The 67,792-nt window shown below is 51.8% G+C and overlaps 5 protein-coding genes across 8 annotated transcripts; 2 read left to right on the forward strand and 3 right to left on the reverse strand.

The window, feature by feature from the left end:
* The first annotated feature begins 2,553 nt into the window (after positions 1-2,553).
* CD63 (CD63 molecule) lies at positions 2,554-5,765 on the forward strand. The gene is made up of 8 exons (XM_027595423.1): positions 2,554-2,637; positions 3,214-3,290; positions 4,220-4,408; positions 4,584-4,658; positions 4,761-4,856; positions 4,969-5,109; positions 5,345-5,428; positions 5,605-5,765. The coding sequence occupies exons 2-8, from the start codon at positions 3,225-3,227 to the stop codon at positions 5,668-5,670; spliced, it is 717 nt and encodes a 238-aa protein (XP_027451224.1). The 5' UTR covers positions 2,554-2,637; positions 3,214-3,224; the 3' UTR covers positions 5,671-5,765.
* A 1,171-nt stretch (positions 5,766-6,936) lies between these two features.
* Positions 6,937-11,374, reverse strand: RDH5 (retinol dehydrogenase 5). Of its 2 annotated transcripts, XM_027595352.2 has the most exons (5): positions 10,710-11,374; positions 9,820-10,166; positions 9,405-9,663; positions 7,544-7,707; positions 6,937-7,273 (listed from the first exon to the last, which is right to left on the reverse strand). In XM_027595352.2, exons 2-5 carry the CDS (start codon positions 10,127-10,129, stop codon positions 7,050-7,052), a joined length of 957 nt encoding a protein of 318 aa, XP_027451153.1. In that variant the 5' UTR covers positions 10,130-10,166; positions 10,710-11,374; the 3' UTR covers positions 6,937-7,049. The 2 variants fall into 2 exon arrangements, with proteins under 2 accessions (XP_027451153.1, XP_027451154.1); XM_027595353.2 differs by having other exon boundaries at positions 7,089-7,352; positions 9,820-11,374.
* Positions 11,375-11,506: 132 nt separating this feature from the next.
* BLOC1S1 (biogenesis of lysosomal organelles complex 1 subunit 1) lies at positions 11,507-15,228 on the reverse strand. The gene is made up of 4 exons (XM_027595354.2): positions 15,061-15,228; positions 14,212-14,284; positions 11,957-12,089; positions 11,507-11,704 (listed from the first exon to the last, which is right to left on the reverse strand). Exons 1-4 carry the CDS (start codon positions 15,119-15,121, stop codon positions 11,594-11,596), a joined length of 378 nt encoding a protein of 125 aa, XP_027451155.1. The 5' UTR covers positions 15,122-15,228; the 3' UTR covers positions 11,507-11,593.
* Positions 15,229-22,426: 7,198 nt separating this feature from the next.
* ITGA7 (integrin subunit alpha 7) lies at positions 22,427-41,942 on the forward strand. Of its 3 annotated transcripts, XM_035721818.1 has the most exons (26): positions 22,427-22,825; positions 27,005-27,132; positions 27,235-27,314; positions 28,416-28,671; positions 29,163-29,294; positions 29,590-29,709; positions 30,577-30,784; positions 30,899-31,092; positions 31,457-31,545; positions 31,669-31,796; positions 31,900-31,995; positions 32,159-32,220; positions 32,367-32,536; positions 32,969-33,118; positions 33,793-33,908; positions 34,469-34,661; positions 34,745-34,825; positions 34,932-35,011; positions 35,155-35,229; positions 35,372-35,474; positions 36,021-36,197; positions 36,382-36,513; positions 38,568-38,681; positions 38,899-38,997; positions 39,085-39,210; positions 41,195-41,942. In XM_035721818.1, the coding sequence occupies exons 1-26, from the start codon at positions 22,620-22,622 to the stop codon at positions 41,423-41,425; spliced, it is 3,546 nt and encodes a 1,181-aa protein (XP_035577711.1). In that variant the 5' UTR covers positions 22,427-22,619; the 3' UTR covers positions 41,426-41,942. The 3 variants fall into 3 exon arrangements, with proteins under 3 accessions (XP_035577711.1, XP_027450733.1, XP_027450734.1); XM_027594932.2 differs by lacking the exon at positions 29,590-29,709; XM_027594933.2 differs by lacking the exon at positions 29,163-29,294.
* Positions 41,943-42,191: 249 nt separating this feature from the next.
* METTL7B (methyltransferase like 7B) lies at positions 42,192-44,209 on the reverse strand. Its single transcript, XM_027594934.2, is given in 4 exon segments — positions 42,192-42,507; positions 42,510-42,594; positions 43,672-43,736; positions 43,739-44,209. Coding segments are annotated over 4 exon segments (714 nt in total). The 5' UTR covers positions 44,163-44,209; the 3' UTR covers positions 42,192-42,367.
* Between the last annotated feature and the right edge of the window lie 23,583 nt (positions 44,210-67,792).

The following is a 67,792-nucleotide window of genomic DNA, read 5'->3' on the forward strand; positions in this document are numbered from 1 at the left end:
GATCATGACCTGAGCTGAAGGCAGACGCCTAACGACTGAGCCACCCAGGCGCCCCGGGGTCATGGGTTTGAGACCCACGTTGGGCATAGGGTTTGCTTGACAAACCAAACAAAACAGCATAGCCTTCTAGGTCCTCAATAGTCCTATCACTTAGACTGTTTTTTAATTTAAATTTTTTTTTTTTTTTTAGGGAGAGGGAGCTCACACACACACTAGCAGCTGGGGAGGGACAAAAGGAGAGGGGGAGAGAGAGTCTTAAGCAGGCCCTGAGCCCAGCAGCCTGATACAAGATGCAGGGCTCATTCTAACGACTCAAATCATGACCTGAACCAAAATTAAGAGGCGCTTAACTGACTAGAGCCACCCAGACGCCCCAAGACTCTCTGCTTTTTGCTTCATCTATTGTTTTGTGAAATATTCCAAAGCAAATACAGATATGACATTTCACTCTTAAATATTTTAGTATGCATCTTTTTTTTAGTATTCATCTTTAAAAAAATAGAGTAGGGGTGCTTGGGTGGCTCAGTTGGTTAAGCGTCTGCCTTCGGCTCAGGTCATGAGCCCAGGGTCCTGGGATGGAGTCCCGCATCGGGCTCCCTGCTCAGCAGGGAGTCTGCTTCTCCCTCTGCCTGCCACTCCCCCTGCTTGTGCTCTCTCTCTCTGACAAATAAAATCTTAAAAACAAATAAAAAAGAGTAATTTTCTTATACAATCATACTATCATCACAGCTAACAAAATTATATTTTCTCATGTCTAATTCTCAGTCCATATTCAAATTTCCTCAGTTGTTCCCAAAATGTCTTTCACAGTTCGTTTGTTCAAAGATTTAATCAAAGACCAAGCATTATACTTGGTTGTTACGTGTCTAAAGTTTCTCAGTCTTGACTTCAGACCACTTGCCCATCCATTTTTGCCACATCCTTCCGGAACACTTTGAGCTAGCCAACCTCAGGCTGCCATTGACTTTGAAAATTACTTTTTTTATACTTGGCTCTTTCCTTGTCTCTGGAACTGAGAGCTTGTTTCTTTATTCTCTAGAGTCACCTCAGAAAGTACCAGCCACCTTTGTGATACGAAATCTGTTCTTTTTCCTCTGGGGCAGAGGCAGCACCTGTCCCACCCTCTGAGACTGTCTGCTTTCCACCAGCGGATTTTGTGTCTGTTCACAACGTGGGCTTAGCTCTGTCTGCTGGCAAACGGCAGGGCCACTGTCTTCCTTGCCTTGCTGGCCCCCCCGCCCCTGCCCCCCCATCTCCTGTGCATAGCACATGCCTGGCATCTAGAGGCAGCACACTAAAGAAACTAATGAATACCCTTCTTGTAGCATCTCCGCTCCTCTTCCGCTGCCTGCCTACTGTGATAACCCTAGGAGCAAAGTCCAGAATGGGCTTGGTGTGCCTTGCTGGAAGGTTGTGATCCTGGAAACTGGTTCTTAGCTCAGCCCAGAGCTCTTTCCTTTTGCTCTTACAGCTTCTTTCCTTCTTTGTGTACACATACAAAGACTCAGGAAGTGGTTCTTAAGTCAGGACCGTAAGAACCTAAGGGGTGGGGCCCAGGCTGGGGTAGCTCAGAGTAACCGCTGGTTCTGTCCTTGGGCTGTCGACACAACTCCTTCTGGGAACCACCATGGCACACAATGGAGGGAGGCAGCTTGAGGCCGCCCCCTCCCCTTCCAGCCTTCACCTGGCTTTGCTCCCAGGTATATGAAGTGCTGCCTGCTAGGATGGGATGGGGAAATCCAGAAGATACACCCATGCCTGCTTCGGTGTCCTCCCCCACCTGATTGATCCAGGAGTGGCGGGAGCATAGACCTTGCCCACACTCCCCCAGAGGGAGGGACCGCACCCTGACTGGCTTCCTCCGGTTCTCAGCCCACTACTCCGGAGCCCCAGAAAATGGAGAAGGGACTAACAGAGAGGGGGACAGGAACACCCACTCTAGAATGTTGGGGGACTCCCAGGTCGTGAGGCCAGGGACTTTCTGGAAGTGTTTGTTCTGAACCCACCCGATCCCAGGGAGCTAACAGCGCCCTCTGCCGACTGGGCGATGGGGGTGGGGGCTCCAACAGAGACGCGAGCCAGAGGAAAGGAGTGGGCCCCGGGGCGGGGGGGGGAGAATGAAGACCTCTTGAAGACCACCTCGTCACCTTGCCTCAGCCCAGCCGCCCGGCGCGGGCGCTCAGTCTGTAGCTCCGGGCCGCTTTCCCCGCCTTGGCTCGCACACGCTTCCTCCGTTTGCTCGAACCGGGCGGAATCAGGCGCCGCTGGGTCCCGCCCTCCCAGCCCGAGGCGGCACGGGGGCCGGGGGCACCAGGAGGACCCCAGGCACCCTGAGGTCCTGCCCTCGGCGCCTTCCGTTCGCGGGGGTGGATGCTGCCTTCCCGGGAGGGGCCACGTGGCCCTGGCCGGGCGGGAGGCTCGGCCCTCCCCTCGCCGGCCTGGTGACTCAGGCCGCAGCTGTTCCCGAGTCACATGAGGGAGGCAGGCGGCCACTGGGCGGAGGAGGCGGCGGGGGAGGGGGCTGCGGCTGGAGGCCGGGGCGGGGCCGCGCGGCGGGCGGGGCCGCAGCCGGGGGGGCGCCGCTAGAGAGCCCCTGAGCCGCGGCTGGAGAGGAGCGCACAGCCTCGGGGAGCGCAGGTGAGGCCGCGGGGCCCACGGGCGGCCTCAGTCTGGGTGGGAGGTCGCGAGCAGCGTCCTCCGCTGGGGCCCGCCCCGAGTCCCCGAAGATCCGCCGCGCTCCCGAGGCCCTCGCAACTTTGCAACTTTGCAAAGTTCCGGAGGCCCGGGCGGGGTGCGGTGGGGGGCCGGCTGTGCTTATGTTTTGGGGGAGGTCAGAGCGCAGGGGAAGGCGGCTGGGGGGGGGTCGCGCTTGGGCCGAGGACCGTTTGTAGCGGCTGGCTGGGTGGGAGGGGGTGTTGGGCGCTGGGGGGCTGGCGGGCCGAGGGTGGGCGTCGGGCTCCGGCCTCGGTCGGCGCCCTGGGATCCCGCCCGGGAGGCGGCGGGGCGGGTCCGGGCTTCGCGGCGGTCGCCCCCACCCCTCTCCAGCCCGGGAGAAGAGGGGCCTGGGAGACGTGGATCTGACCGCGGGTTTCCGGGTGGGAGGGGCCGGGAATGGGGGCGGCGCAGGGAAGGCCTCGAGGGCCGGCAGGGAGCACGGAAACCGAGGTCCCCCCTCGGCCGGGTCTCATCTCCCTGCGCTCCCCTCTTCCCCAGGCCCGGCAGCCATGGCGGTGGAAGGAGGAATGAAATGTGTCAAGTTCTTGCTCTACGTTCTTCTGCTGGCCTTCTGCGTGAGTGGGAAGGGGGACGATGGGGGCGCGCTGGCAGGGTGCGGGGAGACCGGGATCCGGAGTGTTGAGGGCTTGAGGGGCCGAGAATGAAGGCAGCTGGAGACCAGATGCGGGAGAAGAGCCCGGGGAACAGGCCTAAGACAGCATGGCCACCCCACCCCCTCCAGCTTTCGGGGTCGTCTAGAGGCTTGTTTGGACCACGAATGGACAGCGTGGGTGCAGAGCACCCTCCCCCTCGCCCCTTCTGGCCCTTCCTGTCTGGTGACCCAACTACTTGTGATACCGGGCAATGGGGCAACCAGCCAACGGCCGGCCTGATGGCTATCGCTGTGGGCCTTCCCTCTCCTCCCCACCCTCCCCTCCCCTCCCCTCCCCTCTCCCTTACCCCTCATTCCTTTCCAGTCCCTCATTCCTTTCCAGGCCCTCATCCCTCATCCCTCCTCTTAGCTGCTTGGGGGTGGGGAAGGGCTCTGCCCACCTCAGTTTGCTCCTGTCCTGGGCTCCTGGCTTCAGAGACTGCTCTTTGTCAAGGGAGGGGCACACCACTCCTGCCTTTTTTTCTTCTCCTTTCTCCTCCCTGGCCTAGTGGGCCTGAGGAAGCCTAGTCACAGCTGATGAGGATGGGGCGGGCTCTGGAAGACAGTGAGAGGGCAGTTCTGGGAGCCCTTGAGGCGCAGGGGAAGCACCACCCTAGGTGAGGAGTACGTGCCCTGGGGTCAGGGCTTTCTGGGAACTTCTCTTCTGGCATTTGATCACACTGTGGGGCCAGTATGGGACACCCTCTTCCCCTGCAGTCGTTTCCTGGAGGTGTGCGGCTCTGCCTCGCTGGGATGGGGCTACGGCTGTGTCCTGGGTGTACCTGCTGCCCTCCACCACGGAGGGCTGACGGGTTGTGGGGCTGGCCTCACCCTGACCTGCCCTTCTCACAGGCCTGTGCAGTGGGGCTGATCGCTGTGGGTGTAGGGGCCCAGCTGGTCCTGAGTCAGACCATCACCCAGGGGGCCACTCCCGGCTCCCTGTTGCCCGTGGTCATCATCGCAGTCGGTGCCTTCCTCTTCCTGGTGGCCTTTGTGGGCTGCTGTGGGGCCTGCAAGGAGAACTACTGTCTTATGATCACGGTGAGCTGGGTGTGGGGCCAGCGTGGGGGTCCGGGGCTGCAGGGAGGGTGTCCACGGAGGGGGCTCACGAGCTGAAGTGAGGAAAACCTTTATGAGTGAGCTAGAGGCTGGCTGGGCCACAGCAGGCCGCTCTCACCAAGACTCCAAACCTGACCCCTGTCCACCGTGCCTGCAGTTTGCCATCTTCCTGTCACTCATCATGCTGGTGGAGGTGGCCGCAGCCATTGCTGGCTATGTGTTTAGAGACAAGGTAAGCTGGGGAAAAGGGGAGGGCCCTACCTCAGAGGTCTGGCTGCTCTGATATGTGTGAGCCCTGAAGTTTGACCTCAACAATGCTCCTTCCTCTTCCCAGGTGATGTTAGAATTTAATAAGGACTTCCGGCAGCAGATGCAGAATTATCGGAAGGACAACCGCACGACTTTGGCCCTGGACAAGATGCAGGAAGATGTGAGTGAGGTTGCTGGGAGCAGGGGTAGTGGGGGAAGAAGATTCTTATCTTCACATTGAAGGCGGAGGTTCACGTAATAACTTTCTCCTCGATATTTCTCTTCTCCCGCAGTTTAAATGCTGCGGGGCGGCTAACTACACGGACTGGGAGGGCATCTCTAGCATGCTCAAGGGCCAAGTTCCTGACTCCTGTTGCATCAATGTCACGAAGGACTGTGGGGTTTCTTTCCATGTGAAGAACATCTACACCGAGGTAGGGAAGAAGCTGAGCTAGCAGGGAACTTGGGAAACCTGGGAAAGATTTCAGGGGTTGAGAGAGGGACCAGGGATGGAGTGGAGAGGGTTGGGTCCCTGGGATGGGGAGGGGATCTGGGAGTGCTAGGGGTGGGGTGAAAGGTACAGAGAGTAGGGAAGAGACAGAGGGACCGGGGAAGGTGGGTGGGAAGTTTCTGATTATGTTCTTGCCTTGTGTGCCTACTACCCTTCAGGGCTGTGTGGAGAAGATTGGGGGCTGGCTGAGGAGAAATGTGCTGGTGGTGGCCGCAGCGGCCCTGGGCATTGCCTTTGTGGAGGTGAGAGGCACCCTTGGGACTCATTCTGGGGCATCTGGGCAATAGGGGCAGTCGGAGGAGGGTGCTGGGGAAGTCCTGGCCTGGGGACGGGGGCCCTGGTTGTGTTTGGGGTCTCTTGGGTGGGCCTGGGATACTTTTGCCTTTCTGACTCCTCACCGCTCTATCTTTACTTTTAGGTACTGGGAATTGTCTTTGCCTGCTGCCTCGTGAAGAGTATCCGAAGTGGCTATGAAGTGATGTAGAGGGTCTGGTCTCTTCAGCCCCCTCATCTAAGGGAGTGGGATAGTACACTCCAGGTTTTTCAATTAAACGGATTATTTTTTCAGACTGAAAAAAATAGTCTGTTTGTCTTGAAGACAGTGATAACTTTAGCCTTTTCTTCTCCTCACCCATGTTCCTGTCCTCTGGGATCTTGTTCTGTATGCACCTCGGGAAGGAAAGGTGTGTTTTGGGGGGGGGGTTGTTTGGGAAAGGTGGGTTTTGCTGAAGGCGCTGGTGGGGCTGGCAGTGGAAGTGGGGATCTGGGGGAGGCTGGGACCCACTGCGCTCCCTGTCTCCTAGTCCTGTACTGCCACGTTTAGTGCTGCAATGTTCATGAAGCCATGTCCTGCAAAAGTCAAAGGGATTCCCCACAAAGGCCCTACCTGGGAGAGGCCAGCCCACATCTAGCATGGGCATCTGTTCCTTGGTGTTCTGCCCACCTCTGAGGGCCTAGCAACTCCCTCCCAACAAAGGGGACCTGGCTCCTTTTAGGGTGGTGGTAAGTTGCTGACACCTTTGTGGCCAATACCATCCTTCTTGACTTAGATAAGAGGACAATTTAGGGGTTCCTGGGTGGCTTGATCGGTTGAGCATCCGACTCTTGGCTGACTCAGGTCATGAGATCAAGCCCCATGTTGGGCTCCCTGCTCAGTGGGGAGTGAGATTCTCCCTCTGCCCCTCCCCTCGCTCGCATGGTCTCTCTCAAATAAAAGTGTAAAAAAGAGGGGGCGCCCGGGTGGCTCAGTCAGTTAAACGTCCTGCCTTTGGCTCAGGTCATCATCTCAGGGTCCTGGGATTGAGCCACACATCAGCCTCCCTGCTCTGTGGGAAGTCGGCTTCTCTCTCTTCCTCTCCTCCAACTCGTGCTCTATCTCAAATAAACTCTTTAAAAAAAATAAAAATAGAGGGGACAATTTAAGTGGGTATTACCTTTTTTCCCCATGGAAACCACCCAGCCTGGTCCTGACCCCTCTTCACTACCTTCCCTCCCTCCCAAGAAAAATAGGTAATGGCCATTTGTACTCTAAACACCGAACTGCAACTTTACTCTTTGTAGAAAATAAAGGAAATGTCCAACGGTGCCTTCTGGTGGCCATTCCAGGTGCAGCTTCAAAGAGCACCCGTGTGCCCAGTGGTTGCTAGTGGTTTTGCAGGTACTAAACACGCTGGGGACCCTGGGCACTAAGTCAGCCTAAGGGGTAGCACTTAAATGGGGTCAGTCTCCCACTGGACTTCATTTCTGCCCACCTACAGTGTTTTGTTTGTTTAACAAGACATATTTATTGAGTGCTTATTTTGTGCCAGGCATCAGGCAGTACCAGGGTGGGAGCAGAAACAATGTGCTGCGGGAAGGCTGGATTCAGCAGACTGCCTGGGCGGGCTTGGGAAGGACCCAGGTGAGCACAGCATCCACCAGGCTGGCTGGCAGGTAGGAGGCTGGCAGCCAGAGCAGCTTGGCATCCCAGCCTGGGCTGTAACGGGTTCTGGGGTAACGAGCAGTCAGGGCATGCTCCAGGCACCTGCTCACCTTGGTCAGGTCTGCGTCACAGATCAGGTTCATGATGCGCTGCTGCACTTCCAAGTCTGCATTCCAGGAGGTGGTTGTAATCAGTGTTCCTTCCCACTCCAGCCCATGCCAGGCCCTGTCTTCTGGGTTCTGGAGCTGGTCCCCAGCAGAGGTCAGAGGGATCCTTAGTCCCTCCCCAATTTGGCAAGTGGGCAGGTTCCACATGGCCTGGGTGTCCTTCTGTGGCACCCCATTCACCCTCACGTCCTCCCAGCAGGCTGGTGTAGGACAGGCCTTTCTGGCACTCTCCTTTCCCCTCGTAAGCCCGTGTGGGCCCAGATACTCACATTTGGTGAGGAAGGCGTCCCCATAGGCGGCCTGTGTGGCGGGAGGTAGCCGTGCCCAGCACTCCTGCAGTGTCTCCTCCAAACACTTGAGATTTGTCACAGGGGTTCGGAAGAAGCCAGGCTCCACGATGGAGACTCGGACCCCAAAATGAGCCACATCCCGCCTGGATGGGGATAGAGGGAGGGTTCTGGCTTCTTGCCTTTATAGGAAAGGGATCCTCAGGGACTTGGGTGTGGGGGCTAAAATGGGAAAGTTATTACGGGCCGAGAACCAGGGTTTTGAAGGTAAAGGGGATCCCTGCTGTCCTGGGATGGGGGCAAGTGGGCTGTGTATTTATGAGGTTTGTTTTCGTTTGTAGTCTAAGATCTAGAACAGGGGTCAGTAAACTTCTTAAAGGGCCAGACAGTAAATATTTTTGGCAATACAGGCCGAAAAATTAATGATATCAGTCAGGGAGGTACTTACCTCACCATTTTATAATGTAACCATTTAAAATGTAAACACCAGGGGCGACTGGGTGGCTCAGTCGGCTGGGCATCCGACTCTTGATTTTGGCTTGGGTGGTGATCTTGGGGTCATGGGATTGAGCCTTGCAGCAGTGGGGAGTCTGCCTGAGATTCTCTCTCCTCCCTCTGCCCCTCCCCCCATGCACACGCACGCTCTCTCTCTCAAATAAATACTCTTTAAAAAAAATAATAAAATGTAAACACACCATTATTAGCTGGTAGGCAGTTGGCCACATTTGGCCTAAGAACCAGTTTGCCAACTCCTGACCTAGAACTACCCCATTCCCTAGGTCCCAGAGCATAGGGTTTAGTCCTGGGTGCTGGACAGGAAAGGTGTAGGCTGGTATTTGCTGGGCAGACTGCACACGCACCGAACCTCCTTGACACAGATGCAGAAATCCAAGTAGAAAGTGTGTGTTCCATGATGCTGACTGGAAAATTAAAGGACCAAGCGACAGGGACAGAAGTACACGAAATTCTTTGCTGGGCGATGGTGACGAAGGCAGGCTTCCTATAGAAGGTGGGCTGGCTGGGGGCACATTACTGCTCAAAATTCAGACCCTGATTCCCTGTGGTACCTGTCAAGTGTCCTTTGTTCTCTCATGGGACTTCGAACATTGTTACTTAATTTAAAAAAAATTTTTTTTTTTTTAGATTTTATTTATTTATTTGACAGCGAGAGAGGGCACACAAGCAGGGGGAGCGGGAGAGGGAGAAGCAGGCTTCCCGCCGAGCAGGGAGCCCGACGCGGGGCTCGATCCCACGACCCTGGGATCATGACCTGAGCTGAAGGCAGACAGATGCCCCCAATTTTTTTTTGTTTGTTTGTTTGTTTAAAGATTTTATTTATTTGAGAGAGTGAGCACTAGAGAGAGCAAGCATGAATGGGAAGCAGAGGGAGAGGGAGAAACAGACTGCCCGCTGAGCAGGGAGCCCGACATGGGGCTCGATCCCAGGACCTGGGATCATGACCTGAGCCAAAGGCAGACGCTGAATCTACTGAGCCACCCAGGCGGCCCTGCACGTTTCTGTTTGAATATGGAGGGCAGGAGAACGTAAAGGTGAGGGGCAAGCAGACCTGGGGGTAAGTCCCACTGCTTCCACCAACGGGTTGTGTGGTCTTGGGTAAGTTATGTTACCCTGTGGATATTCATGCCCACCCCTTAGAGGGCTGCTGGGAGAAAAAGAGGAGAAAATGTTCTGTAAAGGTACTAGCTCATCACAAGTAGTAGTTACTAATACTACTACTAGGGGCAAGAGTTTAGTTGAGCCCTAAACTGTCTCCTCTTCAGGACCCCACCATGCTAGGTTTTAGTCATCTCTGCAGGGCAGCCCAGGGCTCTGCACCCCTCACCTCAGGCTGTCAGAGAAGGCCTCCAGGCCAAACTTGGAGACACAGTAGCCCCCACCACTGGCTGCCAGGCGACCCAGGACACTGGTGATGTTGACCACCCGGCCCCGGGCCTGCTGCAGCAGGGGCAGCAGGGCAAGGGTGATGCCGATGGGACCGAGTGTATTCACATTCAGCACCCGATGGAAATCATTCTGTGTGAGCCACGGTGTGGGCCCAATGATCCCGGCCACACCAGCATTATTCACCAGACCAAAAAGCCCTGTGGAGAGATGAGACAGATACCACAGGGTAGGTAAGGCATTCCAGCGCGCTCTCTCCCGATCACTGCTCCTTCCCCACGCAGTCCCTCCAGCTTCCCACTGCCCCTGTGAGTGAGCACCTTGCACCATGGCCCGGCGGCCCCGGCGCTACTCACCTGCTTCCCCAACATGTGTTTCCACCCACTTGGCTGCCCGCTGGACACTCTGGGGATCCGTGACATCCAGCAGGGTGGTGTGGAGGCGGGAGGAGGCCACCCGCTGTAGGTCCTCTGCCCCTGAGGGGGTCAGGCAGCTGGCCAGGACTCGGAAGCCTCTCTGGTCCAGTCTCAGGGCCAGAAGCTTCCCGAAGCCTGAGTCACAGCCGGTGATGAAGACGAAAGCATCGCTGGCGGGCAGGCTCTGCTGGTCCCTGAGTGACCACAGCACTGCCCAGAGCAAGACTCCCAGCAGCAGAGGCAGCCACATGGCCAGAGCCCAAGTGACCGGCAGGTGGCAGCCGAGGCTGGGCAGGAAAACTTGTCTAGTTTACTCTGGCTCTTAAACCCTTGTCCCTAACATCCTCCCTAGCTGGAAGTCTGGTCTGAGCAGATTGAGAAGTTATCTGCTTGGCAGGTAACTGGCAAACGCTGGCTCACCTAAGCAAAGCAAAGATCCAGGCAGACCCTGTATCTGCGGCCACCTCACCTAAAGCCAGATGAGCCGGGGCCGGGGCACGGGAGCAGAGGAATCTGCTTGGCTTTCACCTCTCCTGCTAAGCCAGCGGCATCTGAATTCTCTACATGTAAACTGGGCCTTATTTTTGGGAACACGTACAGGGCAAAGAGCACTTCAGTCCTGTTGGCCCCAAACTTCTCACCGCATCTCTGAACCTGTTTTCTACCCTACCAGTGGGGCCAGCACCCGCCGTGGCCCAGCTGGGAGCTGTGGAGGGTCAAGGGCGATCATGTGTGAGGAAGCACATGAAAAGCTGCCGGCTTCGACTCATCAACACGTGTGAGACTAGGGGAGCCCCCTCTGAGCACCCAGCTCCTGCGCCCCTGCTTACCTCCTCTGGGGAAAGCGAGCAGGTAGTACAGTGCCTGAAGCTCCTTCTTTTGCTCCGTTTGAGAGACTTTGCTCCCAGTCTTTCCAGGCTTCCACACTAGCTACAGCTAATGCCAAAGTCCGCAGTGGGTGGCCTGGGTCCCGGAAGTATTAAGTGTGTGTGTCGGGGGGGGGGGGGGGGGCTGGGAGGAGGAGCCAGGGAAGCTGGAGGCGGCAGTCAAAGCCAAGGCTTGGCACAGGCCAGGCATGCCCAGGCCCCCTTCCCGGCTGTCTCTTCCAGCCAGGGTGCCTGATTGCCTCTGTCATGGACTACTAGGAGGAGGGACATGTCAAGGATGGGCAGCTGCCGCTCTCTGTTGGTGACCTTGGACCTGCCACTCCTCCTCCTTCCAAGTCCTGAAGCGCCCCCATGCCCAAGAATTAATCTCCAACCTGGTCCGGACTCATGACACTGCTTAGCACCAGGCTGGGAGAGGCCACGAGCTCGTGGAGAAGCAGAGAGCCAAAGCCGGGACCAAGCCTGCTCTGCGTCATAGTTCTCCTCTGCAGGGAACTGAAGTCCTGAGTTAGGAAGCTTGGGGCAGGTGCCACTAACCTTCTCTGGGGAGGTGTGGGAAACTTCCGCCCTCTGCTTACGCAACATGCACCGGCACCAGGCCCAAAGGGGGATGGGATGGTAAGAGGACGCTGGTTCTACCCTTTACCCAAAAGGTAACTGTCACTTAGGGAAGCAGTCTTTGAATCTTCCACTCCTACCCACCACGCTGGGCTAGTAGCTCTTTGAAACATACCACGGAGAAACGGAGGCTTGTGTTTTATTCTTGGCCTGTCAGCTTCCCCCATGGGGGAGGTAGGAGGGGTGGCGTAGAGGGAAGGGAAGAGGGGCTAGGAGGGGGCAGACTGCAGCTGCCCTTTGTACACATATTCCAGTGCAGTGGCAATGGTGCGCATGTCCAGCTCGATGCTCCGAGCCCAGTTCTCCACATCCCCGATTTCCTGGGAAGGGGAGGAGATGGGAGGCTGGGAATCAGGGTGCGTGGAGTGTGGCAGATAGGGACACCTCCAGCCATCCCCTAGAAAGGGCTTTGCTTGAACCCACCAACTACTTTTATCTCTCTAGCTTCTCGGACACTGGGGCCATAGATACCATTTCTGGGACCATCCCCATTTTCTTTTTAACCTGAGGCCTGAGCTGACCTGACTGGAGGCAGTCAGTAGGGTCCCAGTGCTGTAGGGAGTGTGGCCCACCTTGAGTGCCTGATTGAAGTTCTCCACCATCCCGATCCACTGGCCTGTTTGCTTGGCAAACTGGGCAGCCTGGACCTGTAGGGTCTTCACTTCATGGTCCAGCTTTCTCTGGTTCATGTAGGCCTGGGCCACACTAGAGGTCGGAAGAAGGATGAGATCAACTCACCCAACTGGTGGGGACTGGTTTCCAGGACTAATATTCCACTGCGAGGGTGGGAGGGCAGCCAGCAGCCAGACTGGGGAAAACCTCACGATTCTGGCCATTCTTGGATGTGATGCAAATGACTACCATTCATGCAAATGAGCCAGCTGCTTCCTCCCACTCCGAGCATTCCCAGGAGAGCCTAGCTGGGAGCTCACTGAACACTTACCATCTCCTACCCCACAGAGGAATTCCTAAAGCTGGGTGAGAGAAGGGAGGATTAACCTGGAGGGAATATCCCTGGGGAAGAAGCTGGGAGGGTAGAGGGGGCTCAGAGAAGCTGGGAAAATCCAGCAGCAGGGACACAGCTGGCCGTGCTTGGAAGCCCAGGGATCTGTGCAAGAAGTTGGGAAGGGAAATTGAGCCCCTCCCTGAATCTGGGGTGGGATGGGCGAGCAGCCCCCCTCCCCAGGAACTCAGGGTCAAGAGAAGATATCCCAGGGGCTTCTTCTTGGCTCTCAGTCTCTCTCCCAACCCTTCTCCTTTCGCCCACACAGATGGAGGAACACACACACACACACACACACACACACACACAGTCTCTCTCTCTCACCCTTTCTTCCTTCTGCTCTGGGCAGTTTTTCTTTTCTCCTCAATCAAGATTGTCTGCAGTTACCATTAATGCCATGAGGTTGCTATCCCCAAACCCCTGCTCTGCCCCCCTTCCCCCAATCTCCCCATCCCACAACAACTGTTCTCTCTCATTGGCTGGTGAGTTTTTCGCTCCCCATCCTAAAGCTCTAGGTCATCTGAGAGACTCCACATCCGCTGCCCAGCCCCCACTGGAATCTGTGGGGGCTGGAGGGGGCAAGGGGTTGAGGTGGGTGGAGAGAATGGGAAGGACACCTGACAGGGGCTGAGATAGACTAAGGCTTTGTTTTCCTTCCCAGGGAAGGAGAGGACCGTGGGCAGCAACACAAAACCCTTTCTAATCTGGCTTTGGCTTAGTTGTCCTCTAAGCTGGAAGAGGGGTGGCCCCTAGCAAAGGAAGAGCAGAGGGAGAAGTCTGGGCCAGTCTCACAGCAGAGCCCAAGAGGCGCCAATGTGGGAGGGAGGAAAGGGGGCAGACCTTGTCCTTTCTCTTTGGGACACAGCTTGGCCATAGTGGGGGGGTTAGTGTAGGAGCTGAAACAGTAATAGCAGGGGGGCTCCCAATGCTTTAAGAGAGTCCCCTGGCAGTTCCTAAAATCCTAGTTTTTCCTGTTGACCTCCCACTCTCACACTGAGTGAAGGGAGAAGTCTGGAGGGGAGGGAGATCAGAGGCCCCAACCACAGCCTCCTTGTCCCCTCATCTTCCCCAGAGATGAGTAATGAAGATGACAGTCCCTGTATGGCTCACTTGGGTGACTCAGTCTCTGGATTCACAACCAAGCTATTCTACTTGTCCTGGGGTGGAAGGCATCATACTTCCCCCTTTCTTCCAATCATCATCTCAGTACTCTTCTGGGTCACTCAGGGTCAAAAGACAATATTCTTTGCTCCTTCCCAAGTCTTTGGTTGTTACTGACATTCTCCTATAGGACTGTGGCAGGAGGTGGGCTCCGGAGACCCGGAAGGAAGGGACGAGACGGCCTGGCTCTGCTATAGCTCCTGGCGTAGGTTCTGCCCTCACCCTCACCAGCTGTGCCATCTCTCTCCCGTCAGCTGCTCCCCAGGCCTGCCAGAGGGTGGGAGGTAGAGAAGGAGAGGGTGGCAAGTTTTGGGGAAGGGGGGTGCTTGCCCTCCTGCTGAGGCGACAGCTGCACTTGGAGGGGTGAAGGGAAGTGGGCAGATGGCATCAAGCTGTGAGCAACAGGGAGGTTACTGTGGGGAGGGGGGACTCTGGCCGCTTCTCCAACCACTGCAGCTGCTCCTCGGTTAGGGGTCAGAGCTGACTCAAGCCTCTCCCCATGAAGTTAAGCTGGCGGAGGGGAGGGGAGGGGAGGGAATGAATGGAACACCTCACCCCCTCAACAGCAATCCGAGGTCTGGACCTTGTCAATGCCTAAACTTGTGTGTGTGTGGGGGGGGGTGGGGGTGGGGGTGGGGGAGGGTGCTGATGGGGAGTTCATACCCCACATTGAGGTGATCCACCAAAGCTTCTGTCAGGCAGGTCGCTGCAGTGATAGCTTCTCGCCTCCTCTTCTCTGGGGATAGGGGAAAGGGATTGGAGTGGAGACTCGGTTTTCTGAAGGGTGCTAAGGGTCGCCACCCATTAATTACTATTCCGCTAGGTGCGGGAACATCTCAACTAATCTCACAGTGCCGGAGCTGAAAAGGACCTTGCAAAACATAAAGCAAGCCTTTTCATTTTATTGTTTTTCAAACTTTTTATTAAAAAAAATTTTTTTTCCTAATTCTTTTCATTTTAGAGGTGAGTTAACTGGTACCCTGGGAACGGAAGCGACTCGCCCAGGGGCGCTAACGAGTCAGTGGCAGCCACCCAGGACTCCAGACCCCCGGCACTATTTTCCCACTATCTTGGCTTGAGGATTCCCAGGCCAGATCCTCGAAGGGCCCCACCCCCATTTCCGTCGTTTCAGGCCGCCAAGACTCTCATCCCAGTCGGGCCCCAACACCCCGGTCCCTCAGGAGCGTCCCTTCCCATTTTCGGGCCGAGAGGGCCTCCCTGGGCCAATCGGCACAGCGCTGTTCCACGCGCAGGGGCGGGGCGAGGATGCGGGGAGACGGAGCGTGGGGGGCGTTACGTGGAGGGGGGCCGGCTCGCAGTGTTGCCGAAGGGACCAGAGCCCGTTGGCAAGGGAACGGGATTTCCAAAAAAGCGCCCCCACCCCCTCCCCGCCGCCCGCGCCCACCAGCCCGCGTCCTTCCCTGCATCTGGGCCGTTACTCGAGGTCCAGGCTCCGGGCTGAGGCTAGGCCGCGGCGGGAGAGAAAACGGCGGACGGGGACGATCGGCTCACCCTGCAGCTCCTTGCGTTCGTTCTGCTTGGCCTGGTGTTCCTTCAGCAGGCGGGACAGCATGGTGGCGGCGGGCTGGGGGCTGGGCACACCAGGCCCCCTCCGACTCCAGGAACTGGAACCCGCACCTCGGCTCCCGCGGGGCCCGGGTCACGTGACCGCAATGTCACGTGAGGCCGGGACCGCCCCCTTTTGAGAGCGGGGGTGGAGGGTATAGAAGATCTTGGCTTTGAACCGAGGGACTAGTAGAGGTTTGGGGGCAAATGCGCTCTGGTTTTTTTGCGGGGGCTCCCTTTTTTGTGAGTGTTGGAAGAAGTTTTCTTTAGTGCGCATATCGCGGAGCCCGTTTTGATCGTCTCCTTTGGATGTCAGGGCTCCCGGGGAGGGTCGGTACTGCCGGGCTGTGCATCATTGTTCCTTTACTGGGGGAGCAGAGGCTCCCTGGACTCATTGGAATTCTTTTCCTTTCCTCGCCTTTCCGTCCTGGCAGCTCTGGTCGCTTCTCCGCTGATTCTCAGCACCCTCCCTCTGGGAGGGAATGCTTTCCTCTCTTTTCCAGCCCCTTCGCTTCTCACCACCCTGCCAAGATCCCTCAGCTCTGGTGATCACTGTAGAGAAGAAGCATTTTCGGCATTTCAAGCGGCCTCTTAGGGAGCTTTGCTAATTTGGCTGGCTATGTGTGGTGAATGTATAATCCCATCTCTGTCCTTTTGTGGTCAGGGAATGCGAACCCTTTCAGTCTTACCAGAAGAGTAAGTGCTGCTGTCACGGGAAAAGGTAAATCATATAACACCTCTCTGAACTAAAGAGAAATGCTTCCGGGATTAACTCCAACAAGAAAAAAATTATAAATATCACCATCATATTCTTGCTATTGCCATCGTTTCTCTTGGTGCACCACGCACTAACATGCTCAGTGTCTCTCTGGGCAAGTTGCTTATGCTCTGGATTTTGGTTTTCTCCCTAGGAAAGTAAGGGGATTGGATTAAATCAGTAGTTCTTTTTTTTTTTTTTTAAAGATTTTATTTATTTATTTGACAGAGAGAGAGACAGTGAGAGAGGAAACACAAGCAGGAGGAGCGGGAGAGGGAGAAGCAGGCTTCCTGCCGAGTAGGGAGCCCGATGCGGGGCTTGATCCCAGGACCCTGGGATCATAACCTGAGCCGAAGGCAGACGCTTAACGACTGAGCCACCCAGGTGCCCCTAAATCAGTAGTTCGCAGCCCTGGCTAATCATTAGAACCGCCTGGGGAAGTTTTTAAAAAATTCCCTGGCCCTAGACTGAGTAAGTAGATCTCTAAGGAGTGGAACCCAAGCATAAGTATTTTTTAAAAGGTTGTTCATCTGATTCTAGTATGCATCGGTGGTTGCGAATCACTGGACTAAACCATATCTAAGACTGTTTTCCAGCTTCAGCATTCTCTCCTTTTGTGGTTCAGTTACATAGTAGAAAATTGGCTTCACGATATATACTTACAGGGGAAGAGAAATAGGTGCTGATTTAGAATAAAACAGTCTTGAATTTTCTGAGAGTTGAGGGATTACTCATTGAGTCATTCAGCTATTTGCAGAGTAGCATCTTAAATCCTGAGAGGTGTGCAACGGTGAAAGGATTAGTGAATGAAATGGTTAAGTGGTAGCATAAAGCAGAACATTAAAATGCCACCAAGATAAAAATTCTGAATAAAAATGTTGGATACTGCATATGTGTCTATGCTTATATGTGTACTATAATTTATTTTCCCAACATTTCCTGGGTACTTACCATGGGTCAAACACTTTACACATATTAATTCATTTAATCCCTAGATCTATGGTGTGAATTATTGTTGCCCTCCATTTTCAGATGGAGAATCTGAGGTACAGAGCAGTTAAATAATAGAGCTGATAACTGGTAGAGCTAGGCTGCAAATCCAGGCTATCTGACTCCAGAGCCCGAGTGTAACCACCGTCCTATGCTGCATAAACCATGGGAAAGACCCCAGGAGGGTAGGCTCTGTTTTGTCACTATGCCCTTCTAGCTTGTGGGCACAGTTGGAGGGAATCCTGGTGGGGGAGGAGTGTTTGGGAAGAGGCTCCGCTCCAGCGTGGGGTTGATCAGTAGGAGCGGGAAGAGTGAGAGCATCACCGGGCAGCCTTGTCCCGTCCTTCCCCCAACCCCCGTTTGGCTCCACCTTCCAACTGCAGTGAGCAAGCAAAATAGAAGCACATTGGAAGATGCTCGGTGCCTCACTCCCAGAGCTGTGGGGCCTGGGAGAGAAGAGCGGGGGTTGGAGGGAGTACCAGAAAATGGTTACTTGGGGATGTGAAACAGAGGGCAGGGGCTAATGAGGGGGGTTGGTGTTGGGGGTTTTGGTGGTGAGTTTGTGAATGTTAAGATTAGGCTGACTCAGGGAGAGTGCCAGCCCGTCCTGTGTTACCCTCACCCACCCTGGCACAACTGCTTGACATTTTCACAATCAGTATAGAGACTGCCAGGAATCTGCAGACATCAGCCCCACCCCCCTCCCCACACACTGGCTGTTCCTTTGCCCTAGAGCTGGGCAGAGGACATGGGTACCTCTATCTGGGGACTCCAGCTGATCTCTCCAGGGTCATCCTCCAGATGCTCTTTTTCTAGGCTTTTCCTGCTCACTGTGTAACTTCAGTTTCTGCTGAGTTGAAGCTCAACTCCCCACCCGCCTTTGGTTGAGACGGACACAAGCTTCATGAATCTCTGGAGAATGACTTTTGACATTTGAAATCTCTTTCTGCCCACATCTCTTTATACTCCCCGCCCCCCAGATTATTTCCTCTTAGAATGAATGAATGCAACCCCACACTCCTTTCCTTCCCCACTCATTTCCTTGTTCTTTTTTGAGGTCTTTTCCTGGGTTAGCGTTACCTAGCAAGTTCTAAACTGAACACCTGGGCCAAACATTCGGGCCGAAAGCTGCTGAGTTGTTAAGGGTTGGATGGGGACTGAAGGAGAACATTGGGGTGAGTGGAGAAGGCTTCTCATACTGGGAAGCCTGGCTGGGTTTCAAGAGGGGGGTACTGTTGGTGGTGTGGCCAAGTTCCAAATGTTGGACTGCAGCCAGTGCTCAAAGAAAAGGGGCCCTCAAGACAGTCTAAATGGCTCCCTGTGGGAAGTGACCTCCCAGTCCTTCTCCAGAAAATGCATGGGTTTCCCTTGGATCCTCAAAGATGAGAGCAGTCAAGTCATTTCCCCAGCGATTCCTCTCAATCACATTTATATTCTCTCTCTCCCAGCCACTCCCATAGTTCAAGCTTTGGCTACAGCCAGAATTCAGAGGCAGGCAGAAGGATTCCAGTGCTGGAGACTTGGGTGGGGTGAGAAAGTCCTCGTGTTGTGTGTGTTGGGGAGGAAGAGACTGACCCTGGGACATATGCTCCAAGGCTCTGCTGCCAGATGAGGTGGAGGGAGAAGTTAACCCTGCAATGTGTTCTGGAAGTGTTTGCCTGTAAGCTAGAGGCAGCAGCTGGAAAATGTGTAATCTGGGGAAGCTGAAAAACAGGGATCCCAGATGGAGGCAAAAAAGGTTGTTAGAGGGGGAAGGGGCTGGAGAAAGCCTCAGCTTCCACTGAGGTAGGGCTGAAGCCTTTGCTGGGCCTGGACATTAATCAATTTTTAAAATTATTTTGAAATGGTTATAGGCTCAGAGGAAGTTGCAAAAATAGTACATGAAGTCCTGTGTACCCTTCACCCAGCTTTCCTCACTGATGACATCTGATATAACTGTAGCACAATATCAAACCCAGGAAGCTGACATAGGGACACTGTTCACTAGCTTACAGGCCTTATTCAGTTTTCATCAGTGTTCTACATGCATTCATTTGTGTGTGTCAGTGTGTGCATGTGTGTGTAGTTCTATGCAGTTTTAGCCCGTGTATAGATTTGAATACCACCAAAATCAAGACACAGATCTCTTCATTACCACAAAGGAACTTCCTGTGCTATCTCTTTTTTTTTTGGCATTTATTTAATTTATTGAGAGAGAGAGAGAGAGAGAGCACAAAATGGGAGGAATGGCAGAGGCAGAGGGAGAGGGAGAAGCAGAGTCCCCGCTGAGCAGGGACCCTCCCCAGACTTGGGGCTGGGTCCCAGGATCCCATGATCATGACCTGAGCCGAAGGCAGACGCTTAACCGACTGATCCGTCTAGGCGCCCCTATTTATTTATTTTTGAAGTATAATTAACACACGATGTTATGTTAGTTTCAGGTGTAATGTGCTATCTTTTTATTCTCACCTCCTCCCATCCCTGTCCCCTGGCAGTCAATAATCTCTTTGTCATCTCTATAGTTTTAATTCGTTTTAATTTCATGAATTTCCAAACTCTTGATTCAAATACAAGAAGTTCTTGGCAGGTTGTTTATTCAAACACCGAGCTTCATTCTCCAGATCCCTCTAGCTTCTTCATTCCGCTCCCCCACTTCACCTACAATCTTGTGCCCCATTCCAACAATCTGGTCTTCACTTCTCCTTTAGGGAAAATCGACATGTCTAAATTTACTAGGCTGGTCTAGGACTCTTACATTCCCCCGCCCTCCCTTGCCCCACTATTTATAGCCAGGCTAATTTTGGGCAGCCTCTCTCTCTTTTCCTGCTCCTTCCTAGTGTGGTGGGTGAGATGACTTCTCAAATATTTGGGCAGAGGAGGTCAGGAGCAGATTCTTGGCATCTGATTTCAACCTTGGATTTAGCAGGAGCCAGTGGGGTGAAGAGAAGGGAGGCAGAAGCCGCAGGTGCAGAGAGGAAGGCACCTGGGCCTCTAAAGGCATTTGACCCACGTTGGAGATCTCGGCTCAGAGTCAGGAGTCCTGGGTTCTATACTGATTTGACTACTCTGCATTCTCATATCAGCTCTACTGTCTGGGGCTCTAAGATGGAAAAGGGGTAGAGAGGGCAGATCTGGGGGATAATAAAAGGATCCTGGTGCCGGCTTGCTGGCAGCACATGTGTTTCCTCGTAGCCCCTAGTTAGAGCTGTGCTAGTCCCCTTGAGGGAATGTCTGCAGTATACTGTTGCAAAATCAGAGGCTCAAATCTTCAAATGTATAGCAACTTACCCAAGGCAAGGATTGTCCCAGGGCCAGCAGAGAGAGCGCCTACCTTTCTGTTTGTTTTTAAAAGTGTAGTCTTGGAAAAAGAAGTAAGAGAGACAAAGGGAGCATGGGAAGAGAAATTAGGTAGGGTGCATTGGGGCTTTTAAGAAAGTGAGGGAGAGGGGCATCTGGGTGGCTCAGCTGTTAAGCGTCTGCCTTTGGCGCAGGTCATGATCCCAGGGTCCTGGGATCGAGCCCCGCATCGAGCCCCGCATCGAGCCCCGCATCGAGCCCCGCATCGAGCCCCGCATCGAGCCCCGCATCGAGCCCCGCATCGGGCTCCCTGCTCGGCGGGAAGCCTGCTTCTCCCTCTCCCACTCCCCCTGCTTGTGTTCCTGCTCTCGCTGTGTCTCTCTCTGTGAAATAAATAAATAAAATCTTAAAAAAAAAGAAATAAAAAAAAGAAAGGGAGGGAGAAAAGAAAATATTTTAAAAAATTTCATATTTAAATAATCTCTCCCCCCAACGTGAGGCTCAACCTTATGGCTCTGAAGTAAGAGTCGCATGCTCTACCAACTGAGCCAGCCAGGCACCCCATGAGAAGAGAACATCTTTTTTTTTTTTTTTTAGATTTTTATTTATTTATTTGTTAGAGAGAGTGAGTGCGAGAGAGTGAACAAAGGTACAAGCAGGGGGAGCTGCAGGCAGAGGGAGAAGCAGGCTCCCCGCTGAGCAGGGAGCTCGATGCAGGACTCGATCCCAGGACCTTGGGATCATGACCTGAGCCGAAGGCAGATGCTTAACGACTGAGCCACCCAGGCGTCCCGAGAAGAGAAAATCTTAAGGATGTGATAGACTTGGAGGGACAGAGACAACATTGGAGACATTGAGAAGTCTTCAGAGAAGGGTTCCAAGTGACAGAGACAAGAAAGGGGACAAAAATAGAGCTTGGGATGAGACAAAACCAGATAATGAGAGAGGGAAGGGAAAGATGGATAGGTGGATATACAGAAGACCAAAACCCAGTGAGAAGAGGAGGTGAGAGCAAGCGAGGTTCCAGTTGTGCCAAATTATTTCCTATCTCTCCTCCTGGCCCCATTTCTGGATTGGAGTTATAAATAGCAGAGGGCTGGAAAATGTCCCTACCCCCCCCCCCCCCCCCCGCTTTGCTTCTGTCTTAGCCTGGGGGGAAGGGAGAGGAAGAGAGACAGGCTTGCGGGTCCCTGTGGAGATCCTTGCAAAGCCCCACCCAGATCCTTCATGGATCAGCCTGGGACGCTGCCCTCTCCAATCCTTTCCCGTCAGAGGTGGGAAACGGACAGTTCAGGGAAGGGGGTCTGTGAGTCGAAGACATCCTTTCCATCTCTCTGCCTCTTGGGTCCAATCTTTTTCATCCTTGCCCTTGCTCTTCTTTGACCCCACTCCCTCTTCCCCAGCTTAATTAATTTCCTCTTCCTCTATCAATCACCCTCAGTAATTTTCTTTTCTCCCTTCATTCCATTCCATTCCTTTTTTTTTTTTTTTTGTAAGCTCTATGCCCAAAGTGGGGCTGGAACTCACCAGCCCGAGAGGAAGAGTCGCGTGCTGTACGCACTGACGCAGCCAAGAACCCCCCCCGTCCCCACCATTCCTTATTGATCAAACTCTTGCCCTTCTTTCTCCATCTCTTTTCTCTGTTTTCTTTCTACCTGCCTCCTTTGCTCTCCTCCCTAGACCTGCTGAGTTTCTCTCTCCCCTGCTGCCTCTGTCTTTTCCTCAGTTCTCCTGAATGCTGACGATGTGGCTAGCATAGCCATTGTCACTGCCAGGCTCTCGGGGGTGGGATGGGATGGGGCGGGATGTGGTTTGATTCGAACAGCATGCTAGGCGCTCTACGTGACCATGGGGAGAAGGGAGCACCAAAGGACCACACAGGACCCTGCCCTTTCATCTCCCTGTCTGCATCTCTCTTCCCAGACTGTCCTTTAGCCTCAAGCACTTCTCATTTCTTACCCTCCTTTCTCTTTTTCGGTCCCTTTCTATCTGTACTTGTCTCTCCCTCCCCATCCCCAGGCGCCGCCCCCACCACTCGGGGGCTAGGGCAGGAGTTGGGGGGGGAAGGGCAGGAGCGCGCAGGCGGGGGCGGGGCCAAAGCCCGGGTGGGGATCCTGGCGAGCAAGGCCGGTTCCCACACCGAGTCGCCAGCCTGGACCTCCCTTTGCGACATCGCGAAGCCTCCACCTGCCGCGCGAGCGAGGGGCGGGGCCGAGGGCGGGGCCGGGGCGGTGCCCCTGGGGGAGGAGGCGGGAGCGGGAGCGCTCGCCTGGCCTGGGGCTGCTGCAGTCGTCCTAGCCGGTGCTGGGGCAGCGGGGGACGCGGCGGTGGAGCGGCGGGAGAGGGGTGGGGAGGAGAGAGATTGCGAGAGCCCTGAAAGACGTGCGAGACTCGAGACCAGAGACCCGCCGTGGGAGACCTGGGGCTGCGGGAGCGAGCGAGTTTTCTTGCGCTCGTGCGGAGCGCGCCCAGGGTTCGCCGCATGGCCGGGACTCCGGGCCGTGATCCTCGGGGCGCCCCCGGGATTTGTTACCTTCTTGGCTCCCTGCTGGCCGGACTGCTCGCCCCGGGTGCCGTCGCCTTCAATCTGGACGTGATGGGCGCCCTGCGCAAGGAGGGCGAGCCGGGTAGCCTCTTCGGCTTCTCTGTGGCTCTGCACCGGCAGTTGCAGCCCCGACCCCAGAGCTGGTGAGTCACCGCACCCGCCCAGAGTCCCCGTGCCCGAGCCACAGATTTCCCCCCAACACCCCACCCCATCTCTCATTCTTCCAACCCCACGACGACTCAGGGTATCCACAGATATCCCGTACTTCGACCTTGCCTTACCTGTGTTGGGTCTGGAGACGTACCCTCAGGGCCTGAGACTCAGAGTCTTGCTTTGGGGATGAGTTGGAGAGGGAGGCTCTTGTCTTGGCAGGTTTCCCCCAACTTGCATCCTTGCCTCAGTCCCAGGGTCTGGGACTCCCCTCCTTCAGAGGGCTGGATTCCCTCAGGAAGGGGGACTGAACATCTTGTCTCTGCTTAGGGCAGGAGGAGAGGGAAAGGACAGAGAGGTTGAAGACACCATGGGAGGGATGGAGGGTAGACTCCAGAAATAACTTCCCGTCAGAGCATTGCCATGGGGTGGGATGAAGACAGCAGGACAGCGGAGGCCAGGAGAGCCCTGCCATTTTATTCTGTGGCTCAAGATCACGGGGAGGTTGGAAGAGGACCTGGGAGGGTATGGCAGCCGGTACTAGACGGTTTGATGATAGAATGACAGGAAGCAGAGCCCCCAAAAGTTGTAGCAGAAGCAGCAGCAGTGAGAAAGAGAGAGGGAGAGAGAGAGAGATCCAGAAGGGATGCTGGCCAGGTTGTTCTCCTTCCTCCCCCTCAGGAAATTTCAAGGTCTAGGAATCTCAGTAGTGGGGGAAGGCAGGGAGGAGTGAGGGGCAGAGGACAATTCTAGTTATTTTCTAATCAGTTCAGGACTCATGTGAGATGGACACATGTGTGTGGGGCCTGTGTCTGTTATGTTTCCTGTGCTGTTGGCTCCAGCTACATGTATGATTTTAAAAAGAGAGACAAGGGGAAGGAAGCTTCCCACCCCCTCCTGCCAGGGGGCTTTTCTTTCCTAGGCTGGTGCCTAAGGCACACTAAGTGTCCATTACTGGGATCAATGCCGTCCACTGGGATTGTCTTCTCCTTGATACCATTGGCTTGGGGGCAGAGGGTAGGGACAGGAGCTCATTTCTCTTACCCCGCTCGAGGAGGAGGGGCTAGCTCTAATCTTTCTTCTTCCATTATCCCTGTCATCAGGGATGGTCAGTGGTCCCCCAAACTTTGGGAGAGATAGAAAGCAACTGACTTCATCTCTTCTTCAGCCCTTCTATCTGCTTCCTACCTCATCTCTGTCTCCCTCCCTCCCTTCTTCCCCCATCAGCCTGAGTTCCAGGACTGGAGGCCTTTTTAGGACATGCTGAACTCTCTGAGCTATTTCCAGGCAAATTCTGGGTTATTTTTAATAGCTTGGTCTCTTGTTATTTACCCCTCCTCTCTGAAGATGGCCCCTGATTCAGGCTCCGAGAGGCAAGCCGGGGGCTTTCCCAGGGGAGCCTGACTGCCTGACCCTGCTTTTGCTCCAGCAAGGGGTGCTCTGCTGCCTGGTGGCACATGAGAGACCAGGGGCCTTGCTCAGTCCCTAGCTTGTGAGTTGCAGGTCGCCTTCACCAGCATCCACTGATCGAAAGGCCTCACCCGTTTTGATGTCTTTCAATCTTGCCCCTGGATGAGACTTTGAAATCTAACCTTCTTTGCTCTGTGGCTTCAGCCTCATTTATATCTTTCAACTGTAAAACGGAGTTAAGCAGTAGTACTACCAGATAGTTGTGGGGTTTAAGAGTTCTTAGTATATATAAAGCCCTTAGAATAGCGCGAGGCCCAGAGGGAGTGCTGTGAAAGTGTTAGCACTGTGATTCGTGTATCGTGCTCCACAGAGCTAGAGAATAGCTTCAGTGCCTTCCTGCAAGCCTGGATCCAAACGCTTGGCTGGATCACCCTGGTTGAGTCAGCCTTCAGGCCAAGCACCCTCCCCAGAGGGCCACCCAGATTGAGAGTCAGGGAGGGCAGGCCTTGGGTCAGAGCCCTGGAGTGTGTGCAGAATTGAGAGGTGCGGTGGTAGTGGGCTACTCCTTTGCTTCCGCTTAGCCAGGCTCCTAGGGAATCCCTCTGCCCCCAGCTGCCAACATGTTCTTGCTTTTGCCTGCAGTGGCTGCAGCTGAGGCTCTTGTTCTGTCCGGAGGCCTGGGGTGGCTGGGGATGGTGGGATGAAGCCAGAAAAGTGTGTGGTGGGTGCAGAGGTGGAGGGACTAGAGAGGCTGCGTGTGGGAACTCTTGTTCCAGGGAGGGTGGGCTGGTCTGTTCCGCACTGAGAGTGAGGCTGGCCGTATGTATGTGCACCAGCTTCTTTCCTCCATATGGACCCGTTCCCTCCACCCTCCTCCCTACTCTAGACCTCTAGGGGAGATGTGAAGACTGAACACTGATATTAGCTTCTCTTGGTGCTTAGCTATGTGCCGACCAGCTGAGGCACCGCGTGAATAAGAGAGCCCCAGTCCTCCAAGAGATGGCCATCTCTGAGTTTGGAGGTGGGGGGATACTCCGGACTTGTCTGAAAGTTGGCCGTGCCACCTGGTTTCCTTTTCTGTGTGGGGTACCCTCCCCTCCCCTTCCCTTCCTTCTGTTCTTTTTCTGGAGTGGTCTGTCTCAGTGTTCTGGAGATGGCCCGTCATTGGGTATGGTGGAAATGCATGGGTTTTGGAATTAGGCGGATGTGGATTTGAATTCCAGCATCCTGCTTAATGCATCTCAGTGAGTTTCCTCGTCCGAAAGACAAGAAAAGAATCCTCACATAGGATTGTCATGAAGCTTAAATGAGAGCATGCGTGAAAGCTGCCTAGCCTGATGTCTGGAGCATTAGGTAGAGGGTGAACAACGTTAGTTCCTCATATCCCTGGCATCTAGCCTAGGGCCTGACCCATAGTAGGTGCTGAATAATGTTACTGCCTTGTCTCACCAGTGCCTGACACAGGGCTTGGCGGGCAATGGGTTCTCAGTACATAGTTGTTAATGAATGCCGAACGCATACCCTCTTCCTTGCCACTCCCCGCCCCCTGCTTGGTCTGGACACCGGCTCTGATGCGGGACGACAGCTGCTAAGAGACCAGAGCTGTGGGAAGGGAGAGTGGCTCTGTGCCCTCTCCTCCCCCTCAGGACTGGCCCAGTGCCCCGTAGATGCCTGTCTGCAATATTGCCTGAACAGCTTCGGGCCCTGTCCCCCAGCAAGGGAGAGGGAGGAAAAGAGTGTGGGAGAGAGGCCTCGGGGTTTGCCCTGCCTCCACTTTTGAGTCTCTCCTTCTGTGAAGAGAGATCCCTGTAGTCAGCTGGGTGCCAGTCACCTCACCTTACCCCTTCCTTCACTCCTGGCCTGGGGTTCAGCCCCAGGGGACCCAGGCAGCCTCCATTCCCAGCACAGTCCTCCCCTGGGGAAGAAGCCTTGGCTGTGATCATGGAAAATTGTCCTGCCAAGAAAGTTATAGCTGGGAAAGTGTCTGAGGGGGAGGTAGGAGAGAGGACAGGGTGGGGGCAGGGCGGGTGGGAGGAATGGGGAAAATCATGGATGTGGGGAGCGGAGGGACGATGGGAAAGGGGATTCAGGGTATGGGCAGAAAATGGGGGTAGGATGGGAGACAGATGAGGAACTTGCCCCTACCTCCATGCCAGCTAGAGTGACAGATAGAATCCCGGGCTGGCCGTGTTGCTGGGAGGATGGGGTCTCTGATGGGTCCCTGATGGGTCCCCGATGAAGGGTGATGAAGGACAGGCCCATATCTAGCCCCTTGCTTGGCCTCTGAAGCTGGTCCCTGGGCCACCTCGTGGTGCCAGTCTGGGCCCCTGTTACTTTTGCTCTTAGCATTCTTGGCATTTCTGGGAGGGTTCCAACTGGACTGGGTTTGGGGAGGAGGGCAGAGCTTGGGGATGGGGCCAGGAAGTGGGTAGGAAAGGCCTGGTCAGGAACAGGTGCTGGGAACAGGCGGTTCTTTCAAAAAGCTGCGCTGGCCAGGCCACTTGGTTTGGCGCGCGTGCGTGTGTGTCTGTGTGTGCGTATCTACGGGGCACATGGGCCCTCATCCAGATAGTATGTGAATATATAATGTGATGATTGCATGGCCAAGTGTATTAATTTGCCCTTGCCAGGACTTGGGGAACGTGTCTTCTGGCCTTCCTCCTTAGTTCTTCATTTCCTTGGTTCTGAGGGGTCGGGTCTGGGCAGCGCTGGGGAGGCACGGCACTCTGGCTGCCAACTCTGGCCCCTGCCCCATTGTGCAGGCTGCTGGTGGGTGCTCCGCAGGCCCTGGCTCTGCCTGGGCAGCAGGCGAATCGCACTGGAGGCCTCTTCGCTTGCCCCCTGAGCCTGGAAGAGACTGACTGCTACAGAGTGGACATTGACCGCGGAGGTGAGGACCCCGCAGGATTGGGGAGGGGGCATGGCACAGGAAGGGAAGGGGGAGGACTCGGCCTCCTCTTCCCTCTCCTTATTCCCACTGTCCTGCCTCCAGCTGATGTGCAGAAGGAGAGCAAGGAGAACCAGTGGTTGGGAGTCAGCGTTCGGAGCCAGGGACCTGGGGGCAAGATTGTTGTGAGTACCATTTCTTGTGCCTGTATGCCAGGGCGGGTGTGTGCGTGTGTATATGGTGTGTGCCTGTGCGCAGGTGTGCTTATAGAACACAGGTTGGCATGTGGTATGATGGCCTCATTCCCAGGACCAAAGGTACAAGACATGGTGCCTGTCCTTAAAATTTTAAGATCATCTAAGCATCCACCTATCCATTTGTCAAACTCTTACTGAGAACCTTTTAAGCATCAGGCATTGTGCTAGTTACTGAGAGAGGAAACGTAAAGATGGGAAAAAGCCTGGTCCATGGCTCACAAAGCCTATTGAATGGTTCTGGAGACTCTCGTTCTCTGTTTTTCTGTGTCTGTTTCTCTCCGTATCATCACTAACACGTGCAAACGCAATTAATAATCAGAGTCACCGTAGGGCGGAATAGGGTTAATGTTTTTAAAGAATTTTTAAAATTTTTATTTATTTGAGAGCTTGAGAGTGAGAGACAGAGCATGAGCAGGGGAAGAGGGAGCAGACTCTCCGCCGAGCCGGGAGCCCGATGCGGGCTCGATCCCAGGACCCCGGGATCATGACCCGAGCGGAAGGCAGACGCTTAACCGACAGAGGCACCCAGGCGCCCCAGAATATGGCTAATGTTAAGTGAGCAGTACAGTCCCCAGTATGTGAAAGTCCAAAGGAGGAGCGGAGAGAAAAGACTCCTGTGGGGGCACTGGGGGGTAGAGTTCAGCCAGCCTTTCAAGAATAAGCAATGCTTCGGGAGTGGAGAGAGGAGGAAGTTCTTCTCAGGCAAAGTGGTGGCACTTACAAAGGTCCTGAGTCAGGACCAGCTTGGCCTGTCGGGGATAGGCACATATGGGGTGCTGTGTGCTGGCTTAGTGGGGCCTGGGTCCCCAGGCAGAACGTGGAACAAGGCTTCTTCCTAGCAGCGCAGGGAAGTGAGTGCAGATGGGATATGTATGTGTATATCGCCTAGCACTGGGCTGGGGGGTGGTGCCCAAGTGATGTGTGTGTGTCTGCGTGCTTGTCTGCACAGGGGCCGCGTGGCTCCAGCGGGTCACCGGCCCACATGGGGGCGGGGGGGGGCGGATGACCCCGCGTCGCTTCCTCCCACAGACCTGCGCACACCGGTACGAGGCTCGGCAGCGAGTAGACCAGCTCCTAGAGACCAGGGATGTGATTGGTCGCTGCTTTGTGCTAAGCCAAGACCTGGCCATCCGTGATGAGCTGGATGGTGGGGAATGGAAGTTCTGTGAGGGGCGCCCCCAGGGCCACGAACAATTTGGGTTCTGCCAGCAGGGCACAGCCGCTGCCTTCTCCCCCGACAGCCATTACCTCCTCTTTGGGGCCCCGGGAACCTATAACTGGAAGGGTGAGTCACTCCTCAGGGAGGGGAGAAGGGAACCAAAACGTCCTCTTACCTCAGAGATGGGATTGGGGGCAGCACGTGGCCAAGCATGCCCACACGCTCACTGCCATGTCGCCCTGGGGCACTGCCGCGTCCTCCACCCCCATCATGCCAGCACACACACAAGTCGGGGAGTCTCCCCGCCTTCGAGTGGCTGAGTGTTCCCCACCACACTGGCACGAGCCCCCGCACGCACGGCTGGGCCTGCTCGCTCCAGCACGCCAGCCCCACGGCGTCACCCCCTTTCCCGTCTCCGCACGCTGCCGCTGGCTGAGCTGACACTCGGTGAGTGGGGCGGCAAGTCTGTGGGGCCGGCGGCTTGGGCTGGGGAAGGGGTAGAGAGATAGGGCCGCGAAGGAGAGGAGGGGCTTCCCCGTGTGCCTGCCTAACTGGCACCTGGCCTGAGAGGTGCTCCTCGCCGCCTGGCCCGGGCACTAACAGGTCTGTCCTTGCAGGCACCGCCAGGGTGGAGCTCTGTGCGCAGGGCTCAGCGGACCTGGCGCACCTGGACGACGGGCCCTACGAGGCGGGGGGTGAGAAGGAGCAGGAACCCCGCCTCATCCCGGTCCCTGCCAACAGCTACCTTGGTAGGGACCCCTCCCTGGCCCAGAGCGGCTCTAACCCTCTGCTCCTCTCTCTTGTCCTCCCTCTCCACGCTCCCGTCCTTCTGTCTCTCTGTCTCTGTCTCTCACCCTTTCTCTCTCTGTCTTCCTGTCTCTGATTCTTGTATCTCTCGTCTCTTTGTCTCCCTCATATTCGTTCTCTCCCTCTTCCTCTCCTATCTCCTTCTTCTTGCCTTTGTGTCTGGCTCTGTCTCCCCACTCTGTGGCCCCTCCTCTGGATGTCCCTTCCCTGGTGTTTCCCCCCACCTGCCCCCCGCAGGGTTGCTCTTTGTGACCAACATTGATAGCTCTGACCCTGACCAGCTGGTGTATAAAACTTTGGACCCCGCTGACCGGCTCCCAGGACCAGCCGGAGACTTGGCCCTGAATAGCTACTTAGGTTTGTAAGCTTCCACCACGTCCCCCTGGGCCCTGCGGGCTTGGCCTGGCCTCCCCTCCTCTGCTGCCCGACCCTCACCAACAGACACCCAGGGAAATACATATTGGGCCCAAATTTCAAAGAAGAGCTAGGCCCAGTGACCAGGCCCCAGAAGATGCCTCAAGGGGGATGGCCTAGGGGGCTGTGAACAGGGGTCTCCATGGAGGAAGAACCAGGTGGGTTGAGGCTGTACTGGGAAAGGAGGGTAGAGCTCTAGTGGGACTTTCTCTGAGGGTTGGATAGTGGGCACGTGCCAGAGAAAGGTCTATCCTCGTTGGTAAGTCCCTCTCATTGTTTCGTCTGCAGCCCTGTGCAGAGGGGGAGGAAACCAGGCCTGGGAGATGTTTGGGTGAATCAAATTCTTTCCCACTCCCCCTTCCCTCCCCTCTATCCACATGAAGACTTCCTTTCCCTGCCAGCATGGACGGAGCTGGGGGTGCAAAGAAGGTGCATTAGATGGGGCTGGGGCCTCCTGGGTGTGCAGAAGGTAGAGCAGCCCCCTGGGGATCTCAGGTGTTGCACCCTGCTCAGCTCTTGCCCAGCCGGCTGGCCTTCCTAGCCATTGCCTTTCTCTTTCTTCCCCAGTCCCTGAGGCTGACCTCATTGCACTTCTTGTGTCAAATTCTAGTCTCTGGGTGTGGGAGGGCTGCCAGGCCTTGGGAGGGGGAGGCAGGGCCGTCCAGCTGTGGTGGTGATAACTTGGAGGGCACCTGTACCTTTTGGCTCCAGACCTGTGAGGAGGGGGCAGAGTGGGGGAGGGCGGTGCCTGGACGCAGCTAGGCTCCTGAGTCTTTTGGGGAGGGCTCACTGGTAAGTCACCCCACCCAGGTTTCTCCATTGACTCGGGGAAGGGTCTGGTGCGTGCAGAGGAGCTGAGCTTTGTGGCAGGGGCCCCCCGTGCCAACCACAAGGGTGCTGTGGTCATTCTGCGCAAAGACAGTGCCAGCCGCCTGGTGCCCGAAGTTATGCTGTCTGGGGAGCGCCTGACCTCTGGCTTTGGCTACTCGCTGGCTGTGGCTGATCTCAACAATGATGGGTGAGAATGGGCACAGCGGAGTGGAGCCTGGGGGAGGCTGGGCGGGCCTCCAGCATCTTTCTGACTGCCGTGGCTGGGGAAGGAGCCACACTGACTGTTTCCCTCTCTCTATAGCTGGGCAGACCTGCTAGTGGGTGCCCCCTACTTCTTTGAGCGCCAAGAAGAGCTGGGGGGTGCCGTGTATGTGTACATGAACCAGGGGGGTCACTGGGCTGGGGTCTCCCCTCTCCGGCTCTGTGGCTCTCCTGACTCCATGTTCGGGATCAGCCTGGCTGTCTTGGGGGACATCAACCAAGATGGCTTTGCAGGTGTGACTGGGAACTGGAAAGCCCCGGGGGAGGGAGGGTCAGAGGCAGGGATGGGGAAGCACCTCAGAGTTCCGGGGGAGGCCTTCTGACTGCTCTGGGAGAGAAGCAACCTAGGCTGGCATCTGAGCTTTGCCATTTACCAGCTTTGTGACTTGGGTCAAGTAAACTTTCCGAGCCGGTAATATCTGCAGAGAGTAGCTAAGAGGCTTAAAAATGATGTGTGTAAGATGCCTGGGACTTAGTAGCCTCTCAATAAAATAAAAAACATAGTATATGGAACTGAGTGACTGAGGGAAGGTTGGGGTCCGGATGACTGCCCCCCCCGCCCCCCCCAGTCTGATTACCTTTTTTCTCATACCCACAGATATCGCTGTGGGGGCTCCCTTTGATGGGGATGGGAAAGTCTTTATCTACCATGGGAGCAGCCTGGGGGTTGTCGTCAAACCTTCCCAGGTGAGGGAGTTCGTTGGGATGAGGTGTGGGAGGAGTAGGTGTGGGGGGAGTTAGGGGGCAGCAGAGGGCAGGGGGCGGAGCTGGGGGTGATGCTGTGGGGGAGCTGATGGTCTGGTCCTGCAGGTGCTGGAGGGTGAGGCCGTGGGTATAAAGAGCTTTGGCTACTCCCTTTCGGGTGGCCTGGACGTGGATGGGAACCATTACCCGGACCTACTGGTCGGCTCCCTGGCCGACACTGCTGTGCTCTTTAGGTGAGCTCCTTCCTCTCCTCTGCCTCTCCCTGCCTGAGATCAGCTGGGCTCTTTCCCTGCCTCAGAGTCTCATGTTTCTTGTGCTCGACTCTCCATTCCCCAGGGCCAGACCCATCCTTCATGTCTCCCATGAGGTCTTCATTGCTCCCCGAGCCATCGACCTAGAGCAGCCTAACTGTGCTGCTGGCCACTCGGTCTGGTGAGACGGGATCCAAGGGGAGGGAGGGAGATTTCAGGGCCCACTTTTCCCCATTCTCCCTTTCTCTGCCCAGTGTGGGGCTGGGGGCTGGGGCTGGGGGGGCAGGAGTGAGGCGTTGGCCCATCAACCTGGCCTGGCTCAGGAGCTACCCTTGCCCCCACAGCGTGGACTTGAGGGTCTGTTTCAGCTACATTGCAACCCCCAGCAGCTACAGCCCTATTGTGGGTGAGTGAAGTCCTCCTCCCCTTTCCTGCCCCGTTGGGCTTCAGGGTGGGTCCCTCTGAGGTAGAGAGACGGGCATCTCAGGGATAGGGTCAGATTAGAGCCGTTCCCCAGCTCACTGGCTCTTCTCTTCTCTCCACATGTCACAGCCCTGGATTATGTGTTAGATGGAGACACAGACAGGAGGCTCCGGGGCCAGGTCCCCCGTGTGACCTTCCTGAGCCGTGGCCCAGATGACCCCAAGCACCAGGCCTCAGGCACCGTGTGGCTGAAGCACCAGCATGACCGAGTCTGTGGAGACACCATGTTCCAGCTACAGGTGGGCCCTGAACCCTTGGCCTCTGAGGGTCATCGTCCTTGCATGACTTCTTTTCTTTGATTCTTTTTAGCTTCTTCCCTAACATGCTCACAGCTCATTCTTTGATCTCAACTTTTGGGAAGCCTCCCTTATGGGCTGACCTCTTCACCTGCGGCCTTCTTGTGTCTTCTGCCTTCTGTGTGCGGAGTACAAGTTCTATCCTCCCTGGAGATGGAGATGGCAGGCTCCCTTGTCATACCTGGTCCTCAAAAGCCCTGGATCCTGGTCTCCTCCCTTTTCCACCCCAGTCGCTCTCCCTCCCCCTCACTCTGGTCTCTACCTCTCTCTCTCTCTCATCTCTGCAAGCTTCTTGCCAAGTTTCAGAATCTGACCTAGGTCTGGCCGGGGCCTGAGGATTGTCCTAGTACCCATGTCCATCCTTCCTCTTCCCAGGAGAATGTCAAGGACAAGCTTCGGGCCATTGTGGTGACCTTGTCCTACAATCTCCAGACTCCACGGCTCCGGCGACAGGCTCCTGGCCAGGGGCTGCCCCCAGTGGCCCCCATCCTCAATGCTCACCAGCCCAGCACCCAGCGGGCAGAGGTGAGCATGGGTTCTGGCTTAGCTCAGGAGAGGGAGCTGGAAGGAGTAATGATCATCATCCCTCACAGTGACAAGCATTCATAGCTTCCAAAACTCTTTCACAGGCTACCCCAGCAGTTCCCCCGTCTCTTGGTGTTGTGGCAAGTAGACCACAAAATGGAAAATGGCTCAAGTGATCATGGGTTCCTCGTTAGAGGGGACACTGACCTTCCATTCTATGCATCCATTCAGGGGCCCGGGCTGATGGGGATCTGCCATCCTGAGATGTGGCCCCCGAGGTCCTTAGGTCGCCTCCATCCCTGTCAGCTGGAAGGGGGAGCATGAAGCTCCTTATATGGCTCTCCTGGCCAGCCTGGAAGTGATGCCCTTCACTTCTCTTCACATCTAAATCCAGAATCGGTTACACGGAAGGGAGGCTAGGGAGATGTGGTCTCGCTGTGAGCTAGCCTGCTGGCCTCTACCTCAGCGTCACCACATGCTCGTTTTACTGAGGAGGACACAGCTCAGGGTGGTTCAGTGACCAGCTCAGTATCACACAGCTAGTAAGCAGCAGATCTGAGAGTTGAAACCCTGTTACTTAATCTTGTGATACTCCACCCCACTGTGTGCCTTGGCGACACATTCACCTCCTGCCTCACCCCTAGGAATGACCGTCTCCTCACATCTCTCCCTAGATCCACTTCCTGAAGCAAGGTTGTGGTGAAGACAAGATCTGCCAGAGCAATCTGCAGCTGGTCCATGCGCGCTTCTGTGCCCGTGTCAGTGACACGGAGTTCCAGCCTCTGCCCATGTGAGGGGGAGCGAGGGGGCAGGTGGGGTGGAAGGCGAGAGTTCAAGGAAGAGAAGGAATCGCCCTCAGGAGGCCAGGCCGAGGGGCGGGGCTGAGCTTGCAGACCGAGGGCGGAGGCTGATAATTCAGAAGATGAGGGTCAGCGATGGGGCCACAGAGGCTCTGTCCTGGCAAGGAATAACATGCCTGCACAGGACATATAATAATACACAGTTTATGTGCAGCGCACTGTTTAGTCTCCCCAGCCCAGTGAGGTAGGCATTATTATTAGCTCCTTTGTGGATGGAGAACGGGGGCCTAGAGAGGTTAAGCTCCTTGTCCCAGGTGAGGAAGTAGGGGAGCTTGGACCGGAACAGCGGTCTCCAGGCTCCCCGTCTGGTTCTCTTGAATGTGGGAAGACCTGAGGCTTGGACTGGCATGGAGGCGGATGTGGGGGAGCCAGTGGGAGGGGAGACCAGGGAGTGGAGGCAGGCAGCATGCCCCCGGCGGGGAGCGGGCAGGAGAGGGAGAGGCAAAGGAAGATGTTCAGATTTAGAGTGTGAGTGGGATCTGACCTCCAGGGATGCAGATGGGACGACAGCCCTGTTTGCCCTGAGTGGGCAGCCGGTCATTGGCCTGGAGCTGACGGTCACTAACCTGCCCTCGGATCCAGCCCAGCCCCAGGCTGATGGGGACGATGCTCACGAAGCCCAGCTTCTGGTCACCCTCCCTGCCTCTCTGCACTACTCAGGAGTCCGCGCCCTGGACGCCACGGTGAGGGCCTGCGGCAGGGTGGGGTGGGGTGTTGGGGGCTCTCCGGTAACCCGGACTGACCTCTCCTCCTTTCCACACTGCAGGAGAAGCCGCTCTGCCTGTCCAATGAGAATGCCTCCCATGTCGAGTGTGAGCTGGGGAACCCCATGAAGAGAGGTGCCCAGGTTGGCATGTCAGCCCTTATCCCTGTCCGAGAGCCTCTCTAAGCCCTGACCCCTTCTCCAGCCCCTAGCCTTCCCCGACTCTAATCACTCTCCGCTCTTGGCCTAGGTCACCTTTTACCTCATCCTTAGCACCTCAGGGATCACTATTGAGACCACAGAGCTGGAAGTGGAACTGCTCTTGGCCACGTGAGCCTGGGGGGGCCAGGGGGTGGTGAGGGTAGGGTCAGCTGGGTTGATGTCCACCTGGATGGGGCTCTGCTGTTTTCATCGGAGCCCTTGGGGTGGCGCCTATGCCCCATTGCCCATGCGTGCTCCTGCCCACACACCAGAATCAGCGAGCAGGAGCTTCATCCGATCTCTGTCCAAGCTCGTGTCTTCATTGAGCTGCCGCTGTCCATCACAGGGTAAGCTCTGCCCAAATGGGCACATCGGCTGGAGGGGTGGGCATTGCTACTCCCAAGCCCTGGCCTGGGCTCTGCCTCCTCACCCTCTAGTCAGCCAGGCCCCAGGCCTCCTCAGCACCCCATTCTGACCCTTCCACGCCAGGCTGGCCATTCCCCAGCAGCTCTTCTTCTCTGGTGTGGTGCGGGGTGAGAGTGCCATGAAGTCTGAGCGGGATATAGGCAGCAAGGTCAAGTATGAGGTCACGGTGAGTGTCCTGGTAAGGCCCCTGGTCAGGTCCCTCCCTTCTTGGCCCAGAGAGAGGCTGAGACATGTCCCAAGGCTATGGTTCTTCCACCCTATGGGGGCATGATGGTCCAGCACGTTCAAGGCCTCCCCTTGCTCCTGGACCTTGATTGTGGGCAGGTGTTTGTGTTGGGGCCTCGACTGACCATTTCCTGGTCATCCCTGTGTGGACATGTTACCTGCTGGTCTGGGTAGGCCACGAGGGTCCAGGGAAGCTTTCGTGCCAGGGGCTTTAGCTGGGGGATGGGGACAGTGGGGGAAGGCTGATGTCTCTCCTTAAAACTGCCTGTGCTTGGCTGGGGCCTCCCCACCCTCGTAGGGACATCTCCAGGCCTTCCTGGCTTTGGCGTAGGCAGAGAATGTTGCCTGGTGGGGTTTAGGATCCCAAGTCTTCGTTGGGATTCTGCTTCCTGAGGCCTTCCCCTCAGCCCTTGTCCCCTCTGTCTCTGCAGATTTAAGGCCACTCAGAAATGGAGCACCCTCCCTTCACACTCCCTTCTGCCCACAGGTCTCCAACGAAGGCCAGTCACTGAACACCCTAGGCTCTGCCTTCCTCAACATCATGTGGCCCCATGAGATAGCCAACGGGAAGTGGCTGCTGTACCCCATGCGGGTGGAGCTGGAGGGCGGGCAGGGGCCCGGGCAGAAGGGGCTCTGCTCCCCGAGGCCCAACATCCTCCAGCTGGTGAGGCTTAGGCAGGGTGGTCAGGGCCACTGAGGCAGGGTGGAGGGGGGTTAGACTTTGGGAAGGACGTCATGGCGGCTGTGGGAGGCTGTGGGGGCCCAGGGGGAAGGCAGTGGGGAGGAGATGGCATCTCAGGATGGCTGTGTTGGGAGGGACGCTCACTGCTCCCACTCCCCGCATCCAGGACGTGGACAGCAGGGACAGGCGGCGACGGGAACTGGAGCAGCCGGAACAGGAGGAGCATCCTGAGCAGCTGGAGCCCAGCACGTCCTGGTGGCCGGTGTCCTCTGCCGAGAAGAAGAAAAACATCACCCTGGTGAGGACAGGGCAAACACGGTACAGTCCGAATGAGGGGCGGGGCTGTTGGTGATGTGACAGGGGGTGTGGGGGGCAGGGAGCTTTAGGGGGGGCTGGGCGTCCAGGAGGCTGGCCTGTTGACAGGTGTGATGGTCACACACCTGGAGCGAGTTGACAAGACAGTTTATATCACACCCATGAAGCAGCTGCTGACACCACGGGTCCCCCCTGTGACCACCAAGTATTCACTCCAGAGCAGTGCCCTTGGCCTGCAGCCAGTTAGCCACACAATCAATTACTTGTTGGGCATAGTTTGGTTCTTTAAGTGGATGTATTGAGCCAATAAGCACGCGCTCTGTGCTCTTCCCTTGTAGGACAGTGCTGCCGGTGGGTGTGGAGGGGAAAGACTGGGGGGTATTTGGCCTGGCTGCAAGGAGGCGGAGACCTGGGTGTGGAAGGTTGGGCGATAGAAGGAGTCAAAGAGACTGTTGGCAGGGGTGGGGGGGGAGGATGTGAACAGTTGGGCTGGGCCTGGCGTCGTCTGTCTGGGGAGGAGCTCCACTGTCACACCCTGTCTCTCGTGGGGGCCCTCAGCTTCCCTGCTCCCGGAGAGCATGGCAGGAGGCCACACGAAGGCGCGTGGGTGTACCGTGAACTTGCATCATGCTAGGTTCCCTGTCACGGGTATCGTCCTGCCTTCTCCATGTGGCTGATTTCCCCTGAAAGGCCTCCCTTTCTAATAATAAGAACTTTGATTTTTTCACTTAAAATTGCCTTTAGACAAACTGGCCAAGGATTCTTGAGTTGCTCAAAAGTGGCAAAATAAAAGATGATTCAAAGAATTCAAATGCTCTCAAAGGCCTTCTCCTGTACACGAAGTGTGGTGAATTTAACACCATTTTTAGGCGACTGGATCATCAGGTGGGATTGGGCCAAACGGATGTAGGTGAGACCTGGAAGGAGCAGGGCTTAAGTCTCCGGTGCCCCAGCAGCTCCTGGGACAGCCTCCTCCTCCTTCAGTGGGTTTGGGCTTAGCATAAGAGTGTGGCTTTGCCCGACATGGACCCAGATTCAAATATCTGTTCTACCACTTACCAGCTTGCTAGCTGTGCAGCCTGAGCCAGGTCACCTGGCCTCTTTTCTTTTCTTTTTGTTTAAGAATTTATTTTTAAGGGCGCCTGGGTGGCTCAGATGGTTAAGCGTCCACCTTCGGCTCAGGTCATGATCCCAGGGTCCTGGGATCGAGTCCCGCATCGGGCTCCCTGCTCCTTGGGAGCCTGCTTCTCCCTCTGCTTCTCTCTCTCTCTCTCCGTCTCTCATGAATAAATAAATAAAATCTTTAAAAAAAAAAGAATTTATTTTTAAGTAAGCTCCACACCCAACTTGGGGCTCAAACTCACAACCCCAAGATCAAGAGTCTCAAGCTCCACTGACTGAGCCAGCCAGGTGCCCCTCTTTTTTTTTTTTTTTTTAATTAATTTCTTTGGCCAACAAGGGGCTTGAACTCATGACCCCGAGGTCAAGAGTTACATGCTCTACGGACTGAGCCAGTCAGGCACCCTGCACCTGGCCTCTTTGAACTTTAATTTCCTAGTTTGGAAAATTAGGAAATGAGGATGATAATAATATGCATCTTGCAGGATGGCTTTAATAAATACCTTACAGCTAAGAGATGCTCAGTAAATGGGACCGTTGTTATATAACATAAGCATTAACTGGGAAACTACTCTGCTGCTGCTGTCAAATAAGAGACCTCCTCCCTGCTCCCCATGTATTTCAAGGTCAGATAGACCAGATTTGGGGTAGGCTGCTCTTTTGGACCACGGGGTTAGTTCGGGAGGACTTCCTGGAGGAGGTGAGTTTGAGGACGGCTAAGGAAAATGGGAGAGATATGAGTGAGGAACAAGGGCAATAGGGGGTCCAAGGTGTGGGACCTCATGGATGGACAGACGAAGCGAAGTCTCTGGGCAGATTCTGTGTCTGTGTGAGCGCATATGTGAGGCTGCTGGGCCCTGGGGAGGCTCAGTGGGTGGGGACCACGTGGCTCAAAGCCCTGCCTGTCCTGGTCCCTAGGACTGTGCCCGGGGCACTGCCAACTGCGTGGTATTCAGCTGCCCTCTCTACAGCTTTGACCGGGCGGCTGTGCTGCACGTGTGGGGCCGCCTCTGGAATAGCACCTTCTTGGAGGTAAGGGCACCGTGGCGGTGGGGCTGGCATCTTCTTCCCCAGCCGTCCCTCTGGGACTCACTGCTCTTTCTGCCTTCTCCCTGTCCAAGTGCAGCACACTCTTAACCCAGGACGGGCAGAAATGCCCTCTGTATTGGGCACCGCGGCACTTGGAATTTCAGGAGCGGGGGCGGGGCCGGGGGCACTAAGGAGAAGGCTGCCTTCTCTGCTCCCGTAGGAGTACTCGGCTGTGAAGTCCCTGGAGGTGATCGTCCGAGCCAATATCACCGTGAAGTCTTCTGTCAAGAACTTGCTGCTCAGAGATGCCTCCACGGTGGTGAGCTGCAGGCCTGGTGAGGTTGGGGTGGGGAAGCTCTTCTTCCCCCTGCTCCGGTCCTTGTTCCCTGAACCCTTCATTCCCCAGATCCCCGTGATGGTTTACCTGGACCCTGTGGCTGTGGCGGCAGAAGGAGCCCCCTGGTGGGTCATCCTCCTGGCCGTCCTGGCTGGGCTGCTCGTGCTGGCGCTGCTGGTGCTGCTCATGTGGAAGGTGCGGCTCGGGGAGGCGGCGCTGGTGGGGGCTGGGCTTCCCCGTCAGGCGGGAGGCCCTCCATGCGTTGGTTCTCTCCCACCCGTTCTTTCATTTATCGGCCCATCGACACTGAACGCTTGTATGTCCCAGGGACTGGGTCGGGCTCCAGAGTTTCAGAGAGAAGTCAGATGCAGATGCTGACCTCCGGGATTTGATGGGCTAGTGGGGGAGGTGAGCCTTGCAGGAAGGACCAGGCGGAAGGCGCTAGGGCAAGCGAGTGCAGGGGGAGGTAGAGGTGAGAAAGCTGGAGAGCAGGTGGCTTAGAAGAAGGTGGGGTCATAGGATCTGGAGGTGGGAGATGAGGTGGGTGGGCCCATGGGAGGCAGAGCCACAGAGGCAGGGAAGTGGGGGCTGATTTAACAAGAGCATGGCAGGAAGGCTGGGAAGGCAACTGTGATAAAGAAGACACAGCAGCGTGGAGAACAACCTCCAGGGACTGCCTCCAGCACGGAACTCAGAACCTTCGCGTACCAGGCTCTACGTGGAACCGTCTTCAAACACAGAGAGTGTAGACAGAATCCCCTTTGTGTCTGGGGTTCCACCTAAAAGCACACACGTGCACATGTCAGTACAGGGAACCACATCCACCACCCTTCGTCAGACCCTGAACCACATGCCACATCTGGGCAATTGGAGGACATGCATGTCTTTGGGGCCCTCTGGAGAACTGCCCCCGGTCCTCCCCGGACCAGGTGCAGACGAAGCGCACTGTTTGGTAAATGTGAGTCATCAATGGACCAGGCCTCTGGCTGAGCATCCAAAGTGTGGGGAACCTGGCCAGTCTTCAGGGACTTCATGAAACTGGCTCCAGAATCCCTGCCCCCTGCTTTCTTGGAAGGGGGACGGAATAGAGATAAGGGCCCCCACCCACCCCTCCTGAGTCTTCCCATGCTCCACCTCTTTTGCTCCTCCCCGCCCTTGACATCCCAGTGTGGCTTCTTCCATCGGAGCAGCCAGAGTTCATCTTTTCCCACCAACTATCACCGGGCCCATCTGGCTGTGCAGCCCTCGGCCGTGGAAGCTGGGGGCCCGGGGACTGTGGGGTAATTGTGCGTGTGCATGTGTGTGTGCGTGTGAGTGTGTATGTGTGAGTAGAGCCCCCAGCATTCAGGGGACCAGGGTGAGGAAATGAGATTGCACGGGGGTGGTGTGGAACGGGGGTGGAAGGTAATTATAAGGGGGGTTTTATAAGGGTGAGTACACACAACCTGAGGCATGCACAAAGGGGTGGCCGGGCTCATGCAGTATGAGCATGTGGAGGTGCAGGAAGGTGCCATGCATGGCTTTTCTGTGGGCATGAGTGTGCAAAGACAAATGCACAAGGACATGCCGTGCGGTCTGAGCATGTAGGAGCCTTGGGTGGTCCTGAATGTGAGTGTGCAAGGGGCATATTTCCACCTCCGTATAGAAGGGCCAATGTGTTCATGATGTAGGGCGGGGCGAGGTCACCATATTCATGGACTTGAGAGGGCCCTGCCCTGAGGGAAATGCTGTTTGAGTACACGGGGTGTGTGTCTGAGGCTCGAGAGGAGTCATTCCCAGTATGCAGGGGTCTAGGAAGTCATTTTTTTGTCTCAGATCTTGTTTATGTTCTGGGGCATGCTGTTGGGTCTCTTAAAAAGCTTGGGTGGGGTCAGCGGTCCTGCTGTTCCATCTTCAACCCCCTCTTTCCGGAGCCAAGGGAGATGTCCTTGGTCCTGCACCTTTGGCCCCTCCTGGTCTTTTCTCTTGCCGTGGGGGAGGACCTGGGGGCCCGGCATTAATTGTGGCACCTGCGGGGGCCACGCACCGCACGGGATGGTGTTCCACCCAGCTCCTTTCTGCTGTGGTTGGTACTTTCTCCCCCACTCATGGCGGAGACAAGGTGCTGGGCTGTGCTGGGCATCTGCTCCAGGGCCCTCAGCCCTGCAGGCTCCTCATGTCTGGCCTGGGGTCGTTACAGATGGGATTCTTCAAGCGGGCACAGTACCCCGAGTCCACTGTGCCCCAGTACCACGCGGTGAAGATCCCGCGGGAAGACCGGCAGCAGTTCAAGGAGGAGAAGACCGGCACTATCCTGAGGAACAACTGGGGCAGCCCCCGGCGGGAGGGCCCCGATGCGCACCCCATCCTGGCTGCTGATGGGCACCCTGAGCCAGGTTCCGATGGGCATCCCATGTCGGGCACCACCTAGCTCCCTGGGTCCCAGCCTGGCCCATGGGTCCCCTCCACCCTTTCCCCCGACATGGCTCCTTGGGATGAAGAGGGTAGAGTGGGTTGCTGGTGCCCCATCAGGATGTGACAGGATCTGCTTCCTCAGGGTCATAGGCATACGCCCCCAAGGAACACCTCCCAAAACTTCCCTCAGAACAGTGTGTGATGAGGGCAGTAAATCAGGAATGGGGTTGTGGAGTAGGGGAGAAGGGCAGTGATGTCCTGATGCAAACGTGGGAGAAGGGACCCTGATCCCTCCCTCTCCCATTCACCCTGTTTAACAGGACCCCAAGGACCTGTCCCCCCTGAAAGTGCCTTAAGCCCGGAGGGTTGGGGAGGAGGTTGTGTTGCTGACTCAGGGGCTCTTCCCTCCATAGTTTCCCCTCTCCTCTGACCTTAGTTTGCTGCATCAATCTAGTGGATTTTGTCTATTTATTAAAAAGTATTTGAGGACAAAACCTCTGGCTTCTTTACTGAGTCCTGCTCCCCCTTGGCCAGGGTCTGCAGGAGAGGACTGCTTCCCTCTGTAAGCCCCACAGCTCAGGACAAAGGTGGTAATGGGAGGGAGGGCCGGGGGACCCAGCACGGGCACCTGGGTGTGGTCTCAGATGAAGAGGAGGGGGACCTTTACTAATGGGAACAAGGGAACCGCCCTAGCAGCGGGTGGGCAAAAATTGGGAGACCCAGTCTAGGGATTTGCAGTCAAGGACATGGCGAGACATCGCTTTCCTCCCTGTGGTCAGGTTAGGAATAGAGCCTTCTCACTTTGGCAGGAAGGACTGAAGTTAGACGCGGGGGCAGAGATGGGGAGGGCAGAAAGGGGCGGTGGGGGGAATGGCTTCTCTGCCTAGATCCCCCTCAGTAGAAGACAGGTTAGGTGGTAGGTGGGATTGCTCTGGCCGGAGGCAGGACTCGGGAAGGGTTATTTCACAGCCTCTCCCATGATGTGGGGCCCGATAGGCAACCACCTGAAGGGAGGGGGATGTTGTTCCATTTGGAGTTGAGAGAACTGGGCGCTCTCGAGGTCCTTCCAGGTCTCTCTGGTGAGGCAGCAGCCATCCTCCAGGTGGGCTCTAAAACTTGCTGCCACAGGAAGGCCCAGCTTCCACGTGGCTCAGCCACACGCTCCCAGAAAAAGAACACTCCTCCCTGGGAGAGCAGAGAGTTAGCGTCCCTTCTTTGCTCCATTCTACAACATCCTCTGCCCTCACCTCCACCCCGCGGACCACGCCTGGTCAGACCTCTCGGTGAGGCGGGGGTTGCTGGTCAGCAGGTTCATGAAGCACATCACTGCTTCTGACTTTCTCCGGAGCCCCTGGCTCCTACCCGCCCAGTCAAAAGCGCATCTAAAGAAGTGGGGGTGACTGGTGAGCGATCTTTAAATCATGGCCAGGGGGGACAGCCTAGCCGAGGGCAGACAGATGGGGAGCTGGAGAGACAGGAGCAAAGATCTCACCCAGAGATGTGTACAGAGATGCTGTCTTCTGAGACTCAGACACATACATCCAACCTTATCCTGTGGCTGACATCCCGGGGAAACCTTGCACCTGACTTGTGACTAATGCTGCGGTTCCTTCAGCCCTTTTCTTCTTGCTGAACCCTCTCTAGGTGATCTCATGCACCCCTGTGCTCTGAATTTACCAGCTACAAGCTGGTGACTTCCACGTCTCTACGTGCAGGCCACATCTTTCTCTGACTTCCCCCAGCCTCTATGGCTTTTCTGCCTGCCTGTCTCAGTGGCACCTCAGACCCAACGAGTCCCAAATGCATTCCTCTCATTTCAGCAACTGACACTTCCCTCTACCCTCCTTCTTCCCCTCCACCAGTCACTGATACCAGAAACTTGGAAACCATTCTAAACTCCTTTCCACACCCAGGTCAAAATCTTACAGATTCTATGTCCTCTAATATCTCTATCTAGAACCCTTTTTTATTTTCCCCACTCCTCCACATCCGGCTCAGTCCCTCAGATCTCAGTGTAAACATCACTTCCTTAGGTGTCTCTCCCCCCTCTCTCTATCCCCCCCAACTGCTGCGTTAGGGGGATCTCCCGTGGGCTTCCGCAGCACCCTATTCTGCCCCAGCGAGGCCCCGGTCATGTTCACCGTTCCCCAGCAGGTGGGGGTGGATGGGTGTCTAACGTGCTAGCACGCAGGAGTCCCTACCCTGGAGCGGCCAACGCTGCGTTTGCCTGCCCCACGCCCGTTCCCCCTCCGCGCTGCTCACCGGCCTCAGCACTCTCTGGACCTCCTGTAGGACCCTCCTTCGACTCTGCACAGAGCACAGCACCTGACCACCACATCCATGCAGCCATCCGCCAGTCCTTTCATGTCCGCTCCGGAAGCCACCACAAACTGTTCATATTGGAGATGTTTGCTCTCAGCCATGCTCTTTGTCAGGAACCTCTCAAAGTGGGGGTTTGGGTCCAGGCAGGTGATCCTGCAGCCCACTTGGTAGAACTGGAAGTTGGCACCGGTGCCGCAGTCCAGCTCCAGCAAGGCCACCTTCCCGGAGGCTCCCATAAGCCCCTTTATCTGGCCAAAGAGGTCCTGTTTCTTACTCCCCATCTTGCGGTTGCACTTGGCAGTCAGCCCAGCCATCAGGTAGGGCAAGCCGATTTTGCACAGGGGCCGCCAGCAGCCCAGCAGAGCCATCAGGTGCAGGGGCAGCGTGAGGAGCAGGACCAGCAGCTGCAGGAGGTGCACCAGGGCATCCATGACACGCCGGCTCGGAGCTGCGCTTCCGTTGGGACGCTGGCCTTCTCACTCTCTCCCATGCCCTAGACAGGAGTCTCTCCGCCCTCTGCGATGGGACTTTGTTCCCTGTGTCCTACTTGTCAACTTTCTCTTTGCCAGCGTATGAAGGGTACATGGAATGCTTGCAGAAGACGCAGGTACTCTGGCCCCATAGTTTTATGTGGGGGGAGCCGGTGTCCTGAGTGGTGCTAGTGTCCTGAGTTCTGGGGCGCTGCCAGTTGAGGGTAGGGGTGTGATCATTTCAGAGAGGAGTGGGAAGGGCGAAGGGGGACAGGTCTCAGATCACAGCTTCATGGGGGCCAAATGCTGGGACAGAGCTGACTCATGGGCATGTGCTGGCCTCATTTTGTCCCCAGGATCTGTTCAGGTTATGCAAGCTGGAAAATCTGGTTGGGTTCCCCTGGCACACCCCCAGGGCTCTGTAAACTGTAACATGCCTTTGCCCCAGATTGAAGCCCAGCACAGAGGATTCAGGGGAAGGCCGGATTGGTCAGGAGAAGAAGGGAGATTGCAGGTCAAAAGAAAGGCATTTTTTTCAACTGACCGGTTCAAGATCACAGTGCCCCAGCAATAGAAGAAAAGAAGGGAGAAAATGGCAGCGTGGAGAAGCCCAGGTCCCAGAGTTAGTTCTAACATTGTAACTTGCTGAGTTTCTTTGGGCAAGTCTTTTTCCTTTCTGGGCTCCAGTTTCTCAACTGTAAAATGGGGAGATGAAGAGAGATTAGATGGGCCTTCCATAGTTGCTAAGGTCTCGCCCTGCTCCTACATTCGTGTGATCTAAGGAGAGTGGGGAAAGACAGGAAGCAGGTGACCCTAGCTGTCCTCACAGCCCAGGACCATACTCCCGACGCTTCGGTCCCAGGCTACAATGGAGGCGGACCAGACTTCGGGGTGACAGGCGTCTTAGCAGAAAGTCTCCAAATTATTATGCGGTGGCTCCTCTTTTGGCTGAAGCCTCCCTCAGCAGCTTGGGGGGAGCTCCCCACGGACAGTTCCACAGGCTACCCACCAATTGCATAGTGGCCAAAGGAAATTTTGTATAGGAAAAAGAAAATCAACAGCTTGGCATTATACAAGAGGGAAATTACAATAGTCTAAAATCTCATGAGTAGCATTTCCCAGGGCCACTGATGGCTTCTGGGGGAAGACTGAGTTTAAACAAAGTCCCGGGTTGAGAGGGGTGCTCTGTCAAAGCCCACTGCCTCTGCCCTCCAGTCAAACCCACCAGTGGATCTGCTCCGGTAGGTGGGGGCCTTAAGAGAAGAGGTGTGGGGACAACTCTTGAGTCAGGCAGGGATGAGCTATTTCAGGAAAGTGTCTTTTCCCCCACAGAGCTGCCCGAGCCAGGGGCAGCCCCCGTGCTGCTGGTCAGGTGAGAGGTTCTGTGACCCCACAGTCAGACACATTCTTCTCTGGGCTTTGCTTCTGTTGTGACTGTAAGGGAGGCAGCAATTCTCCCCATAGCAGGGGAGCTCACGGAGGAAGTAGCAATGATCCAAGCCCAGTCAGAACACGGTGTGGGCGCGGAGTGCCTTTCTGCTGTAGTGAAGAGTCAGGGGTAGCCGAGCCAACTCGGGGAAAAGAGAGGCTCCTCAGAGCGGGGATAGGAAAGGAAGGGTGTTCCCGGCAGAGGAAAAAGCAGGTGTATGGACAGATGCCGCCTGCCCCTTTCTGGAATGGGTGAGCAGCTCGGTTTAGTGGAGAATGGGGGAGCTGCAGAAGTGGTGGGAGGTGAGGTCAGAGAGAAGTCGCTCCGTAGAGGTTTCTTTTTGCTTTTAAAAGAATCATTAAACTCTTTTCTGGAAAAGGTAATACATTCACATGGCACAAAATTTAAGAGGTGCAAAGGGACTAGAGAGAAAATTCTCTCTTCCACTTTAGTCTCTCAATGACTCAGATCCCCCCTCTGGAGGCACCAAACATCACAATAGCAATTTCCTGGAATCTTTCTGGAGATGGAGATGATCTGCGAAATAGCAGATGACACACCCATCCCACATTTAGATGCGCACACACACATGTGTCTACATGGTCCTCTTTCTTTACACAAATGGTAGTACATTGTACACACTCTTGAATACCTTGCTTTATTGGGTTTAGCAGAGACTGCTCAAGAGTCTTCCAAAGTGGCTATTCCAATTTACACTTCCACTAGTAACATTTGGTGTTAGGCATCTTTTATCTATCAATCAATCAATCCATCTATCATCCATCTATCATCTATCATCTATCTATCTATCATCAATCATCTATCTATCTATCATCTATTATCCATCTATCATCTATCATCAATCATCAATCATCTATCATCTCTACTCACTCATTCATATTATTATTGACTCACAGATTTCCTGTTTTATTCAATGGGCTGTAGCCTAATACCCTCTTTGTAGAGTTTTAATGATGTATAATTATGCATAAGAAAGCATACATAGCTATGGTGTATGCTTGGTGGGTTTTGACATATAAATACATCTGTGAAACCATTACCACATTCAACACAGTGAACATGTGTACCAACCATGAGAGTTTCCTCACGTCTTTTTGCAATCCATCCTTCCCTCTTTCATCCCCAACCTCAGGTAACCACTGGTCTGCTCTGTCACTATAGATTAGTTTGCATTCTCTAGAATTTTATATAAATGGAATCTTATAGTATGTACTTTTTGTCTGGCTTCTTTCTTTTTTTTTTAAGATTTTATTTATTTGAGAGAGTGAGCGAGCGAGAGAGTGAGAACACAAGCGGGGGGGGCAGCAGGCAGAGGGAGAAGCAGGCTCGATCCCATTAAACAATGACTCCCCATTCTCCCCTCCCCCCAATCCCTGGAAACCACCATTGTACTTTGTCTTTATGATTTTGACTGCTCTAAGTACCTCCTATAAATGGAATCATACAGTATTTGTCTTTTTGTGACTGATTTATTTCACTTAATCTAATGTCCTCAAGGTTATCCACGTTGTAGCATATTGAAGAATTTCTTTCCTTTTAAGGCTGAATAATATTTTGTTATATGTATATCCACATTTTGCTTATCCATTCATCTATCAATGGACACTTGGGTTGCTTTCACGATTTAGTTACTGTGAACAATACTGCTATAAACGTGGGTATACAGGGGTGCCTGGTGGCACAGTGGTTAAGTGTTGGGCTCTTCATTTTGGCTCAGGCCCTGGTCTCAGGGTCGTGGGATCAAACCCCACCTCAGAATCTGCTTCAGATTCTCTCTGCCCCTCCTGCTCATGCTCTTGCTCATTCTCTCTAAAATAAATAAATAAATCTTAACCCCCCCCTCCCCAAACGTAGGTGTACAAATATCTCTTTGAGACCCTGCTTTCAATTCTTTTGGATATATTCCCAGAAGTAGAAATGCTGGATTATATCGTAATTCTATGTTTGATTTTTTGAGGAACCAACATGCTGTTTTCCATAGCACCCATTAAGAATGATGTGGGCTGGGGTGCCTGGGTGGCTCAGTTGGTTAAGCAACTGCCTTCGGGTCGGGTCATGATCCTGGAGTCCCGGGATCGAGTCCTACATCAGGCTCCTTGCTCGGCGGGGAGCCTGCTTCTCCCTCTGACTCTCCCCCATCTCATGCTCTCTCTCAAATAAATAAAGAAAATCTTAAAAAAAAGAAAGAATGATGTGGGCTGTAAGACTGATGAATCACAGGCCTGTACCCCTGAAACAAATAATACATTGTACGTTAATAAAAAAAAAATGATGTGGGCTTTGGGGTTGAGACAAAAATCCCTGTGTTAAATAAGTAATGTAGTTACATTTAAGATAATTTTACTTCTTCCTTTCCAATTTGGATGACTTTTGTTTCTTCTTCTTGCATTGCTTTGGCTAGAATTTCCAGCACTGTGTTGAACAGAAGTGGTGAAAGCAGGTATCCTTTTCTAATAGATCTCAGAGGAAAAGTTTTTAGTCTATCATCATGGAGGATGATGTTTGCTCTGGGTATTTATTAGGATTATGTGAAATATATTTTAGGGAGAATTGACATACCTTTTTGTCCAAAAGTATGTTATGTGTCCCCAATTGTTCATATCTTCTTTTGTCCCATCAGTAGTATTTCAAAGATATCTTCATGTAGATACTGAACATTTCTTAAGCTTCTTTCTAGTTATATTACTTTTTTTTTGACTAATATAAAAGGAAGTCTCTTCTTCACTTTTATCTTCTAACTGGTTTCCATTTGTGTATATGTCTCATCGTTTTTATTTCTGTATATTAGTTTTGTACCTAGTCATCTTATTAAATGCTCTTACTGTTTATAATTATTTTTTAATTTGATTCTTAATTTTTTCTTAAGATTTATTTATTTATTTTCGAGAGAGAGAGAGAGAGAGAGAGAGAGAGAGCGAGCGCGAGTGAGGGGAGGGGCAGAGGGAGAGAAGCAGACTCATTGCTGAGCCTGGAGCCCCACACAGAACTCAATCCCACGACCCTGAGATCATGACCTGAGCAGAAATCAAGAGTTGGACACTTAAACACCCAGGCGCCCCTCTTTGGGTTTTCTAAGCATAACACGATCCGTGCCAGTAACAGTAATTTACCTCTTCCTTTTCAATTTTTATATCTTTTATTTCCTTCTCTTGCTTAATTGCTTTATCTAATTCCTTAGAACAATGCTAAATAGTAGGATGGGTACTAAATCCTTTTCTTGTTCCAGAAATTAATGGGACTGCTCCACATGCTTTCCCATGGGCTATATCTATTTTCTCTCAGCTTTTCACCCACCCTTTTATTCTCTGCTCTATATTTCCTGGAGTTAAGAACCTGCATTTACCTGGCTCACTTGCTTCCTAGCTTCTTTGTGGGTTCTGCCAATAGTAAGCCCTGGAGGGAGAGCAGACCGTGAGAGGAAGAAGGCATATTTTTGTTGCCATGTGCCCAGTGTGGCCGTTTTTGGCAGTGGTGGTTCCAAAGCAGCAGTGGATTCCATCAGCCTGAGCCAAAGGCTGCACCTTTTCAACCATTCCAGCTCTGCCCTCTTCGGCAGATCTAGAACATGTGACAGTGTCGGCAGGACAGCGGCAGGGTTTGTGGGCTCCAGTCCCGGGCTGTTAGTTGCTTATGATCTCTGGGAATCATCCCTTATTCCTTTTGCCCCTCCAAACTTCCTAATTTTTCCCCTCAGAAATATATATATATATATATGTTAAACCAAGGGGACAAATGTATATGTTTTAAACCATGGGGAAAACATATATGTATGTTTTATATATATCTATATGTATCTATATTTTTAAAAGATTTTGTTTTTATTTATTTATTTGAGAGAGAGAGAGACAGAGATAGAGAAAGAGCAGCTCAACAGGGAGCCTGACTTGACTCGGGATTTGATCCCAGGACCCTGGGATCATGACCTGAGCTGAAGGCAGATGCTTAACCAACTGAGACACCCAGGTGCCCTATATATATATATATTTTTTTTTTTAAATTAAGTTTTTGGTTTAACATATTTTCTAAAAGACATATTTATTTTACAGAGAGAGAAAGAGTGCGTGCATGAGCGGGAGGAGGGGCAGAGGGAGAGGGAGAGAGAGAGAATCTCAAGCAGATTCCCTGCTGAGCACAGGACCCAACATGGGTCTCAATCCCACGACCCTGGGATCATGACCTGAGCGGAAATCAAGAGTCATTCGCTTCATTGACTGAGCCACCCATGAGCCCCTTGGATTTAATATATTTTTAGCCAGTTCTCTACATGACGTTTCTTCTGATTTGAAAGCATTAGAGTTGATTTCTGTTTGCCTGACTGGACTTTGACTGAGACACCCATTGAGAATGATGTGGACTTCGGGGTTGAGATAAAAACACTTAATAGTGTTAAATAAGTATTGAGATGAATGTTCGTACCAAATCCTCTGTCCTCTTAAAACCTCTCTCCTATCCTTACTTTCCATTGATGAATTTACATCATACGTTATGATAGAAGTCATCATAAAGAAGGTGTGAACTTCTTTAGTTTCTACCATGAGGTCTACAGATTACCTGCCTCTTCTCCCATCTTTCCTTCCTCTTATTATAATGGAGGGCATGTTGTTATTCCTGTTGAGGGTTAATCTCTCTCTATCTATCTTATACCCTCTTACTGTCCCGATTTTTCACGTAACATTGAAACTGTACTGAGATATAGTTCACAAAAACATATACCTTAAAATTCTCCAGTTTAAATTACGAAATTCAGTGGTTTTTAGTATATTCAGAGTTGTGCAACCACCACCACAATCAATTTTAGAGTATTTCATCACTCCAGAAGGAAACTCAGTGCCTATTAACAGTCACTCCCTATTTCCCCCAACTCCCCATTACCACCAATCTGCTTTCTGTCTCTAGGGGTTTCTGTCTCTATTCTGGACATTTCATATAAACGGAATCATACTCTAGCACTTTGTGACCGACTTCTTTCATTTAGCAGAATATTTCCAAGGTTCATCCATGTTGTAGCATATCAATGCTTCATCCTTTTTATGTCCAAACAACATTCCATTGTATAGATATATATACTATATTTTGTTTATGCTTTCATCAGTTGATGTTCGTTTGGGTTGTTACTGCTTCTTGGGCATTACCAACAATGCTGCCATGAATTTTAATCTTAAGTTTTATTTCCTCTCTCTTAGATAATTTATCTCTATGGATCTTTCAACATTTATTAAATGTAATAAATTACATTTATTATCTCTAATATATGTCAGGTTAATAACAAAGCAACCCTCTTGACTTCACTTCTCCCTTTAGCTACCACCCCATCCTCTAGATCTCCTTCACAGCCATACTTCTTTTATGCCCTTTTATTTTTTTTAAAAAGATTTTATTTATTCGAAAGAGAGAGAGAGAGAGAGGGCAAGAGAGTGAAAAAGAGCATGAGCGGGGGGAGGGGCAGAGGGAGAAGCAGACTCCTCCTTTCTGTGCAGGGAGACTGACGTGGGGCTTGATCCCCGGACCCCGGGATCATGACTTAAGCCGAAGGCAGATGCTTAATCAACTGAGACACCCGGGTGCCCCCCTCTTTTTTTTTTTTTTTTTGGTAAGTGCCCAGCATGGAGCCCAAAGCAGGGCTTGAACTCATGACCCTGAGATCAAAACCTGAGCTGAGACCCTAAGATCAAGACCTGAGCTGTGATCAAGAGTCAGATGCTGAACCTGACTGAGCCATGCAGGTGCCCCATGGTCACACTTCTTGAGTCATTTGCTCGTGTTATCTCAATTTACTCACTTTCCATTCGCTCTTCCACCCTCTTCAATCCAATGCCATAATAAAAACTGTTTTTATCTTACTTGAACATTGCCAGATCCAGAAACTATCTCCTGTTCATACCTTATTTGACCTCTTACCAGCCTCAGGCGCCGGTGGTTACTACTTCCTCCGTGGAATACTAGTTCATCTGAGCTGCCCCAGCATCAGAGCCTTCTTGTTTTCACACTCTTGGCTCTTCCTTCTCAGACTCCTTTCTTAGGTCTTTCTTATCTACTCAACCTCTAGATTTTGTTTCTTTAGGTTTAGCCTTATGTCTCCCTCTGTCTACATTATCTCATTAAGTAATTTCATCCATTTTCATGGGCTTAATTATTCACATATTAATCTCTTTAATGCAGACTTTTCTCCTGAGTTTCATTCAGATTTGCATATCCAATTGCCTACTTGACAAATTCCCCAGGATGTGTGCTGGATGTGTCACTTAACGCGTCCAAAATGGTACTTGTCAAGTCTCTTTTGCCCATTCTGCTCACCATCTCAAAAAATGGCATCATCGGCTTCCCAGTTGCTTAAGCAAAAACCTAGGACTTATTTTACTTCTCTTTCTCCTGCTTCCTTACCACCCTCCCCCCTCACTTCTTCTTTCTCCTCCTTTTGCTTCTTCTCTCTTTCTAAACTTTGTATAATGGAAGATTTTGAATACACACAAAAGTTGGCAGAGTCATGCACCCCCATGTATACGTCCTCCAGCCCCAACACAACCATCAGGCCATGGTCAATCCTGCCCCATCCATATCCTTCCCCCTTCCACCCTGGATATTGTTTTGAAGGAAACCCTAGACATGTCATTTCATCTGTAAATATTTTAATATATATCTTTAAAGATATGTAACAAAAAATATAACCAGAATATTATCATACCTGAAAAAGTCTAACATAATTCCTAGGACTCATTTTTTGAGTTTCTTTTTCCTTTACTCCCATATCCAAGCTATCTCCAAGTCCCGCCAGCTCTACTTCCTGATTTATCTTTATTTTATGCCCTTCTAGCCTCTCCACTGGCACAGAGGAGGCCACAACTCTTGTCTGTCTGGCCCATTATGATAGCCTCCTAACTGGTCTCCCCACTGCCACCCCCTACTTAAAATCCTTTAGTGAATTCCCATCACCATTAGCATAAAATCCAAAATCCTTATGGTGGCCCAAAGCCCTGCAGATCTAGCCTCTGCCCACTTCACCCCATTCTCCCACACTCACCAAGCTTGAGCTATACAATCTTTCACTTCCTCACACTCTCTTCTTTTTGCTTCGGTGCCTTTGAGCTTGTCATTTCCTTTGCCTACTATGCTCTCTTTCTCTGTAGCAGTTCCCTCCTCCCTCCTGCTTACTTAACTTTTACTAACCTTTCAGGTCCTAGAGTGCAAGCATCCTTTCCCTTCCCCCATCTAGGTCAAGAACTCTTAGCTCAGTTTGTAATTACTGTTTGTTGCTGTTATTATCTAATTAGTTTCTGTCAATAAGTTTCATAAGAGCAAGGATTATGTCTTTTTTTTTCTGTATCATCACATATCCAGCACCTAGTATGGTGCCTGGCAAGTAGTAGAAACTGAAAATGAGACAGGTATAAACTAAAGGGACCCCATGAAAAGCTGCTTTTTTGTTCCCTTTCCTGCTTCTATTCTTGCTAGGACCTACACCCCTCCCTTACACAAGCCTTATAGAACAGATAAGGTATGTTCTCCTTGTAAAGGTCAAGGAGTTAATGATGTCTTTTGACTCTTCCAGCACAATAGATAACATCTAAGAAGGGACTGGGTGAGGTTGTCAGAAACATTTTCTAAGACCAGTGACTTGCCAAGATCCCGGGCTGCAGGGTGTAAGTGACTCATGGAGGACACCTAAACACCTGTCTTTGTTCCTGGATGCCTGAGAAGACACATCAGGACCCAATCCTCAACAAGAACCCAGGACCCCAAGCAAAGATGAGACTCACTCTTCTTTCCTTTCACAGTCTCCCAGACTCTCTGGGTGTATCTACACTCTCTCTATGTCTTCAATAAACTACTCTCACTTCCTCTCAGCTTGTATTTGATTTGCATCCTGTGCGAAGCCAAGGACCCTCTTGGCTGGTCCTGAGTGACTCCCTCCTCCCTCTGGTCCTTGGACCCAGCCAGCATCAAAAACATGTGTGATCAATAAAAACAAATAGTTTTTATTACAATTTATAATTGAAAAATTTTGTCAATAATTTAAAGCCTGGGGTTTCCTCTACTGAATTAACTATACATTGTCAGAAAGCGTATTTTCCTCTTCATTGCCATATATACTCAGGGCCATTTCTAGTGTCAGTCTCAGAGATCACTCAACACATATTTATTGGATGGATGAATAAAAGGTCTACATCACTGAGAAAGCGTCCATTTCATTGAGAAATATCTGTATCATTGAGGGTCTTATCTGCCAACCTAAGGAGTTTGGATCTTATCCTATAGGAAATGGGAAGGAGTCAGATGGTCTGATGGCTAGTTGGAAGCATCTCTCTGATGACTGCATTTACAGGAAAAAGACTGGGAGACCAGCTGAGAGATGATTTGCATTGACATCAGCCGTAAAAACACATTTTTCTAGATATATCTCCTTTGGCAAGGGAAGCAAAAGCAAACTTAAACTATCAGGGCAACACCAAAATATAAAGCTTTTCACAGCAAAGGAAACCATAACAAAACAAAAAGACAACCCACTGAGTGGGAGAAGATATTTGCAAGTGATATATCCTATAAGGGGTTAATATCCAAAATACATAACTTATACAACTCGGGCGCCTGGGTGGCTCAGTTGTTAGGTGTCTGCCTTTGGCTCAGGTCATGATCCCAGGGTCCTGGGATCGAGTCCCACATCGGGTTCCCTGCTCGGCGGGAAGCCTGCTTCTCCCTCTCCCACTCCCCCTGCTTGTGTTCCTGCTCTCGCTGTCTCTCTCTGTCAAATAAATAAATAAAATCTTAAAAAAAAAAGAACTTACACAACTCAATGCAAAACCCCCCAAATAATCCCATTAAAAAGGCAGAAGATATGAATAGACATTTTCCCAAAGAAGACATCCAGATGGCCAAAAGACACATGAAAAGATGCTCAACATCACTCATCATCAGGGAAACGCACATCAAAACCACAATGAGATATGATCTCACACCTGTCACAATGCCTAAAATAAAAAACCTAAGGAAAAAAAAAATGTTGGTGAGGATGTGGAGAAAAAGGAATCTTAGTCCACTGGTGGTGGGAATGCAAACTGGTGCAGTCACTTTGGAAAACAGTATGGAAGTTCCTCAAAAAATTAAAAATAGAACTACCATATGATCCAGTAATTCTACTACTGTGTATTTACCCAAAGAAAAAAAACCCTCTAATTCAAAAGGCATATGTGCCCCTCCGTTTATTGTAGCATTATTTACAATAGCCAAGATATAGAAGCAACCCAAGTTTCCAAAGATAGATGAGTCGGTAAAGAGGCTGTTATATATATATATATACACACAGTGGAATATTACTCAGCGTTTAAAAGAATGGGATCTTGCCATTTGTAACAACGTGGATGGACCTAGAGGGTATAAGTGAAATAAGTCAGTGAAAGACAAATATCACATGACTTCACTCATATGGGGAATTTAAGAAACAAGACAGATGAACAAAGAAAAAAAGAGGCAAACAAAAAACCGGATTAAGAGTACTTTTACCGTGACAAGCATGGAGTAATCTATAGAATTGTTGAATCACTTTATTATACACCTGAAACTGGAATTAAAGAAATAAATAAAAATTAGAAAAGAGTTAAAAAAAGAGATGATTTACAGTGGTCTAGAGAAGGGATAATGAAAAATGGAACAATAGTGGGGACAGAGAGGAGATTTATGAAGGAGGTGGTAAGAAGTAGCATTTTATTTTTCATTTACAAAATTTTGGTAAAATATGCGTAATATAAACATTACCACTTAAATCAATTTGAAGTGTATAGTTAGCGGCATTAATTTCATTCCCATTCATATTACTGTGCAATCATTGCCACCTTCCATCCCCAGAACTTGTCTTTTTTTTTTTCTTTTACGATTTTACCCAGTTATTTGACACAGAGAGAGACGCACAAGCAGGGGGAGCGGCAGGCAGAGGGAGAGGGAGAAGCAGACACCCCGCTAAGCAAGGAGCTCGATGCGGGACTCGATCCCAGGACTCCAGGACCATGACCTGAGCTGAAGGCAGACGCTTAACTGACTGAGCCACCCAGGCGCCCCGTCCCCAGAATTTTTTGATTTTCCCAACTGAATCTCCATGCCTGTTAATAACTTCTCATGAGCCCGTAGCAGCCACCATTTATCTATATATTTATTTTTTAAAAAGATTTATTTATTTATTTGAGAGAGACGGAGAGAGCATGAGTGGGGGGAGGGGCAGAGGGAGAGGGACAAGCAGACTCTCCACCGAGTTGAGAGCCCCATGTGGGGCTCGATCCCAGGATCCCGAGATCATGACCTGAGCTGAAGTCAGATACTTAACTGACTGCGCCACCCAGATGCCCTGTAAACATTTATAATTCTTAACAGATTACTCAGACTTTTTGACTCTAGTCACTGGAGGCAATTTACCAGAATAAGGACTTTTTTTTTTTTTTTTTTTTTTAAGACAGTGAATTTGGTTTTGGCATGCTGATTTGGAGGTGATATGTCCAGTGAGCAGTTAAATATGTGAATCTGGAATTTTGAAGAGCATTTTAGGCTAGAGATAAATATTGGAGACGCATTAGCATAGAGGTGGGTTCTGGTCTGGAACTCCAAACCAGCAGCTCTTCCTGTCCTTTCTGATTTGGTTGGATACATTGTAATTCCCCCGAGCCAAGCACCTAGGAGCCATTCTTCACCCTCCTGTTCTCTCACCCCCGTCCCCATTCAATTCATCACTAAATCTTGCCGTGTACTTCCAAATACCTTCTCAACCTTCAATCTGTCTCCTCTCTCTTATCCCAACCGCCAGTGCGGTAAATTCAGACCCATATCATCTGGTTTCTGGACCATGAAAACAGCTGCCTAGTTTTGTCACCTTCAAATCCATTCTCCACGCAGTCCTCAAACATGATTCACCTAAAACAAACATCACCATGCCATGCCCTTATTTAAAAATCTGAATTGTTTCCTAATTGTCATCCAGAGGGTAAAGTCCAAGCTGCTTACTACGGCAGAAGGCCTTCTGTGATCAGCCCCTGGTCGACATCTCAGCCTCTTCTCTGAGGCCTTCTCCTTTGTTAATGTGCTTTGACAACCCCAAGTGTGTGCAGTTCCCCTGCTAGCCAGCTCTTTCATACTGGAGCTTCTGCCAGGCGGGTCCCCTACACCTCACTTAGCTTACTCCTTCTCTTTGTTAGATTCATTCAGGCTGTCCTTTGCCCAGAACGGCTTTCCTGCTGACTCCCTAATTCTGATACTGTCCTGGGCCTCTGTTCCCTCACACTATATACAGATACTATTGTACTTAACCATATTGTGCCAAAAATATCTATTTACGTGTCTGTCTCCTTTGGCTTATGGGGCACAGGACTACGTCTTATATGTTCCTCTAGCCCCAACACAGTAATAGTCAATATTGTTTGCAGAATGAATGAATGCTCTAAAGGAAACATGTGTATAAGTAGTGAACAAAACACACATATAGGAAACTTTTTTAAAAGATTTTGTTTATTTATTGATAGAAAGAGAGAGAGCGAGAAACAGAGTACAAGCAGGGGGAGCTGCAGGCAGAGGGAGAGGGAGAAACAGGCCTCTCGCTGAGCAGGGAGCCCGATGCGGGGCTCGATCCCAGGACCCCGGGATCACGACCCGAGCCGAAGGCAGACGCTTAACGACTGAGCCACCCGGGCCCCCATATAGGAAACTTTTTAAACAAGTTTTTATTTAAATTTCAGTTAGTTAACATATAGTATAATATTAGTTTCAGGTGTACAATGTAGTGATTCAACACTTCCATACATCACCCAGTGCTCATCACAATATATAGGAAACTTTTATGTGAAATTCAAAGCAGTATCGCATATGGTTAGTGCAAAATATGCATGGGACAGACTCCAAATTCTGTGGGCTGGAGCAAACTGCAGGGGAACAATTTCTCCTCTTCCCTTGGTGACATCAGGACTGTTGTTACTGTGAAATATTTTTTTTTATTTTGCAAAATGGTAATAATTAATATTTAGAAATTTGCTACTCAAAGTGTAGTCCCTGGACCAACAATATTGGCTTCACCTGAGTGTTTGTTAGAATTGCAGTCTTGGGCCCCACCCCAGACCTGCTGAATCTAAATCTGCATTTTAACCAGGTCCCCAAGAGTAAGAGACAGATGGGGCTAGGTAGGGAGAGATAGATAGAGGACTATGTGACCAGGCTCACAGAAATCCCCAAAATGTGGAGGTGTGGGAAAACCAGAGATAAGGGAACAAACCAGACCACCCTGCCCTAGGCATGGGGGGGGTGGGTGTCTTTTTTATGATAATCACCTGTGACCAACAAAGAATAAGCAGACCCTGAAAAGGAGGTGGGCCACTGAAGGTGTTATCACTAGTCCTTGCTGAGTGGTGATATCAATAGAGATGTTAAAAGGATTTCAGTTCCCTAGTTGGCTTTCTATAAAAGACCAACCCTAAAGGCCCTCCTTGGCGACCCTGTCTGGACCCCTCTCACTCTTGAGAGGTTTTTCTGTGTATTCACTTAATAAACTTTTATCGCTTTATTCACTCTCCTTTGTCAGTGAGATTCATTCTTCGATTCCATGAGACAAGAATCTAGCTCTCCCGCATCACCCAGGTCATTCCTACGTGTATTCAAGTTTGAGAAGCACTATCTTAAGAAACCACTTTATTGTCTGAAAAGGGGTCTGAAGCCTGTGAGCTCAGATCCTTAGTCGCTCTCGCTCCTCCAGGAAGTAGTGCCGTGTAGGGCTTGGCTGGACATTCCAGAGCTTGACCTCAGGGAGGAGTGGTGGCAATGGACTCTATCTAGCAGCTGTGCTCACATAGTCAGGTCTAGAGACTGAGCCCCTCAGAGGTGGGGCCAAACAGGAGCTGTCGGGGGCTGGCCACTGGGCTTGGGTAAACAGGACCAAATGGAGTCTGGCCAGGATTAGGCAGGGAGGCAGGAGGACCTGGATGGAACTGGTGGGTGAGACAATCCGGGCCTGGTCAGTGAGCAATGGTCAGGGCCAGAGGATCAGATGAGCCCATTCCTGGGTTTGGGGCAGGGACCGGGGCTGGGCGCTCAGCTTCAGGAATGGGGCGAGGTGCAGGCTTGGAGTAAGGGTCAGAATGTTGAGCGTAAACAACATTCTTGTTAACCCAAAGCAATAATTTACCTTCTAAAGGGGTGGCTGTGCGAAAATGTCCTGCTTTATCCTGCGGCTGACAGGCTTTCATCTTCAGTCTCTGGTCCTAAGGACAACTCACAGGGAGCAGGTGGTGGGGTGGCAGGTCGCGGGGGCCTCCCAGCACCCAGGTGTGCTCTTCCTGTTGTATATATTTGTTGTGTGACTCCTGCGTCTACTCTCTTGTATTCACATGTGATGTTTTGGTATTTCACAGCAAAAATCATGGAAGCCATCAGATATGTGTTAGAATGCACACCGTGATGTGTGTGAAGTCTTGACACCTGCCCTTTCCTTCTGTCAGGGAAGAGAGCTGTGGATCAGAATTTGGACCTTGCACCTCGCCTGGGAGGGCTGAGTGACCAAGTAGAGATACTGCAGGCTTAGGAAGAAGGCAAGTGTTCCTTAGCCCAGTCCTGTTAGGGTTATCATTTGGAAGGAATAGGGTCAAGATTTTAATATCAGGGCAATATATGCCTTTAAAAAAAAAGATTTTATGTATTTATTTGTTTGCGAGAGAGAGAGCAAGAGAATGCATGAGCAGGGGGGAGGGGCAGAGGGAGAGGGAGAGAATCCCAAGCAGACTCCCCCTGAGCATGGAGCCTGATGTGGAGCTCGATCTCACGACCCTGAGATCATGGCCCGAGTGGAAATCAAGAGTTGGACGCTTAACCAACTGAGCTGCCCAGGCGCCCCAGTATATGCTTTCCTAATACAAAAGTGGATTTTATTGATTTGGGAGAAAAACTAATCCTCACTAGGATGAGGTATGCTTGCTTTTTATTAGGTAAACTGTGAGGAAATTGGCTACAGCACACAATGTCTACTTCATTCATGAAATCAGAAATAATTTGGATCTGGTAAAATATGGACAGAGGAGGGTTTCTATTAGCATTTGGCTAAAATCTGAAGTTTGAACATGGGTAGAGAGAGAGGAAGGGTCTGCAAGAAATCCTTTTCTCCTGGAGATCTGGGTCTATAAGGACTCTTTTTTTTTTTTTAAGATTTTATTTATTTATTTGACAGAGAGAGACACAGCGAGAGAGAACACAAGCAGGGGGAGTGGCAGGCAGAGGGAGAAGCAGGCTCCTCACCGAGCACGGGGCCTGATGTGGGACTCGATCCCAGGACCCTGGGACTATGACCTGAGCCAAAGGCAGACGCTTAACGACGGAGCCACCCAGGTGCCCCAAGGGTCTATAAGGACTCTTTTGCTTGTATGATACAAGGGAATGGCATCTCTTCTAGTCTTCTTCTGGACTGTTCTTTAATAGTTCCCTCTTACAGAGTGGTATAGTGCTCCAATAGAACACAGGGGATGATTTTTTCTCCTGGGGAAGCCCAGAGAGGCAGGAGGACATGATTAGGGGCTGAGTTGCAGCCATGAGTCGGGGAGGATGCACTTCTCACCTCCTTGGGTTTGTGAGGAGGAGCTACCACTTTGATCTCCTGAGCTGTAGGTGGCTCTTCTAGCAAGAGAGAACTTGAAGTTGATTTATCTGAATCCTCACTCCTTCCCACTGGGAAGGAAAGAACTCCCCAGTAGCCCAGAAAGGAGGAGCGTTATTACTAGGGAAACCAGGAAAACTGCAGGGCTTGGGCCTTGTATCCATGAAGGGCCTCAAGTATAGTGTTTCCCTTATTGCCAAATGAGGTCACATTGTCTTTGTGTTTATTAGTTGTGTTCAAAGTTTTGGTTGGTTAAAAATAAATATCTAAAATATACCAATATTTTAATAACTGTGTTCTGACATTTCTTTATTTTTTAATGTACCCAGAGCCTGGAAATGAAGACGAATAGTCCTCTTCTCAGTCTCTGAGTGGCCCTGCCTGCTACATCCAGGTTGTAGATAGAATGTGAAGTCAGTTATGACAATTGTAGAAAGTTACTCATGGTTCTGTATGTTTCCCCTTGCAACATAGGCACTAAAACAATGGAAAAACCATGAGTGCTAGTCTTATGGACCAACTTACTAATATCACAAAAGCTGGTGACTCACTCCTCGCTCATCCCAGCAGCTCCAGTCCTGCCCGGCTACTGAAGCACTCTTGTCAGCGCTGGCCCTGGTCTCCCAACATGGCTATTGCACCCCCATGCCCCCAAAAGCATGGTCGTGGGGAAACAGAGGGCTCATCCTGAGGTTTTACCACTCTGGGATCTGGCAGAAAGCAGACCTGAAGTCCTTGAAGTCTTTTTTGGTTCCATTGTTTCTTCAGGACCCACCCCTTTCTGAGACCTCAGGGAACTATGAAGGAAGTGTGATTAAAACTAAGAGCAGGAAGGGCACCTGGGTGGCTCAGTTGGTTAAGCGACTGCCTTCGGCTCAGGTCATGATCCTGGAGTCCCGGGATCGAGTCCCACATCGGGCTCCCCGCTCGGCAGGGAGTCTGCTGCTCCCTCTGACCCTCTTCCCTCTCGTGCTCTCTGTCTCTCATTCTCTCTCTCTCTCAAATAAATAAATAAAATCTTAAAAAAAAAAAAAAACTAAGAGCAGGAAGAAGCACTTCTGGAAGGATGGAATAAAGACCTCTGAAAACATTTTTTTGCATAAAAGCAATAACACTGACGAAAATTGTCAAAATCAAGTATTTCAGAACTCTAGAAATTAACCAAAGGCTTACAACCCAAAGAGCACATTTTTTTAAAAAGAAAAATGGCGGAATCTTGTGAGAACAGTGAGTTTTGTGGTGTTTTAACTTGCCCTATTCTTATCCTCTTTCCCTAGCTCCACGTGGCTTTGAAACCACCGGCCTTGGATCCACACTGCAAAACCCAGAATCCTAGCAGCTACTGGAAGGGGTAAAATGGGCTTGAGTTCCCTAAAGAGCTGTTCCCAGAGAATTGTCACTATTTGACTTGTCTGAAAGATCCCTGGGAAAGCCCTAGGGCTTCTCTTTATTTGCTCAGTGAAGAAATCCCTACCTTGAGGGCAGTGGTTAGCAATATTTAAAAACTGCTGCTGCTTAATGTGGCAATCTTGTGGGGCAAACAAGAGGCTGGCTAAAATCTTGAAAGGAGAATTTGGGGATGTCGATAGGGGGCTTTGAAAATCTGAGGGTCTAGAATGCAAGGTACACAGCTGCACATCTCTCACCTCTGGCTGACCTAGGGACTCTATACAAGCCGGAAATGAAGACTAAGTGGGAGTTGTAAACTGCTGGACAATCAAAGGCAGGCTGCAATACACACACAACTCCTCAGCAAAGCGGGGAGATTCAATGGTCAAGGCACTTAAAGAAATCTCTGTTTGATCATTAGCTCACTGCTAAGCTAGCCAAGCAGAGACTTAGGTGGCCATATGTAACAAAGAATGCAGACTTTATAGAATTAGTCCAGGAAAGTCACAAAATAAACAACGATAACAAGCAGCAACAACAAAAATCCCCAAGGATGTGGGAATCCAATTTTTAGAGCTGCCATATAAAGTTATTTAAAATGTCCAGTTTTCAACCAAAAACTGAGACATGCAAAGAAATAGGAGAGTATGGCCCATCTACAAGGAAAAGAAAAAAAAAGCCATAAATAGGATTGCCAAGGAAGGCCAAATGTTGGAAACATAGTATTCTCTTATAATCTTTTTTATTTTTTTAAATTGTTTTTTAACAATTTTATTTATTTATTTGTCAGAGAGATCGAAAGTGCGTGTGCGCACAAGCAGGGGGAGTGGAAAGCAAAGGGAGAAGTAGACTCCCCGCCGAGCGGGGAGCCCGATGCGGGTCCCGATCACAGGTACCTAGGATCATGACCTGAGCCGAAGGCAGACGACGCTTAACGGACTGAGCCATCCAGGCGTCCCAATACTTTTGTTCTTTTTCTTGGTCAGTCTAGTTGAAAGTTTATCAATTTTGTTGATCTTTTCAAAGACTTAACTTTTTGTTTTGCTGACTTTCTCTATTTTTAAAAATTCCTACTTCATTTATTTCAACTTAATGTTTATTATTTCCTTCACTATAGAGTGAATCCTGTATCCCCAGAAAATGTTCTTCTTTATCTCTGGTAATAACTTCTGTTTTAACCTCTATTTTTGCCTGGTATCAGTAGAGCAACCCAACAACAAATACAGGAAGCCAAACCTGGAGAACTGAAGGCAGAAATGGACAGCTGAGCAGTAATATCTGGAGACATCCACACTCCACTTCCAATAATGGATAGAACAACTAGGAGGAAGATCAACTGAGAAATAGAAGGTATGAACAACACTATAAACCAACCAACAAGTGCTGGATGTGGAGAAATTAGAACCATCATTAATTGCTGGTGGAAATATAAAAGGGTGCAATTATTTTGGAAAACTGGCAACTTGTCAAAATACTAAACTTAGAGCTATCATAAAACCCAACAATTCCATTCTTAGGTATATACCCAAGAGAGTTAAAACCAAATGTCCACACAAAAGCTTCTACATGAAAGTTCATAGCAGAATTATTAATAATAGCCCCAAAGTGTAAACAACCCAATGTCTATAAACTGATGAATGAATAAATAAAATATGATATCTCCATACAATGGAATATTATTTGGCAATAAAAAGGATTGAAGTTCTAATAATATGGACAAAACTTGAAAAAATTATGCTGAATGAAAGAAACCAGGCACAAAAAACCATACTTTGCATGATTCTATTATATAAAATGTCCAAAACAGGCAAATCCATGAGAGAGATATCAGATTACTTGTTGCCAGAGGTGGGGAGGTGGGAGGGCTTGGGGGGGGCAGGGAAGGAGAACAGGGAGTGACTGCTTCGGGGTATGGAGTTACTTTTTGAAATGATGAAAATATTCTAAAATTAGATAGTGGTGATTGTTACACAACCCTGTGAATATACTAAAAAACAAACAAAAAACAACCACTGAATTGCATATTTTAAATAAGTGAATTTTTATGGTGTATAAATTACAGCTCAATAAAGCTATAAAAATAATAAAATAAAACCGAGTCCCTTCTCTGCCTCTCCACATAAAAAGAAAATAAAAGCAATGATTTCTACTGTAGGATCGATGGTTGTCAGTGGTTTTTGTCCCCCAAGGGACATTTGGCTGTATCTGAAGACATTTTGTTTGTCACTATTTTGGGGAAGGGTGCTCCTAGCATCTAGTGGGTAGACACCGGGGATGCTGTGAAGCATGCTACGATGCACAGGGCATTCACCAAAAGAATTATCTGGCCCCAATCATCAGTAGAGCCAAGGTTAAGAAATCTGCCCTAGATCAAGCTCTATCAAGACAGAGCAGGGTACATGGTGCACCCCGCCTCTCCTACAATGCCAGAGGTCCTTTGGTGTGATGGCCTCACTTGTGTTGAGGGCACTTATTAGAACCCATCCTGGGTAACTCACTCTGAAGGCAATGCAAGGATGTGAGCCACAATCATCTCTCTAGGATTGTCCTTGGGTGAAATTTCTGTCTGGTTCTGGCTCTGAGAATAATTTTACTGTGCTGAGTAGCCTGTCTCTGTTTTATCTCATGGACACTGTGAACTCTGGAACTGATCAGACTTTCCTTTTTGGATTGGCTGCTAAACAGTTTGGACCAAACTTGTGGCTCACCCTTAAGAAGGGCATAGGTCTTACATTTTGGATTTTTAGTTTTGTTCCTGGCTCCATCTTACGTCCTTACCTTTCTTTTTAAAAACATTTCCTTTCTTTCTCTTTCTTTCCTTTGTTCCCACATTTAGTTTTTGCCATCTTGGGGTTTTCGATCTGTCCTGGTGAGCTATTCATGCTGTGCAGTAAGAACCAAGACAGGATATTAACACATAGAGCTAGTGAGTTTCTCTGTAGCTCTGGGATGGAGGTGGGAGGGAGGAGGCAGACAATCAGGTGGAGTTGTGGTGGTGTTACAGGGGCAGGGTGAAGACTGTGGGCAGGGAGCAATGATCAACCCCAAAGGGTGCACTGGTCCATGTTCCAGAAGCCAGGCTCGGTGGTGAGGGCAGGAGGAAGTAGGGGACCTCTCAGAGGAGGTCAGCTGTTCCTGGTTGCTGTGTGGGACCCTGTGGCCTCTTGGTGTTGGAAGGAGCTGGGCTTTCAGAGGTCACGTAACTGATGTGGGGACAGAGCTGGTAGGAGAGGGGACCCCATGATGGGCAGGACTGGGTGGTTGCCTTAGGGTGTCCTGGACCGGGAGTCAGGGGTTTGGCTTCTAGGTTTCAAGTCCCAGTTCCACTCTTGTCAGACAAGTGACGTTGCAGTCACATGGTTCCTTAGTTTTCCCATCACTGGAACACAGGAGTAACACCTGTTAGGCCTGTCTCTCCTGTCAGTGTGAGGACCGAGAGATGATGAAAGGAAATTGCTGAAGTGCTCTATTCATTGCTAAGCTGCCAACTTTTTCCTTTTTTCAAATGTTGAGGGACAAAAGTCATTGTGGAACTATGTGGCTGAGATTACCGCTGTGCTCACGGAGACGTGCTCATTTGGAGCAGGTAATTGCTGTTGCAGAGGCCCCTGGGGGCTGTGGAGGTGGGAAGCAGTCCTGAGGGAGACAGAGAGACTCGGATGACAGGAGGGAATTAATTAAAACTTATATAACACCCACGGGGAGAAAATATTTGTTAATCATTCCATACATACATCCAGAGGGATGCAAGTCACAGCTTAGGCTTTTATTTATTTTATTATTTTTTAAAAAGATTTTTATTTATTTATTTGACAGAGAGAGACATAGCGGCGAGAGAGGGAACACAAGCAGGGGGAGTGAGAGAGGGAGAAGCAGGCTTCCCGCTGAGCAGGGAGCCTGATGCGGGGCTCGATCCCAGGACCCTGGGATCATGACCTGAACCAAAGGCAGACACTTAATGACTGAGCCACCCAGGTGCCCCCAGCTTAGGTTTTTATTTTTTTAGTTTTTATTTTTTTTTAAGATTTTATTTATTTATTTGAGAGAGAGAATGAGAGCATGAGAGGGGGGAGGGTCAGAGGGAGAAGCAGACTCCCCGCTGAGCAGGGAGCCCGACACGGGACTCAATCCAGAGACTCCAGGATCATGACCTGAGCCGAAGGCAGTCGCTTAACCAACTGAGCCACCCAGGTGCCCCCAGCTTAGGCTTTTAAAGTAAGACGTGTCTCGGGGGTTGGAGAGGCCAATCCCGGGCCCCACCTCTTTCTCTCAGGAGCTCTTAGCACCTAGGAGATCTTCACTCACCAGTTTTCTCTACAAAGAGAAAGCTTGCCTCAGGAGAGTAAAGAAGGTCGGGGGTTCAGGGTAAATGGATTTCCTAGACTCGGGTGCTCTTTCATGATCTCTAGGGGGAAGGCCTAGTTTCTTGGGTCTAACCGTGATGTCTTCAGCTGCATCTTGAGGCCAGTTTCATCTTCTGATCTTTGTGGAATTGGCCAACAGTTCATTTTCCTTCCCCTTGGCTCTCCTCATGTCCCCCCCATGAACATACACCCCAGATGCCACAGCCAACCAATTTCTATTTGCACATAAAATATTTGCACGCATAAAAATGTGACCAAAAGACCTCTCCTTGCCCTTGAGGTCTGTGAGAAGAGAGACTCCTGAGCCTTCTGTTCACTGAGTTATAACTTTCAAGGTATTTTTCCTTCAGTCCCACACTTTCTCCAATCTTGGTATCCTTTTTTTCTTATGGTTTTGAAATTTTACTGTCTTCCCAGACCAGGCTGGAAATGGATATAGTAAACTCACCTCTATCTCTCCGATTCATGGGGCACAACGCTGGTTTTGATTATACACCAGACATTGTGCTAAGTGCTTTTCAAACATTATGTTGTTGAATTCATTTTTTTTAAGATTTTATTTGTTTATTTGAGAGAGAGAGAGAATGAGAGAGAGAGAGAGAGAGAGAGAGAGAGAGCATGAGAGGGGGGAGGGTCAGGGGGAGAAGCAGACTCCCCACTGAGCAGGGAGCCCGATGCGGTGTCGATCCCGGGACTCCGGGATCATGACCTGAGCCAAAGGCAGTCGCTTAACCAACTGAGCCACCCAGGTGCCCTGATGTTGTTGAATTCTTGCAACAACCCCAAGAGGTGAGAATTATCTTTATTTTACATGCGAGAATACCAAGTCTCTGAGAGGTTAAACAACATGCCCACTGTCACTCAGCTGGTAGGTGATGAAGGCAGGAATCTAACCTGAACGTGATCAGTGGCAGGCAGTTGAGGTAGAAGGGGCATGGGATTGGGTGAGAGCTTGGGTTTGAATCCTGGCTGGGTCACTGACTAATGGGACCTGGAGCAAGTCACACCCATCACCTCTCTCTCGGCCTCAGCATTGTCATCTGTAAAGAGGTGATCATCATGCCTGGCTCACTAGGTGGATGACAGGATTTAACTGAAGTGGTTACTCATACTCAGCCCAGTGCTAGGCTCAGGCAATGCCACTGTCACAGCTACATGGCAGGTAGCAGTCCCTCCGCTGGCCCCCACCGCTCCCCATATCCTGGGGTTCAAGCCTTCATGTATCCGCATTCCCTTGAGCAAATGGAGACATCGGTCCCTTGTCTCGTGGGCCTCTCCATTGTGCAGCTCACAACATGGGAGATGCCCTCCCTCTGAGTGAGAGAGAGCGAGAAAAACTGAAGTCATTGTCTTTTCGTAACTGGGATCTCTTTGGGCTAGAATTAGTGACTCACTCATAACTAACCGTGCACAGCAAAAGTGATGGGATGACACGTTTGAGATTAGGTCACAAGAAGACTGTGACTTCAGTCTTGCTCACTCTCTCTCACTCTCTCCTTTGCTCCCTCCCTTGGAGGGAAGGCAGTTGCCATGGTGTGAGCCGTCCCGATGCCCACGTGTCAAGGAATTGACGTCCCCAGGCAGTGAGCACCTAAGGCCCGCCAACAGCCCCATGAGTGAGCTTGGAAGCCCACCCTTCTCCCTGGGGATCCTGGAGAGAAGGCAGCCCAGCTGATATCTTCATTGCAGTCTTGTGAGAGCCACAGATGCTCAGCTAATTCACACCTCGACTCCTGCCTCAGAAACCATGAGATCATAAATATTTGTTGTTTCAAGTTACTAAGTT

Source organism: Zalophus californianus, chromosome 9, assembly GCF_009762305.2.
Source record: "Zalophus californianus isolate mZalCal1 chromosome 9, mZalCal1.pri.v2, whole genome shotgun sequence".
Lineage (NCBI taxonomy): Eukaryota > Metazoa > Chordata > Mammalia > Carnivora > Otariidae > Zalophus > Zalophus californianus.

Bases quoted from the DNA above. Each gene is read 5' to 3' on its own strand.
- RDH5 (XM_027595352.2), bottom strand. From the start codon at position 10,129: ATGTGGCTGCCTCTGCTGCTGGGAGTCTTGCTCTGGGCAGTGCTGTGG. The intron at 7,708-9,404 runs GTGAGGGGTGCA...ATCCCCATCCAG, and splicing joins GCCTTCTCTGACAGCCTGAG to GCGGGATGTGGCTCATTTTG. The intron at 7,274-7,543 runs GTGAGTATCTGG...CCTGGAATGCAG, and splicing joins GGACGCCTTCCTCACCAAAT to ACTTGGAAGTGCAGCAGCGC.
- ITGA7 (XM_035721818.1), top strand. From the start codon at position 22,620: ATGGCCGGGACTCCGGGCCGTGATCCTCGGGGCGCCCCCGGGATTTGT. The intron at 34,826-34,931 runs GTTGGCATGTCA...CTCTTGGCCTAG, and splicing joins CCATGAAGAGAGGTGCCCAG to GTCACCTTTTACCTCATCCT. The intron at 35,012-35,154 runs GTGAGCCTGGGG...CCCACACACCAG, and splicing joins GTGGAACTGCTCTTGGCCAC to AATCAGCGAGCAGGAGCTTC.
- BLOC1S1 (XM_027595354.2), bottom strand. From the start codon at position 15,121: ATGCTGTCCCGCCTGCTGAAGGAACACCAGGCCAAGCAGAACGAACGC. The intron at 12,090-14,211 runs GTATGAACTCCC...TCCGACCTCTAG, and splicing joins GTGGATCACCTCAATGTGGG to TGTGGCCCAGGCCTACATGA. The intron at 11,705-11,956 runs GTGGGCCACACT...TCCCCTTCCCAG, and splicing joins ACTTCAATCAGGCACTCAAG to GAAATCGGGGATGTGGAGAA.
- CD63 (XM_027595423.1), top strand. From the start codon at position 3,225: ATGGCGGTGGAAGGAGGAATGAAATGTGTCAAGTTCTTGCTCTACGTT. The intron at 4,659-4,760 runs GTAAGCTGGGGA...TCCTCTTCCCAG, and splicing joins GCTATGTGTTTAGAGACAAG to GTGATGTTAGAATTTAATAA. The intron at 5,429-5,604 runs GTGAGAGGCACC...CTTTACTTTTAG, and splicing joins TGGGCATTGCCTTTGTGGAG to GTACTGGGAATTGTCTTTGC.